Source organism: Sander lucioperca, chromosome 23 (genome assembly GCF_008315115.2).
Source record: "Sander lucioperca isolate FBNREF2018 chromosome 23, SLUC_FBN_1.2, whole genome shotgun sequence".
In the NCBI taxonomy this organism is placed as follows: Eukaryota; Metazoa; Chordata; class Actinopteri; order Perciformes; family Percidae; genus Sander; species Sander lucioperca.
In genome coordinates this window covers 11,978,640-12,044,389 of record NC_050195.1, presented here as the reverse complement: position 1 = coordinate 12,044,389, position 65,750 = coordinate 11,978,640, and the positions used below count along the sequence as shown (strand labels likewise).

General features: G+C 40.1%; 1 long non-coding RNA gene across 1 annotated transcript; it reads left to right on the top strand.

Moving 5' to 3' along the window:
• Positions 1 to 25,538: 25,538 nt before the first annotated feature.
• LOC116050730 lies at positions 25,539 to 43,055 on the top strand. The gene is made up of 3 exons (XR_004105155.2): positions 25,539 to 25,683; positions 34,675 to 34,676; positions 43,046 to 43,055. It is a non-coding gene; the product is annotated as an uncharacterized LOC116050730 (long non-coding RNA).
• The last annotated feature ends 22,695 nt before the right edge of the window (positions 43,056 to 65,750 follow it).

Genomic DNA, 65,750 nt, shown 5'->3' with positions numbered 1-65,750 from the left:
TTAAAGCAGCATGAACCAAATGTTCAGATGCTTTAAGATTTTTTGTCTTTTCTTTTTAAACTGACTACAAATAATACAAAATGAAACATTTGTGAGCCATTTTTAAAGATTCATCAGTAATTATCAACTTTTGTATTTAGATTTGCAATGTGCTTGTGGCTCATGCTTTTTGTTATCTATAGATTTTTTTATTGCTAGAAATACTCATTATTACAGTTTTTTTTCTATAATACACCTTACTTACAATTATGAGAAATTAGGGCTGTCAAAATGAGCACAAAAACAAGTTAACACAAATTCCTTTTAACGTCACTAAACGAAAATGATAAAGAAATGGGTCTTTTGAAAGGCAAGTTCAGTTTCAAAGCCCTCTCAACAAGACTGAAGTTATTTGCATGTACTGTCTATGTGGAATGAGTTACCACCGGAGTACGTTGATTTTTAAATACCACTTGCTAGCCACCCATACGGCTGATGCAGAGAACCCTCCTCTCCCTCACCAAAGGCCGGCCACGCTGGATAGTTCTCAACGGAGACGCTATGGACAACTCTACAGGCAAAACATTTTCAACAGCAATAGCCAAATGGGTGGCAACAGCTTACAGGTTGATTGACATTGTTGAGGACAGGGGTCTGCTTGAAATAATTGGCATCGTTGGCTGTGACTTGTTTTGTGTTTTAACAATTCCAGCGAACGACGAACGCCATGCAACCAGTAACCACAAACAAACCAGCTCAAACACAGCGTTCATGTTTTGACTGATCATGACTGTCAGTACTGTCTTTATAAACTATCATTTTAATAAACTGTCTGTACACTTACAAAGTTCTCAATGCTTTGATTTACATGTAGGGACCCTCATTATGCTACCATTGAAGTGTGGTGATATTTTGAGCCTTGTTAGTGGTATAAAATAGCGATATACCCTCTGCCCTGAAAGCTAGCGTTACAAGCTAATCACCAGTATGCGCTAGCTTGTTTCTAGCTACATACAAATTTGATTAGCATGAAAACATATTCCAGAGAACGGTCGACACGGTAGACATATGTTATTAACCCATAGGTTCATTTTGCGCCGGAATTGTCCTTTAAGCTGCTTAAAAACAAAAAAATGATTTGTTTAGGTAACCTTTACAACTGTAAAGTTAGTATTACCGAGTCATGTGATATTTAGGTCGATACGGCCATCTGTTGTTGCTTTAATGGGCTTGATGGGTTTGCCATATTATGCATTTAGCATATTTTCCAAGCATACTGTACCTTTGAGGTTATTCTGGAGAATATTCTAGACAGTATTTGTCTTTGTTTTGGATTGTTGCAATAATAATAATAAACATTTGCATAAGGCAAGCATATTTGTCCGCTCCCATGAGCATTAAAACAAAATATAAACAAAAATATCCCTTTTAATGTACATTTAGAACAGATAAAAATGTGCAATAAATTTGTGATTAATCACGAGTGAACTATGAATCGATATCTATATCATTCACTTTCCAGCCCACATACACTACAACTCACTCTGCCCTCCAGTTTTGTCAACTCATTTTGTTTTCAACACATTCAGTTTTATGGTTAGGTAAGAGTAGAGGTAGTTAGTTATAGCTTGTATAGGCTTATAGCCTGCTGCACTGTTATCTTGCATTACTCAGTTTTTTATGACGCAGCTAAAAAAAAGCATTGATTTGACTGACAGCATTTTTATTTTGTATTTCTTCAGCAGATACAAGCTACATTCAGACAGCCTATCACTGATCTGCAGCTACTCAGGAATATGTATGAAGCTGTTTAGTGCATGCTTGAAGTCATTGAGCTTTGGGATAGCAATCTCCTGCTGAGGAGATGTTTATTCAATCTCTTAAAGGAATGAACACTACTTGATGTGATGTCACCGATGACAGCAGGGGGAAGGCTGTTCCATGTTGTTACAGCAGAGTGGAGAAAGCTCCTGTCAAGGCATTTGGTGTAACCCTGGGGAATGACAAAGCATGGCTTGGAGGTAACAACCGGGAGATTCAGAGATTCCTGGGACATGAGTTGAGGGTAGTAGTGTTTTCAGGTCTGCTGGAAAGTTAGGAGTATGCATTTTGACAAGAAGTTGTTGCAGCAACTGTTCTGCGATGGCTCAGCTTGGTGATGGCATAATCCTTTAGGGCATAGTTCTCATCCATACCATCATCTTTAGTGCCTTTCTTTGGATCATATCTAGCTGCCTAAGCGTGGTTTGTGAGGCATTCATTCAAGCACAAGCCGTTCTCATTCCCAACTCGTAAAACACTGATGCTTGGTCAGTGGCAATCCCCCTTTAGCTTCCGAATGCGACGCACCGGGCAGAGCAGTAGCTCAACCTTGGCGCTGTAAGATGACGTAGTATTAAGAATGACAATGGTAGCGAGTAGTATAAAGACCGAAAATCTGCATAAGAAGGTTGGTTGGGGTTGTGGATGGGTCAAACAACACAGGAATTTCACCCAGGAGAACGGGGTTTGTGTCCCGTTCTTGTCCCGCGTGTCACTAAAATTACATTTTGTAACCCTACCCACAATCTTTTCCTAAACCTAACTGTCCCGTTGTTGTGCAGCATGTCAGGTAAACGGACAATTTTAACCCCACTCACGGCTCCGCCTCTAGGATCAAGCTAGCTGGCCAACTTCCACAATGCTCCGAGATGTTGTCCAGCACGTTTGCATATGCTAGACAGTTGGTCCACTGGAGTCTTCTGTCAATGCATATTCCTAGAACTTCCATCTGCTCAGTAAGCTTTTTTAGTTTTTTTAAATAGTTCTTCAAAAGAGGAAATCAGGGCAAGATGGGATCATTACCTTACACATTTACTGTGCTTGAATGTGACCTTCCAGGCATCAAGTGAATTTTCTGATGTTTTCCAGGTCTTTGTTTAGGCCTGCTGCTACCTGTCACTCTGCTGTTATTGGTGCAAAGATGGTGGAATCATCCACGTAGGAAAGCATATTTTAGACCAGGGGTCACCAACACGGTGCCCGTGGGCACCAGGTAGTCCCCAAGGACCACATGAGTAGCCCTCAGGCCTGTTCTAAAAATGAAAATTGAATATTGACATTATCTGTTTCCCAGCTTGTTAAGTCATTGTTGATAATTATTGTGAGAAATCATTAACGTGATCAGTGTCTTCACATGGATGAGTATCATTAATCATTAATAATCATATATAACTAAAGGCAAACTGAGCAAATTAGTTATTTCAGAAGAGCGTATCAAACTGGTAGCCCTTCCTATGACTCAGTACCCATGAAGTAGCTCTCAGTTTCAAAAACGTTGGTGACCCCTGTTCTAGACTGATGATATGAATCATCAACGTTGAAGAGGAAGCCCTATAGTAGCTATAACCTAACCATATGTGGGAGGCAAGACTTGAGATTCAGTCTCATATGTCAAAGTCCTGTACGCACACCATCCAGCTCTCTACAACCTGTGTGTGGTACAAAAACAGAGCGCTTCCTGGACTGGAAAAAAACATTGCCAGTTAACATAAAGCATAAGCAATCATGTTTCCTCCAAAAGGGAATCCCATTTAGTATATCAACAAAAGTTTTAGAAGAGAAGGTTGTAAATTGCTAAAACGTGCAATAACTGATATCGTCCTTCAGCACAGTTGCTCCATGCAAATGTTTCAGTTTGTCTCCAAAAATTGCATTACCTTGGGATCGAGCCAGTCAAAAAAAAAAAAAAAATGTAGTCCACATGTTATGGAAACCTTTTTCCTAATTTCTGTCAAGTGGAGTTTAGAAATGTGAATCTGAGGCAGGCTCGTGTGTGTGTGTGTTTGTGTGTGTGTGTGTGTGTGTGTGTGCATATGTGCATTGGTGTGTGTGTGTGTGTGTGTGTGTGTGTGTCTTAGATCTCCTTCCTATAGAGCCGTCTCTAACTTACAGTATGTGACTGATCCTTTGGTACACCAGCCACTGAAAATGCTACAGGCCACCAAACATCTGCATAAATCTGTGTGTGTGTGTGTGTGTGTGTGTGTGTGTGTGTGTGTGCATATGTGCGTTGGTGTGTGCAAATCTGTGCATGCTCTATTATCTCATCTTCTTCAAGTACCCCTTTGAGTTGGGTTCAGTCTTCATGCCACCCGCTCCTTTTGCAATGCATTATGCACTGTTCCACTACATATATTTATTTATTACTGTGTCTTTCAAGATCAAAATGAATGGCAAATAGGCTCCAGCAAGATAAATATTGTAGCAGAAGTGGGAGTCAGCTGAGGCCGTCAGACGGGAGGTGTATCTGAACGTTACAGATCATTCAGATCAAGGTAGATATTGTAGCTGCTTGTCTTAGGCTCCACAGGTCATCAAGTGAACAAGGTCTGAGAGACAGAGTGAGGGGGGGGTCTTTTGGAATTCATTAGAAGTCTTTCGTTCCATTCATTCACTCTCAGCACTTTAACCTGCCTCTCTCCTTTCTTCTCTTCACACCTGGAGCTGGATGCTCCCACCTACCATTCCTACATACATACAAGGTTCCATACTGCAGTAAATCTACAGTACCTCCAGGCAAACAGGCAAACAGGCAAACAGGCAAACGCCTCCGGCCCCCAAAATCTTCCACAAGGCCCCTCTAAAGAGATTGACAAGTAAGAATCAAATTGCTAAACTCCCAAAGGTAACAACCTTTTTCTTCTCCACAAGATGATTCTGCTGCTAAATCTGCTACTTAAGCTCAATCTGTTGCCAGCACAAATAGCACTTGGTGAAGTAGCAATTATGAAAATAGTGATAACAACAATAACAATGAAAAACATCATCTGCTCATGTTGACATCTCAAAAGCGTCAGGAAGAAAGGAAGGTAAGGTAAATGCTTCCTTCCACAGTAGTGGCAGGTCATAAACTGTGAATGTTTATGGATTTAGGAATGGTACCTTCATTATAAAATCTTTACTCAGCACATATTCTTACCCACCTATAACCCACTTTCTGATGGGTTATGAGATATAATTAAAAGACCTTGGCAGCACATCAATTTGACAATGCAGAACTCACAAAAAAAATATAATTTTTAAGTGTAGAAGTTTAAAGAAGTTTTAAGGAGTAGGAAAGTAGGTCAAGATTATTCATAAATTGTAGAACAATATGACTATAAGGACTATACAATATTATTTAATGGTAATATAGTATATAGTTTAATTACATGACTATATAACTAATGTGGACAACATATCAGAAATAGCTTTTTAAATAGTGCAGTCCACTTCAGCACAATACATTTTCAAAAAGTCAACACACAAACAACTAACGTAGAACATGAATTAAGTAAGGTAAGTTTAAACTACATAGACAACCAAAATATTTTGCAGTCTTTGATAGGTTAGCATATTAGAATTTCTGATGAAACAATTGCAGGAAACTAAGCTAAATACTTCAGTTATCAGTTATCCTGTTTCCTAAAGCTAGATTATGTTATTCCTGTTGTCTTACTGCTTCAGCTGCAAGTGGTTTTCTGCTACTCTTGTCCTCCTTGTCCGCAGCACGGTGGCCCAGGGTTGCCACAATCATGAATTTTAATTAACGATTTAATTGTCTATTTCTGTTCACTTGCCACACAGTGGTGCTGTTGTATTTGAACTTGCAACTGGACATAAATCCATGTTGTTAATTTCAATGGCTGCTCATCGAAATGATGCGATCATTGGCAAAGGGGTGTCAATTAATCTTCAAATAGTTTGCTGAAACAATGTTTCACCTCTCGCTCCGCTGCACAGATTTATTTTAATTGCTTGTTCTAAAACTGTTGAGTAGGCCTACCTAATGTAACGACAATGTGGTTCAAGACAGTTACTTAGTTACGGATGATAGGTCCAGAAGAGCACCGTTCTTTCCTTAGTAAGTAGATTATATAAAAATAAATCACACTCTCCTGGCCCCCTCGCCTCCACGCCAAAACAGTGACGTGAAGTTGAAAACCATTGTCAGTGGGGGAATAAAACTGTCACTAAAAGTCTCATTTTCAATGCCAACTTTTATTTTCGATGCCAAAAATTACTGTCACTGTCCTTGCTCCATAAGAAGGAGCTTGATTTTATTTTCAAAAGTTAATAATAATACAACAGGGAAACACAAAGCCTGTGTTAACAGTTCCTGCTTCAGCTTCCAGACTGCGGCCGGGAGGCACAGGAGAGACTTTGTTTTGCCTTCAGGGGCGATGTTGATGTTCACTTCGGGGTTTACTTATATTAGACAACTTTACTAGTAATATCATAACCTTCCTGCTCTGTGCACATCCACCGTCTCTCACTCTCTCTCGGTCGACCACGCACTTGCTATGCTCACACTGTCCACAGGGCTATTCCTGAAAGGACCCGTGCTACTCTTTAAACTCCATGTTTATATGGAATTATTTTTGTCCCTTAAATTCCAAGCAAAACTTGTCAAGTATCAAACGAAAATCAGTAACTCAAGCAAATAAATTGTCACCTCAAAGGTAAAACTTAAAACTTGCAAACAAAACATTTGTGTAGTCGTAAACTATTGGTCTTTTATTCGTTTGATATTATGTCCTTTTGTTTACAGTTCCCTCTGCTTCTTTCTCGAATGGAGAGGAATGGAGAGTTTGGACGCGCAAACGAGAGCTGGGAGCACAACCGCAAACGTGATGGAGAGAGAGCAAAAGACTAATTTGAACTTGAGAAGTTCAAATCTTGAGAAGTTTTGCTTGGAATTAAAGGCACAAAAATAATCCCATATATTTACATCCAGACATTTTTATGTGAATTTTCCAGTTAGAAAAGCTGGATGCAAGTGACAACTCCAGCATAACTTTCCCCAGAGCTGTCAAACACACTGCTGCACCTGTAGGGAAGACTCTCCGTTATAAATCAAGAGACCCGCTGTCGGCATCTCTCTGTCATCAACTTGCTTCGTAAGCAACAAATACAGTCTCATATGCACTGAAACAGAAGAACCTGCCCGACAGCCAAGCTATTTTTTCCTAACATTGGATCCTCGGGCTCAGGTAGACACATTACAAATGTAAACCTATAGAATGCAGAATTGATTTAAAAAAAAAAAAAAGCCCACCGCAGAGTCAAGCTTACCACTGTCACCACTGTTTTTGCAAGCGTGTTACTGTCCATAAACAGTGTTTAGTAGCCTGTCTGTTTCTATAATGAATGTGTGCATGCCGAATGCATGTGCATGCATGTTCAAGTATCTCCAATGCTTGTTGATCAGATAGAACGCAAGATCGACAGGTGGATTGGCGCAGTGTCAGCATTACTGCAGGCATTGTTGTGTCGTTTTCCACTCCAAATCTCACCTATGATCATTAACCTTGGGGAGTGACCAAAATAATGAGATCATGGGTACAAATCGCTGAAATGCGTTTTTTTTTTTTTGGTAGAAAACCTCAAGTCCATGCAGAGATTTTGTAAGTTTTAGTCTACACTTGTATACATGTTCATTTTTTTCATCCCTCTAAGTATACTTTTCAGTAGTTGTTTTGGCATTTTTATTTTTGCTATCTTATTTTATTTTATCTTATTTTGTTATCTTATTTATTATTTCTAGTATATTTCTTGTGTTTTCTGTATGTGTGTGAGGTAGTACGTGTGTATGTCCTTGGTTACTTGTAACTTGCTGCTGTAAGAGTAATATCCCAATTTGGGATTAATAAAGTCCATCAATCTATCTATCTATATCTATATATCTATCTATTGTAAATATTTTATACTTAGATGTATAGATAAATGCTTTAATAAGAATGTTCTTTAATGTCTGCATGGACTTTTGGGTCCTAACTATTGTGCCAAGACTGTAATCAAGAGTCTGGTAAAACACGAGCCAACATTCCCAAACCTTCCAATATGCATGATATAATGTGGACATATCAGTCCTTATTTGGCATTCTTGTAGAGACCTTATAAAATTTCCAAGACTTGTTTTCTGTGTAGGATTTACAAGAAACTGAAGAAAGGAGGGGTTTATATAATTGTATTATATCACTGCACTGCTCACTAAGTTTCAGATGTATGTCTGCAGACTTAAGTCAGATCCAGGGCATGAAGTTAACTTTTTTGACCACCAGCCACCACCAGGGACTTTTTACCAGCCAGTTTTTTTTTGCCTCATAAAGGTGAAAAACAGGAATTGCTGTGTCTCTATGATCCTATCCTGTCCTATTGATGGTAGCCTACTCGTGGACATTGCGCCGTCATCACGTGCTGTAGTAGGGGGGCCTGCCTTGATAATCCTGCATAGGGGCCCGGTGTTGGCTTGTTACGCCACTGCATATAAGAGATGAGATGACTGACAAAATCAGGAGTAGCCTACGCGCAACAACAACAAAACACTGGTGAATGCGCACCATAACACATTATTTTTTTTGTATAGTTCTTAAAAATATAAAAATAAATAAAATGAAACTTGTTTTGGGGAGAATAATACTTATTACTATTAATTAATGACTCTGGGCTGAGATTAGGAACCTTACCAAAAAGGCTCAAGATGCTGCAAATGTTGGTAAAATATGAAAAAGGATTTAAGACACAAAATAATAATTTATTGAATTAATCAAATATGAACATATCTGTCAGTGGCTTGTTGATCTTTACATTGTTAGTTAATTTCCTAACCTAGCCTGGGACACATTCATACGGTTTAATAAAGTACTTATTGGACTTTAACTTATCATTGCACTTACAATAACGAGTGTAGCTGTCCTCAATTTAGGTCAACCTGTACGTCTCATCTGCGTTTTTTCCTGCATCCACCGTGTGTGTTTGTGTGTGATTGTGTGTGTGCGTCAGTCGCGGGGGAAATGGAGCAGCCCCAACCGCTGCAGAGAGCCGACAGTATTGAAACAGCAGCCGCTGACTTCAGAGTGAAAAAACGTCACAGCGTACATTGATGTTAAAATGTATACAGGTTGGCAGGACGGTCTGAAATGTTTTGCACGGTCTTTCGCTGTACGTTTTGTTGGTAAATGTGAGATATATTCGAGTCACACACGTCTCATCTTCATATCAGAAACAAGGAAATGAATTTGACCCATTCTCACTCCCGCTTGGTCAGTGGCACATGGGATGCTGGGATTGTGTGAGTAATAAAAATGCGATAGGGGGCCCCAGCTGTCAATCAATGTCTTCCAGTGATGCGGGCCCCTGATTGGACCGGGCCCGTAAGCAACCGTGTACCCTGCTTACCGATAGTTACGCGTCTGAATCACTCAATTCTCATTGGCTACCCGCCAATGTGGCAGGTAGATTGACAGTGTTACCCGCCAATTGCAAAATTCACCAGCATTTGGCGGGTGGTTGGGTGTTAATTCCATGCCCTGGTCAGATCTTTATTGATAGAATAAGATCTTATTATTGCACCATCTCCTTATAATTCATTGATTCATCTTCGGCATCAGAAAAGCCTCGACATTTCTTTAGCAGGGTGGCTGTGCTCATCATTAGGGAAAAGGGGACAAGAGTACAAAGAGCTCAGACACCCAGAAGGAGGTCAGTGTGTAACCGCTGATCCTTTGTGTCAAAAAGAAGTGAGTTGACTTTAGGCATCTGATAAGGAAGCCTTCTTCTGCATCTAGCCTGAATATGTCTTGGGATCCCCCAGCAGGAGATGGAGAAAGTGACTGCCCTGGTGCCACCATGATGAGCAGCTGCAAATGTACAAATTATCTTTCTTTAATTTTCATTAATCTTTCTTTAACATATATGTACCCCATACTTTTTCCCATATCATCACATTGTCAGCATGTTACCACTGAGCCTGAAAACAAATCAGTGGGCCGATTTAAAATCACCACATATTCTGCAAGCCTGCAGCGTTTGGGAATATGGATGCAAATCATTTTAAGAGGTCTTAATAAAGAGCACTTAAAATGGAACATGAGATTTATATCATTACTGATTCGTATGGTCAACTAATATGAGCTACCTGCTATTTCACAGCAGCGCTCTTTTATTATCCGAGCGTGTACAGTAGATGGCCCAGAAAAGCAACAAAGATTTATTATATCTCTGGTGTAATAAATCATTATGGAAAACAAAGTAGTTCTGCTGCTCTCTAAACACGGCTGCCCTGGGAACAGCCCTCGTCACCACAACTGCATCTGTCACCCCGTAGGAGCCTCCTGTAGACTACAGTTTGTGCTCACATTTAGTTTAGGCCCTGAGCATCATTTAGGAGTGGTCATGCCATTTTTTCAGAGTGTCGGTTAGTGGGGAGACGTTAATTAAGTCCATTACACAAAGAAATATGCTCGCCAAAAACTGTAAAGGCTTGTTGTAGCCTAGGCTTGGAAAAATAATGAAAAGTACCCCAGTTCTCCAATTAGTGCAATATTAATTTATTGAGTCAAGATTATATATGCATCAAGTGACTGTCCTTATACTGACAATCCGGGCTTGACATTAGCTTTTTTTCTCACCAGCCAGCGGCCAGTGTTTGTGGCCAGTGTTTTTTTTCCAAAGTTAGCTACTCAGCATTTTCACTAGCCACAATTTTGTTGGAAATTACATTTTATTTAATTAAAGTTGACTATGGTGTGCTACAATAACTAGAAGAACCAGATTTACAACTTTTTATCAAATGTAAATGACCACTGTTAACACCCAAATCAAGACTACATAACATGTATAACACTGCAGTCATCTAATATTCAGCTCTGATAAGGTTGTGTGTAAAGCTCCTTTTGTATGAACACATGCAACCGATTAAGACAGACATAAAAAAAAGGTAGCTTCTTATTGCATAAGTGGTGCAGGGGTGTAGAATATTAATTGGAAGTGGTTTAGAGCGAGCACATGCGTGTCACTCAAGCAGAGTCAGCAGCTGGCATGTGACGGGAAGCAGAGCGCACAGAGCACAAAGTATATTGTCCTGCTGCACACTCTCTCTTTACTTCTTTTACAAAACTCTTGTCAAAATGTTTTTCCCTCTCACAGCCTTGGCTGTACCCACCATGTAGCAGGACCGTGCTCTGGGATATAATTTTTTTGGGATTGCAGTGGCAGTGGTGTGCGGGACTTTCGTGACTGTCGGGGCAGATGGGCCACCATGCTCCGGGCCGTGGTCTGCACACTGGCTCACAGCTGGGTTCCTGTGTCGGGTGGTGGCACAGTAGCACAGCAGTAGCACCGTGTTATGATATATAGGCCTATTTGCCACCCTCCAAAGCGGCTAGTAAGAGTGACTGTGTTACACGCCACTGCTGGATTCTTCACGCATTTCAATCAGGAGAGACTTCGTTGCAGATATGCAAAGATTTATTTGTAAGCTACATATGCAAAATATTAAATGTACAAAGTCTTTGGAGATTAGACTCCATCGTATAAAATATTTTTTTTAAAGGGGTAGAGAAACCAAGACATATTCCCCCCTGATGGAGTCTAGACACTGGTGGTGGTGGTGAAGGAGCACGAAGACCGGACCGAAGGAGTCGATGGGAGTGGTCAGCCGGAGGAAGACCCAGGGTGCCGTGGGTGATGATGACTGGAGGTGGAAGGGGAGGAGGAGGATTGCTCTCTTGCCTGAAATGACGACTGACAGCAGCAGAGGAGAGAACAGATTTAAATCAGGGATGTCATGCTGTGAATGGCTCGTGAAATACATGGCCGATTCTGATCGGTTTAACTGAAAAGTGAATGCCTCAAAACAGCTGATCAGTTTTAGGAGAGAGAGGTGATAAAGTTATAGAAGTCTTCCTGAAAGAATTTACATAACATAACCTGGTAAAGTGGTATAACTAAAAGAACAAAAGATAAGGTTCAAAAAGTTCATAACAATCTGAGGGTTGTCCTTAATCCCAAGATTTTACAAGGTCTATGTCAAAATTATTTTACCACGTATTTTCAGTATGTTCAGGACTGTCATGGCCTGAATATGAGGGCTAGTGTAGCTAACTTGAAACAATCCAATCTAAAAATAGGGAGGACATTCTTATTTTGTTTTCATTAAGTGTAGTAGTGTAAAAATGTGATATATGTAGCAAATACATGTCATCCCCTTTTCCTGCCTGCCTCCTAGCCTAGACAGGACCGCAATGGAAATAGGTCATGTGACTACATTGCAACACCAGATGAATTTTAGTACTGTATGCACATTTGTGTACTGTATTTTAATCTATCCAATAAATCAATTAATCAGACCAAAAATCGGGAAGATGGGGCAGATAAGTCAACAAAGGCAAACAAATCCAAAAGTGGAGCAGGCAGACTGTTACACTAAAAAAAGCGATCCAGCGATTTGCCACAGCGTGGTGCAGTGGGGGGGATTGTCAATGACACGCTCCATTTGTGTGACATCCTGTTGTGTTCTTAAACCAACCAAACAAAGCACAAGTAAACTTTTAATAATTCACACTTACTGTTTTCCTTCAGATTGTTTATAGATTTTGACGTTTCAGACCGCACTTGAAAGCAGCTTTATTTCACAGGAGAGAGAGAGAGAGAAAGAAAAGAGACGAGCGAGACATAGTGAGAAAACATTCAGCTATTACACAACCTCCCGGGCACCTCGTTTTTTACCCTCATAGTGTTTGAAAACTTTCTAGTGGCAGCGATAGAGGCAGTGATGGTTCCTGTTTACTGTACAGGATTCTCACACCGCCTCAAACCATAGCTCAAAACACAAGCCTGACCTCCGGTTACATGATTGGCCACGGCACCGCGACCCCCGCCACAGCCTAAATGCACTACCCCCATTCAAAATGAATGGAAAGACCTGTGTTTTTTTGCCAGACCGTCGGACGGCAAACGCAGGCAACCTGAATGCAGCCTTACGCTCCAGTCTAGGGATGTTTGAGCGGAACATAAGAAAGGAAAACGGGAGAGTGGAGATGGATGACAGCAAAACAATTTATAGTTAACTAAAGCTTACGTTCAGGGTGATATATATATATATATATATATATATATATATATATATATATAGCGCTTTGTAATTCTTAGTGGTGCAGTAGGTAAGCCTTGTAAAACTAACTTTCTGTTATATTTGCTGAAACTGACCCTATGTTCGAGTAGAACTACATGAAGCAGGTCATTTAAAAAATAATCTGGCTCCTCTGGCACCGTCTACAGCCTGTAGTGCGATTTGCAAAAATCCACAGCTCCCTGTTCAGATGCACCAATGGCCAGGGGGGGTGTCTAACTGCGTGTCAATCACTGCTCATGCACACGCATTCATTCTCCCTTGTGGGGGGAGGGGCTTAGCAGACCGTTTGGGCTTTAGCAGAAAGGGGGGGAGGGACTGAGAAGTTGTCGATGTTCAAATTCTTTGGCTCCTGGATCTTCACAATCCTACCTACGGCACCTTTAACGACTACTCAAAGCACTTTTACATAGTACAGGAACCATCATTATTCACACACTGTGGCCAAGGATGCCATACAAGGTGCCACCTGCTCATCAGATAAACATTCACACACATTTAAACACTGATGGCGCAGCATCGGGAGAAATTCTGGGTTCAGTGTCTTTCCCAAGGACACTTCGACACGGGAATGCAGGGCCAGGGATTGAACCACCAACCTTCCAATTGGTAGACGACCGCTCTAACACCTGAGCCACAGCCACCCCCAACCCACCATCCATCTCTTCTTAGATTGTTCATTGTTCATAGAGCAATCACAGCCTATATAAGGAGACAATCAAAACATATTGAACATATTGAGAGACCTTGAATAAAAAATAATTGAATAACATTAAAAAAACATCCCTTCAGCAGCTTAAATATCTAACTAAGGGGGTGCCTGGATAGCTCACCTGGTTGAGTGTGCACCCCACATACAGATGCTAAGTCATTGCTGCTCAATTCCGACCCATGGCCCTTGCTGCATGTCATTGCCCCCCTCTCTCCCCCTTTCCTGTTTTTAGCTGTCCTATCTAATAAAAGCCTAAAATGCCTAAATAATTATATAACTAAGATGTCCGTTCAGACAGCTTTTTTGTGATTTGTCAGGAACTTTTCATTAATTTGCTGTAGAGCAGGCCTCGCACAGTTTGGAACATATGATGGGAAATAATCTGTTGTCACATTTATGATTTCGCTTTGTATCTCAAGTCAGTTGGTTTGAGTGCTTACTGAAAGCGTTTATACTATAGTGCCAAAATCCCTCAGTAGGCTGTTGTGTGGCTTTGTGAATGTCATGACACAATTTAAGAGACTGTGAAAAGAGAAAGCAGAAACCTCACAAGAATGAATCAAGGAAAATAGTCTAATACCGATTCTACGAGGTTGTGAGCTCCGTTGTGCTGTGAACTGATACAACAGCTCAGGCATCTCTGTTGCAGCGAAATGATGGCTAACCTTTCATCAGCAGGGATTAATGAGGCTGCTTTGTTTCCTTGCTGTGCAGCCTGCCCTCTCAAACTCTGCCGTGATTACACAATGGTTTCCAAACACTATGCAATCCATGAAACACTCTACTGCAGATCGTACTAATGCATGATGTGCAGTGACTCAAAAAGTCATGCAGGCAGCAGAAATGCATTAAAACCTCTTTTTGGAAGAATTGTCATTTTTTGGGAACAGCAGACATCATCTGCCCTCTGCAGAACCTCTACTTGACTCCTCATCATCTATATATGAAACCATAGGAAGCCACAATTTCTGTAACGTGGCACGGAGTATCAAATGGAGGAACAGCCAGAAGCGAATTCACACAAAATATGAAATTTGAATAAAAAGGTTTTGCCTGAATTAACCTTAGAGCCACAAATTGATCCTTTCACACTCCTCCAAGCCATTCTTATTCAACCTCAGATCTTTATTTCTACGGTGTGTGTGTGTGTGTGTGTGTGTGTGTGTGTGTGTGTGTGTGTGTGCATGCGTGCGTGCGATTGAGTCAAAATAAACTACAGTGTCACGTGCTCATGGTAATGAAGGAACATGGCCCCCAGTGCAGTGGCTCATTGATGTGTTTTTAATGTTGTATTTGGACATTAATGAAGGTCCATAGCACAGAGGCTTTTATACAAACACAATACTTGTTAGAATGATGTATTCATTGTTCATTTAAATCCAAAGGGTTTATTCTAGGTTCTATATGTGTGGGCATCTCAGACTCTGCTTGTCAGGCTCAGCTCTACACTGTTAACTATCAGTCCAAGCTGTACTAATTCATCATACTAACATGTATGTGAAGCTGCTGTATGTGTAACCTCCTTACCATTAATATACTACGTAATTAATATTAACAGCTTAAAAAAGGACTGTGTAAAATGAAAGGTGTCACTCTTACTGATGAACCCACAACGAATTATCACCAGACTCCACAGTTCTCCTCAGCTCTATGGAGAGTTTTAGAGGTTTTTTTAGCTCATTGTTTTGGTTTTATGACAACTTTAATGTTTTGATTTGGTCTCAATACTCTCATTAATTTAATTTCCTGCAGCAGCAGGCATCTGTTTTTGAGCAAAAAAAAGCTCTTTTAAACTCACTGTACTCCACATGCTCAACACCAAACAGCAGGCGGACAAATTTAGGGATTAACAGGGGCACGTAGTGGTGCATTTAGCAGCTAGAGCCAGATATTTTTGGAGAGCAAAACAGAGCTTAAGTAGGTGAATGGTGGACTTTTTTGCCAGGTGGAAAGAAATCCATCCATCCATCTTCATCTGCTTATCCGTGGTTGGGTCGCCCGGACAGCAGCTCCAGCAGGGGTAGGGTTGCTTCAATCTCAATAATTACCTACAACAGCAAGCCTTATGTTTCCTGGAATAAAATGTGGAGAAAATGACTTTCCAACAGATGACTCATTACTTCCAACAGCTGACTCATCTATTTTTATTTAAATATTCCAATCATTGTTTTATGTACAGCACAGAGACAGGCCTTTAAAATAGAAGTCTTATTTACTTGTTTTCAACTAAGAGAGTACCACACAAAGTTACCACTACATTTTATGGAGTACCATAGGGGTCAATTCTTGGACCAATTCTGTTTCATTATACCGCTAGGGAATATTATTTATAGACATCATTTGTCTTTCAAATGAGAATTATGCTGATCCCAATTCTGATGAAATACATATCAATACATCCAAAACATATTCTAGGGCTTACCATTTTGCCAAAAACATTACAGATATCATATGTAGAGATTAACTTGCAGCTATAAACCATTTCCCAAAGTTGTACCTCCTCGACTCCTTGATCCTCTGGCTTGTGATCCAAAAATCGTTCTCAGGGCGCCATCTTGAAGGACGTCCCAATTCCTAAAATGCACATCGAGGAGTGAGGAGGATCCCCGGAAGAGCTATAATCGAGAACACATTGATGAATTCTTTGCGGAAGTCTTTTTACCCGTGACATATAAACAAAGAGGCATGACAGAGAGAGAGAGAGAGAGAGAGAGAGAGAGAGAGAGAGAGAGAGAGAGAGGGGAAAAGAGGGAGAGAGAGATATATTAACTCAGTGGTTAATCCACGGATCGGGCCGGTGGGATCATATAAATTAACATTCTGATTAATAGCAGGTGGGTGAAATAATACATAATTAATATGTATAATATTATTAACATTCACTAAAATGTGAACATAGCAGAAAATATTTCAGGTGGGTGGAGGGTGAATGATTTTAGTTATAATTATTATATCATATTTATTTGACGTCACTTTAAAACGACGGCACCAAGGCAAATGTCTCATGTTTGTTAAATGCCTGTTGTCTCCACTCCTCAGCTCGAATCTCCTGTGGGCGGAACTAAGATGCGAGGAGAGGAATAGGGGACGCACACACTGAGAATTGGAAAAGGGCTAATGATAATGCTAGCATGCTATAAACCTACATGGTGTTGCACAAAATGGCAATTAATCTATTGATATTAACATGTATGATCCCTCACTGTCAAATATAAATTCTGCACGCTGTGTTATGTACTGTACATACTAGTTCCATGTTTCTATATTTATTTTTTATTTATCTTTGTTCAGCTTTGATGAACATGTAGCTGTGTATATTTCTATCTTCCTGTAAATTGTTCTTGGATCTGTGTGTAAATACATTAAAAGCAGCTGGGAAATCGGTCAAATTCCTTGTATGTGATTCACTTGACTTTCCCTATTTTACTCTGATATATCAGACTAAATGCTCAATAAATTCTGCTCTGTGCTGAGCGAGATTAATGGTTGATTTTAATCCATAATGTCATCCACCAGTGTTGGGATGGATCCATTAGTGCCTTTCCTTTCAGTTGATTAAGTCCCTGTGCCTTCAGGATCTGTCCTGAGGACACAGCTGCCTTTCTTAGATTTCTCTATTGACTCTACATCACCAAAAGTATACTAGGAATCTATGCTTTCATGTGTACTCTATCCTCATGCAACAAATGCCATGATTTTCTGGACCACTACCTTTTTTTCAACTGCCTGTGGTTTTAATGAATAAGATCATGAGGTTTAGCAGAATCATGGCTGTAATTATTGTTGGATGTTAAAATTTGACTGCGGGAAAAGAAACAAATGTTCTTTTTTTAAATAAATAGATAATGAAATAAAAGTTTGCACACTGGCATTAGTGAAAGTCAATGCTCCCCATCTTTAACCAAAGCCATTAACATAGCTCACAGCATCAAAATAGACAGAGCTTTGATACAGTGAACTTTACTTAGAAGAAAAATCACATTTTCTATTAAATATTTTATGAAATACACAACTTGATGTATCTTATTTGATACTAAATTATTAAATGTCATGTTGTATCATATCTGACCATATACAGTGAGGAAAATAAGTATTTGAACACTCTGCTATTTTGCAAGTTCTAGCACTTAGAAATCATGGAGGGGTCTGAAATTGTCATCGTAGGTGCATGTCCACTGTGAGAGACATAATCTAAAAAAAAAAATCCAGAAATCACAATGTATAATTTTTTAACTATTTATTATGTAGTATGATACAGCTGCAAATAAGTATTTGAACACCTGAGAAAATCAATGTTAATATTTGGTACAGTAGCCTTTGTTTGCAATTACAGAGGTCAAACTTTTCCTGTAGTTTTTCACCAGGTTTGCACACACTGCAGGAGGGATTTTGGCCCACTCCTCCACACAGATCTTCTCTAGATCAGTCAGGTTTCTGGGCTGTCGCTGAGAAACATGGAGTTTGAGCTCCCTCCAAAGATTCTCTATTGGGTTTAGGTCTGGAGACTGGCTAGGCCACGCCAGAACCTTGATATGCTTCTTACAGAGCCACTCCTTGGTTATCCTGGCTCATCATTCTTCTTCCTCCAAACACGGTTAGTGGAATTATGACCAAAAAGTTCTATTTTGGTCTCATCTGACCACATGACTTTCTCCCATGACTCCTCTGGATCATCCAAATGGTCATTGGCAAACTTAAGACGGGCCTTGACGTGTGCTGGTTTAAGCAGGGGAACCTTCTGTGCCATGCATGATTTCAAACCATGACGTCTTAGTGTATTACCAACAGTAACCTTGGAAACGGTGGTCCCAGCTCTTTTCAGGTCATTGACCAGCTCCTCCCGTGTAGTTCTGGGCTGATTTCTCACCTTTCTTAGGATCATTGAGACCCCACGAGGTGAGATCTTGCATGGAGCCCCAGTCCGAGGGAGATTGACAGTCATGTTTAGCTTCTTCCATTTTCTAATGATTGCTCCAACAGTGGACCTTTTTTCACCAAGCTGCTTGGCAATTTCCCCGTAGCCCTTTCCAGCCTTGTGGAGGTGTACAATTTAGTCTCTAGTGTCTTTGGACAGCTCTTTGGTCTTGGCCATGTTAGTAGTTGGATTCTTACTGATTGTATGGGGTGGACAGGTGTCTTTATGCAGCTAACGTCCTCAAACAGGTGCATCGAATTTAGGATAATAAATGGAGTGGAGGTGGACATTTTAAAGGCAGACTAACAGGTCTTTGAGGGTCAGAATTCTAGCTGATAGACAGTTGTTCAAATACTTATTTGCAGCTGTATCATACAAATAAATAGTTAAAAAATCGTACATTGTGATTTCTGGATTTTTTTTTTAGATTATGTCTCTCACAGTGGACATGCACCTACGATGACAATTTCAGACCCCTCCATGATTTCTAAGTGGGAGAACTTGCAAAATAGCAGGGTGTTCAAATACTTATTTTCCTCACTGTAGATCTTGAGGAGTTGTGCGTGTGGTTCTGTTACTGGAATGAATATCTACTTTTCTAAAAAGAGGCATAGGAGAAAAACTAAGAGATGTAGATGTGAAAGAGAGTTTAGACTGTTACCATAAATATGGCATTTTTCATCAGATTGCCTCAAGACCTTATGATATCCTTCACAAAAGGCATTTGAACACATAAAATACATTGTGACTACTTCCTTTGAATTTTGAGTGATTTATTCAACTTGGTCACACTTTTTTTGTTTACGGTCAAAAATGACCACCATAGGAAATGAATGGGAAAGAGTATAATTTTCATCCAGGGGATGTAGGACATCTCCATACACACACTCCTACAACTTCCCTGTGCTTGTGTGCCCATTCTACACATGAATCATACTTTCCACAAGAGAGCTTAGAGTAAATTATGGGAGCCCAGTGTTTTTTTGAACTAATGTACTCCCCCCCAATGTGAACCACACCTGCCAAACAAATCAATCTTGTGTAAATTATAGGAACCAACATCTCTTTCTTATACTCCTTCTACTACTCCTCTTCACGTCCTTCATGCATGTGAACCAACAATGTTCGCACACACATGCATTCACGCACACACAGAAACACACACACCCACACACACACAAACAGACACACACACACACACACACACACAATACACACACACACATACACACACACACACACACACACTTCATGTTGTCAGTTCATGTTGTCATGTTGCCACATGTGCATGTGAACCACCAATGTTCGCACACACACATGCATGCACGCACACACACACAGAAACACACACACACACAAAAACACACACACACACACACACACACACACACACACACACACACACACACACACAGTTCATGTTGTCAGTTCATGTTGTCATGTTGCCACTTGTGCATGTGAATCACCAATGTTCGCACACACATGCATACACGCACACACAGAAACACACACACCCACACACACACGTTGTAGATGTTAATGTTATAATAAGTTTCTTTTTACAATAAATGTTCTATTAAAAATATTTTTGTCATTTTCATTGGCATTTATGTTAAAATAAAGGCAGTTAAAACTGTCCGGTCAAAGTTGACCACGAACAGTAAATTATGGGGGTAGCAACGCACAGTGTTAAAAGGTTCATTAATTTCAGACAACTCATGCAGGGTCTTTAGTTTTAACATTAAATTATCATAAGAGGCTTTTCTTTTTACCTTGATTTTGTTGGTTACCATAAGAAATAACACATACGAGTGCTTTAATGGCTTTGACTTTAGGCATTAAAACAGACTGTTTAGACTTGTCTGAGTGTTTTATGAATATTTGTGAAAACAAATAGGATCTTCACAGCAGAGAGCCAAGGAACATATATGTATTTTCACAAAATGACTTTAAAAGATTCAAAGATACAACAAAATCCAGGTGCTGGGCCTTAAATAAATAAATAAATAAATAATGTTCCTATTAATCATCATCCATAATCAGTCATAGTCACATCCGCGCCAGCATATTTACCATGCACTCTTTGCCAACGTATCCAATTAAAAAGTGGTGTGCAATTAAAATTCCATTCAAAAAAGGCAGTAAACAAGTCTCTCAGAAATAAAGTATGATGTGACTATTAGTCAACAATGTTGCAACAATGCTTTGGTTTTTGAGAACATATTGAGAAAGAACAAACAACACATCTTTACAGTTTCAAATGGACTTTAAAAGAGTAGGCCTACTCCACCAACTCCTATAACACTGTCGGGACTCATGAAAATAAAATCATAATAATAGTTAAAGCTCTTTTTTATTATACACATTCTTGTCAAAATTACCCAACAATGGCACAATTAACCCGGAAGTTTCTGGTGTGTTAGTGTGTTAGTAGAAGCTAATGTAGCCTTGCGCCGCTAGCCTCACACAATGTCTGCACAGCAGGCATAGCAAAAGCAGCACGCCAGCAGTGCATCAGCAGAGCAACTGTCTGTGTCGACATAGGATGCGTTCAGTAATAGTAGTGCGTGTAGGATGCTGGGAACACACAATCACAATCAACGGATGAGGACAGACAGACTTCACACAGCTCCCTCTGGAGCCACAAAGGACTTCTTACAACTTGTTTCACATATGCAGTAGTAAATGGATTTTGATGTGTAAACTAGGTAGTGTTCCCCTTTAATTTACTAAGGAGCTATTGGGCACAATGAGTCAGTCCTCTACAATACATCATGAGTCCTTTACAGTTAAAGAGCGACTACTACCAAATTATTATTATTTTTTGTTAAGAGTGAACTTCAATTGATTACTTGTCACAGACAATACTACTCATCATCATGTCAACAGTTGAACATGTGTAAGTATGCTTGTGAAAATCTTGCTTAATGCGCTGCATGCGCTGCTGTACCGGTTACAGCAACTGCTTTACTGTACCGATTTAATGTTATCAGAGAAAACATATGCGTTATAAGCTCAGTATAAAAGCAGATTGGTGAAAGCATAGCCAATAACTTTGCAAGATCACGATCTCTCATCAGATTTGGATCAGCTATGAGTTATGGCCTTCAGTTTCTGTAATTGCTGATTTAAAGTCATTATTTATCATTTTTAGTGGCTTTTGTAATGAATGTTACTTTACCATTCAGCTATGAACCCTGGTTGGGAGACCTCAGGCTCTAAGCTAAGTTTTCCTTGCTTACCTGTAATGTAGCTGGTAACGTTAACATGGCTTTACAAACACAATTAGATAGACGCAGTCAATCCCAACTTCTGTGGTTTCTTGAAAGGAAGGTCCAGGATGTACTTACTCTTTAAACCAGTCTTGTCTAATCTTGACTCCCCAAAGGTTTGTCTGCTTTTTATTTATTTACTTTTATTTTAGGTCTTACTCTCTAGACATTTTTATCTACAGGATCGACACCAGATCTTTGAAATATTAAAACAAACATCTGTATGTTGCATTACTTTAAAATAAGGGCTATTCACATACTGGAGTACCCACTTCTGTTGCGATGTGCATAAACTTATATTTTATTCATGCATTGAAATGTCTATACTTTTAGGCCCATACTGGGGTCTCCTGGGTATTAAAGGTTCTCTGAGAGCTGCATTTATGTAAACCCTGACCGATGTCTTTCTTCCTGAATGAACTAATGGCTATAACTTCAACTCCCAGCATCCCCAGTGTGACTGTTGCCTTCAAACTTTGCTGTTGAGCCTTGACTGTTTAGCTTCTTCCTTTCATACGCCTCATCTGCTGCCTTCCCATGGTACTATTGTGGAAAAGTAAGCAACTGCAGGGTGTTTAACCACAAGGTCAGGGCTAGAAGGCTGCAACGGGACAGGGATCTCCCAGGACACAACACAAATGTTGTTGATGCTCTCATTCTATGGATATACATTGTTTTAACTATTTACAAAGGGGGAAGTTGATAAAAATCAGCAGCTTAGCCATCCAGACTAGGGATGTTAACGATGAAGGGTTTAATGCTATCAGTTCAACAGTTAAAAACAGTATTAATTAAACAAAAAAATTATAAAAAAAAATGATTAGTAGTTATTAAAAAACTAGTTAGCAATGTAAAAGAAAAATAGGCTTTATTTCTTTTTTATTTCTTCTTTATTAATCTATTTCTTAACTGCTAGTTAAGTTGCGGGTGCTAACTTTGCACTAGCAAGTCGCGTTTTAAGCCGCTCTTTTTTTCTGCTTGTGGATTTCTGCTGGACGGAGCTGTCTGCTGGACAATCTTGCAGGTAGATACTGTGGAGACAGGCTCAGACATACAGACTGCTGTGGACTTGTGTCGATTCCAGGAAAGTGGCTGCATGTGTCCATGACAATGCATGGAACACTGTGGCTGCACGATCGGCACAAGTCCACGAAACTTGCAAAATATGTCCGAGCCTCCCAGACGGGTGAACTGGGACTGCATTGCCTGCTTGTCGATTAACAGTTAATGATTGGTTAGTCTCGCTTTGCCAGACATTCCTCCACAGCGCTGTAGAGGAGGGTCTGGCTAGTTCACACAGCATTCTGCGATGGAAGAAAAACGTGCTCTGGTTTATTGGCATTTCTTTAAAACCAATGACAACTGTTGTATATTTGAATTTGTCCCATCTATCTAAATGAGGCAAACGATGCAGCCGATTAAGATAAAGTATGTCTATTGCCTAACATACACTTTTTATTTTATTTATTTTATCTATGTATTACATACAAAAGAGAGAGCAAGAAAGTGAACAACAATTTAAGATAAAGCACAAAAGACATGTCATGACATGTCAACATATTTTGTTAGTTTTTTGTTCATCTTCAATATAAGTTCAAGACAACAAACAAAATCAAGCAGAAATAAATTAAATTAAAGCTGCAAGCAGCGATGACGGGCCCTCGCCCCTTGCCCAGGGGGTTACCGGCGGACGCAATATCACATGTAGACCACACATTCTAAGTTTCATGTAAATTGGACTACTTTAGACAAACGATAGGTTCCTTTGCACTTAAGTGCTCTGGCCCTAACTAGAACTGCAAGCAGTTATGACGGGGTCCAAGCCTCCCGGCGCCAGGCGCCAGTCGCCCCGACGACCCGGGGAGCGTGTGAAAGTGGAACCCAAAGCGTAACGGTTTGGAGGCAAACGTCAGGAAATATTAAGAGGTGTGAGCCGCAAGGTCTGCCATTGCAAATATCCCAGAGCCCTAAAGGATTTTTGACAACCTCTGGTCCATCTGGTTTTATTTTCTATAAAAAAACATCAAACCCTGTTGTCCACAGTCAATCTATGAACATCATTTTTTTTTCAGGAAAAACTGGGCTATTAGAATATTTGTGCTGCAGTGAGGTAACTTGAATGTTAAAAAGGTTGTAGGCCCATAAAGACAAATAAATAAATAGAAAGGAACATGAATCTCACAGATATATATTGATATCACACACACAGCAATGCCACACAAACATTTGTGTTGTCTAAAACAGTTCTATATATTTGGAGTCATCCAGTGCAAAAATAAACACATTGAACATTATAACTCATGTAAAGGACAAACTATTTACATTTCTTACATACAATGTATCAATCTTGGATGTAACAGTATGGATTAATGGCACAAAAACCCCAAAAAACTCTGGACTTCTAGGCTGGATACAAAACCTTCTGTAAGGGCTAGGAAGACAACAAAGACATCAGCAGAACGCGGCAATTGTTCGCTTTTAGCTCCAAAAGACTGAGTTTCTACTAGTTATAATTATAAAGTTATTAAGTTATGAATCAGAAGTGACGTTTGGCGTCGTATATGACCTATATGCTCGACCTCAGAAGAGGTAAAATGGCCCAAACTGGTCTACGTTGACTATAGCACCCCCTATTGGCCGATCTTTACTAAATTTGGTAGAGAGCCTCAGAGCAGCATGCCGAACAAGCATCACAAGTTTCGTGTTGATAGCCTTTACTCTGGCAGAGATATTGCAATTGCAAATTTCCCATTTAAATGCACTGAGTTATTGGCCAAAACAAATAAACGTTGATTATAGCGCCCCCTAATGACCGATCTTTGGCAGATTTGGTACAGAACATTGTAGTGAGATGTTGAACAATGATCTCAAGTACTTTGCTGATAACATTTAATTTGGCCGAGATATGATATGATATGTGTGTGGTAGCTAGCTACGAAAATTAGTTTGGTCGTCAAATGCGCATACTTTAACGTAGCAAAATTCTTTTGATAACTTTTGGTCAGGTCCATCTGGACATGCTATTTACCAGGTTTCGTGCAGATTGGTCACATGGCCTAGGACGAGTTCGAAAAAGTTGGTTTTGCCCATTGCGCGATATTGCGAAAAAACTTCTTAGCGGAAATGGGCGCAGCCTATATCATGTGATTCAGCTTAATTCAAGGAACACATGGCTGTAAGGCTTTCTAATGTGCGATGTGTAACGTGGGAGTTATAGGCAAAAACACATTTGATGTCATTATAGCACCACCTAGTGGTCCACATGTGTATTTTTTGGTAGGTGAGGTCCAAGACCCGTTGTACATGTACCCTGTAAATTTAAAGCTGTTCACATTAGTGTAAGTGGTGAATCCAAATGTGGGTCCCATAGGCCACGCCCACTTTGATCAATCAGTATCCCACTGTGGGGTTGGCCTCAGAAGTGGCCCTAGATGGTACCCATCAAATTTTGTAAAAATCGGATGAGCCGTTCATGAGGTATAAACTTTATGTACTTGTAGCGCCCCCTAGTGGCCAATTTTTGTAGAATGTGTGGGGCACCTCCAGAGGGTCATGGCAAACAAGAATCTTACGTTTTGCGTTGATAGCATTCATTTTGGTCGAGATATGGCAAAGTAGGTGTTTTCATACTTAGCTACACAAATTTGTTTGTGCATAATATGCGCAATTTTTATCCTATAAAAATTCTTTGGATAACTTTTTGTCAGGTCGGTTGGGAGATGCTACGTGCCAAGTTTCGTGCAGCTCGGTCGCACGGTCTAGGAGGAGTTTGGAAAAGTAGGTTTTCAATAAATCGCGATTTTTCACGCATAAAAGTCTAGGCGGAAATGGGCGTGGCCTATATCACCAGATTCAGCTGGATCCAGGGAATGTGAAAATATATGGTTTTTCAATGTGCGATGTATGGTTTGGGAGTTATAGGGCCAAAAGCGTTTTTTTCTGCAATAGCGCCACCTAGTGGTGGATATGAGTTATTTTTTGAATCTTTGCAATTTTCACCAGTTGTGACATGTGTGCAAATTTTTGTGAGTTTTCGTGCATTCCAACCCCCTCAAAAATGCGATGAGGAATTGGTAAAAATAATAATAATCTGATCAAAAACAATAGGTCCTTGCAGTTTCACTGCTCGGGCCCTAAATAGGGGTGTCCGTTAGTCCTCATCAGTATGCCAGTGTTATACACAGTGAAATTATCAAATTTAAAGTCTTTTTTTAAAAACATCTGTGTCAACATATGTAAACAGGGCACCCAATTGTGCATGTCATTCCGAAATGCATGTGTACATACTGGAAGACCTGGGGCCAGATGTAGATGAAGCAAAAATGTGCATACTCTTTTTATCAGTTTTAAAGCTGCATGTAAGCCTGTTTTTTTATTTTTTATTTATTTCAATGAATGTGGAAATGGGAGCACATGCGCCTCATTTCCAATTAGCCATAAAAGATGTGGAAACGCCCTTAAACATCCGTTTGCACATCGATTCACCACTTGTTAGACCTGCCAATGAGAAGAAAGGCAAAGAAGATGTGTAATTTAACCAATTGCAACACGTCAGTTGGCTTCACAGCACCAGATAACAGCACCAGATTAGCTGTCGTTACCCATTGTTGTGGCTTTTTATAGCGACCATTATCACTAATTGTCTAAAGAAAAGATAACACAAGGGGCAATGGCTGGATAAATATTACATTATTCTTAGTAGTCATTCTAAATTTCTGTAACCACAACTTTTTTTCTGACTAAGACATCAACATCATCTATCATCTGTTTGTCAGCAACATTATTTCAAAGATCTAGATGCACATTTTAATGAAAATATAGTAACAGACTGATTTGCATTAAGTTTAAATGAGTCATATTTGGTTATTTATGTTTACAGTTATCAGAAAAAATTGCAAGTGGATAGAAAAAAAGCAAAGGAGAATATAATATAATAAAACAGAATTATCGGCTAAACTGTTTTACACTTTGTAATTCTTCAAATTCGTATTCCTCTGTCTGAAATATTGAGCATATTGAGTTTTCTTACTGGTAAGTGTGTTTAGGATGGACTTTCATACTGAAGACTACTTAATACATACATATGAGACAGCTGTCCACAGGTTAAACTCTAGTTGTCAGTGTTAGCAAAGACACTAGTCTGCTGTACAGCTCCACTTCACAGATAAACCAGAAAATTATTGAGAATAATTTCCAAATAAATGTTGAGTTTCCGCTCACCTCTGTCCTTTTCATACGCAATCACACTCAACCACATGTGTGTGCTTTCACTCTTTTTTATTATCTTGCTCTCTCTTTTTTACATTAAATGACATTGTAAATGCTGGTATTATTTAATTATTTCCATTTCTGATTGAAATGGCAGCTCAAACATAATACAATGAAGTAAAAGATAACTGCTGGTAAAAACTGCCATTTTGGGCCTTATGGTTAAACAACCTATTTGCTTATAAAATATCATAAAAGCTGTCATAGTATGTAACTCTGTGCCAAAATGTTGGACGGACAGATGGACCAGCATCACCATCCATATATCCCAACATTAATGAGATAAAAACCAAGGGGTTTCAGCAATATTAGCTCACTGAAATAGTGAAGCCCTGCAGACATGCACACACACACACACACACACACACACACACACACACACACACACACACACAGACACACAGACAAATGAGGAGAGAAAATCTGAATGCCCTCGATCAATCTTGACCTTTTTAGAGGAAAAAGCTTTGAGGAAATTGTGTCAGCTCCAGTAACAGGGGTAGTGGGATGTCCATACATCAAAGGCAGCTGTCAGCCACTGTGTCAGTCAGTCGCAGTGTTAAGAATGATCCATCCATATGCAACCTTTCTTCTCCAATGGTTGACACGTCAGTCCTGCTTGGTGAGGCTTTGTCAATGCTGCCATTTTAATGGAAGCCTGAAATAAACCCTGACTAAACAACAAAGACAGACTGTTAAAATATTAGAGAAGAAAGATCCATAATCAACATCAGGTGATTGAGAGGAAGTGGTATAATAAGACTCTATTGACAAAAATTTTACCTCCCAGAAAATGGGAGTTGCTGTTCTACTGCTGCTTCCATCGGTTAGTTGCTGGTCTACTGCTGTCTCAATCTGTTAGTTTGTGTTATTGTGTGCCTTTCTTTAGTGTTAAGCAAAAGCCTGTGCTAGCTGCTATTGTAGGCTAACATTACTTGTGCTGCATTTCATAGCAACCACCTGGGTATGTGCATGCTGTTAGCCAGTCCAGAAGGGACTATTTTATTGTATACATGATTATTTATTAATAGACATCAATTTAAATCAGAATGTGACTATAACGCTTGGTTTATGGTCGTCGTGGTGTTCCCGTTGCGCGAGCCATCAAATGACATCACCACGGCTGTCGTTTCCAGCGCGAAGGCTCCGCAAGTTGTCTGCACCCGCGGTCTGCGCTTTCAGTTCAACACGGTCGGCTGGGAAGACTGGCCGAGCAGTTTCACCTGTTCTTCTAAAGATCTTCAAATACAGACCACAGAGAGTCAAACAGCCTTAAATATGTGATTGTGATTAACATATCACAGCTTTGTGTCGGGCCGAACAACGCCCCTTAGCTGTGATATAATCACAACATACCACAGCCTGTCGGGAGCTATTGCTTAAATAAGACCCTGGATATATTCAATGCTAGCATCAAAGTTACTCCTGGCCCCTTGCCTTTTTCTCTGCCCTGGGGTCCATTTTGTTCCCCGAAACTCCCTCTTGGCAACCACCTCCAGTGTTGGCTGTGATCCCCTGGCCAGCTGTGACACATGCCTTTACTGCAGGGATATTTAATACACCCCCCACACACACTCAACCTCCCTGGCCTTGACCTCCTCACTCTGCCCAGCATCACACTCTGTAGAAAGCAGTCCAGTTAACACAACTGATTACAACATACACATAGATTAGATACAAATATATTGTATAGGCTACAATGATGGCCACATGACTGTTCCCAGATCAGCGATCTCTGTTCCTGCTCTGATGGGTAGTAATGAGAGAGGCATACTCAACGCCAGCTCCAAATTTGACTAACCTGTAATCTGTCCAATGTCAATGTCACACCTCTCTGTGGACTTCCATTAATACTACAAAGCTCTGCTCTATATCAGATCCCATTCCAAGAAGTCATTTTTAGTTATTCACCTTATTACTGCATGCAATCTGGATTCCATGCTTTTAACTGAAACATGGTTAGATAACAGTAGCCCTTCACATTTCAACAGTATAAATGTTTCTCAAGCTGACAGGAAAGGTGGACATGGGGCTGCTTTATTCTAAAACTCATTCCAATAGTGTCTATCATTTTTCCTTTGTCTGCTCTAACGCGGGTCACACATTTTTCAGACCTGTAAAATACTTTGCAAACTTTGCAGAACTGCTGCCTGTTATCTTCACTGATTCCATGTATTAGGACTCATGAAGATATACGTGATGTAACAGAAGTAATGATGATGAAGTGAGCTATTGCTTTTATACAAATAATCATGCTCAAAATAAAATAGGCCCTCCTGGGCTGGCTAACTGCCTGCACATACCCAAGTGGTTGCTACGGAATGCAACGCAGGTAATATTAGCCTACACTAGCAGCTAACACAGGCTATTTCTTTTGCTTAACGCTAAAGAAAGGCACACAATAGCCTCGGGAAGGAACTTGTTTTGGTGGAACATGGGTACGTTCAAAAGTAGTTTTAGTCGTGCAACAGAAAACTCAGATTGGACAGATAGTCTAGCTAGCTGTCTGGATTTACCCTAGTCCTCATAAATCGAGTTTAAACACAAAGAAAGCGGAAGGTGACGGACATCCGGCCGAAATGAGGGACATCCAGCGGAATTTCTGGCGGCACCTGAACAATCCTGGAAGTGAAACGTCATCGAGTACAAACTAACTAACTGATCAAGACACTAACTAACCGATCGAGACAGCAGTAGTACAGCAACTCCCTTGTTTAATTCAATTTAATCTATATTTTATTGATCCCCAGGGGGAAAATTAAAAAATGTTCACTCTGTTGTTAGAACACACTACACACAGGCCTGTAATACACACATGCTCAGGTCCTATACATGCACTAATGGAGAGATGTCAGAGTGAGGGGGCTGTGACTGCTGGACAGGCACCCGAGCAGTTGGGGGGGGTTCAGCGCCTTGCTCAAGAGCACATTGGCACTGCCCAGGAAGTGAACTGGCACCTCTCCAGCTAACAGTCCAAACTACGTACTTTGGTCCGTATGGGGACTTGAACCAGCAACCCAACGGTTCCCAACCCAACGCCCCACGGACTGAGCTACTGCCACCCCAACCCTTGTTCTGGCAAGGCAAGGTAAAGCGAGAAGGTAAAGCGGGGAAAATATTCTAAATACAGCATACACTTAAAGGATACTTTGCCGATTTCAAACCAGTTGTGTATCAAGGTAGTGTGTGTGCTGATGAACGGCTTCCTTCCGTGGCACCAGCGATCAGTTCGTTTGCGTTTAACATTTTTTTCTCAGACGTCGTAGCCTTTGTATATGGTTATTATCTCACGACTAAAAAACAATCAGATTGCTTTATATATACCTTTTTTCATTCACCCACTCTCCAAAGGGGACATACATTATACTGGTTGCATCACTTATTACATTATAACACTGGAGTAGAGGCCTAAATATCCAAGTAAAAGTTTATGTAGTCAGTGATCCATATTCTATCCTGGTAGACTATTTCCACACCCATTTTCCACAAAAACTGAAACCTAGCAACAAGTTGCCAAAACTTCCACATCCCCCAAAATACTGAGGACATGACCTCAGTTTTAAGCTGTTGATTTTTCACTACAGCTTGAGCAGAAAGTCAGTGTGGTAGTACATGCAGTATTTTGCAGAATGTCCATCTGCTTTAGAACTAACTCCCTCTGGTGGGAGTTGACCTCTTGGTTACAGACATGGTAATTTTCTCTTCACTTATTTATCTTATATAATAATAATATTCACGCATTCTTTATGCATTCTTTATTTATACATTTGATTAAAAAAAGTCTGCTGCAGGCTACTCTGTGATTGTCTCTGACGTTTGTTGTTGTACTGTGGTGCATTTGTCTTCCTGCTGGAACCTTCAGAATCTAATTCTTTCTTGCATAATCCAATTCTTTATATGGCTCCAACAACCTGATTACATATTAAGGTTTCTTCTCATATTTTATGTCTGTACAGTTCTGTGTGTGTGTGTGTGAAAATTCCATGTGTGTATGTGTAACTATGTTTAGAGTGATGCATATTCATCTGTGCATTGCAGATTCTGGCAGGCGAGAGGAGAAAAGGAAGATGGAGAGACATAATTGGGCCAGTGAGTGGCAGAGCTCCCCGCAGCCTCAGTCAAAGTGCTGACTGTCTGAGGAGGCTCTGGAGGCCCTTGTGCAAAAACTGACATCATCAGCGCAGCTTGCCCATGTCTGGCAAGACAGACCCATGTAAATATTACATCCATGCCCACACACACGCGCGCTTACAAATATGCGTGCACTCACACACTGTGAGACTGAGTAAAGCTCTTAACTGCTGTGATGTTGTGGTAGAACTATCACCTTCAGTTTTGCATCATTAAGCGCAAACGGACACCAGTGTCGATATTTTGCGAAACCCGACGCACAAGAAGGATACGCGTCTGTATCCTTTTGTTAGCGCTGATGTGCTATTAACTCATCATCGGTCTCCATCTCTATAGTGCAGCGTTTCCATCTCTATAGCAACAAAGACAGACACATGCTCAGCCCTCACACACCATACACAGACAGGTATCTAACAGCTTGAACCCACACACTGGAACCCACTGATAATGGTATCTTCTTCTTCATAGCAGTGTCAAATGTGCTATATCATATGCTATTTATTTTTAGAAAACAATATTTTGACACTGCCACTTAAAACTCCGGTGGATTTCTGAGGACTATGGTTAACCTTTCCTCAGATCTCTGCAGGGTAAATCCAAACAGCTAGCTAGACTATCTGTCCAATCTGAGTTTTCTGTTGCACAACTAAAACTACTTTTGAACGTACACGTTACACCAAAACAAGTTCCTGTGTGATTGGTTTAAAGACATGCCATTGAACCAGAGCACATTTTTCTCCTATCCCAGAATGCTATGTGGACTCCTCCTCCTCCGCAGCACTGTGGAGGAAGGTCTGGCAATGTAAGACTATGGGCTTTAGGAAACACTGATTGACATTTTTCACAATTTTCTGACCAAATGGTTTATAGACCAAACAACTAATTGATTAATCAAAAATAAATAATTGACAGATTAAACAACAATGACAATAATTGTAAGTTGCAGCCCTACAGTCAACACAAAACAGAGGTTTCTGTGAGCAATCCCGCAAAAAAAACGTTTTTCATGAAAAACACCATCTATTTGGTTCAATTTGATGCTGTTTTGAGTTGTAAGCAGCATCTTTCAGTTGTCACGGCCAGAGCATGGTGACCCTTCCGTCCTGGGGTCACCAAATCCTGCGCAGACCTGCAAGTCGCAGCGCGCATACAACAGACATTTGTTTTGTGCGCTCTGCTTCTCTTCACCAGGGGCACGTGCCTGCTAACTCTACTTGAGTGACACCTGTGACTAACCACTTTCAATTAATGTTCTACACCCCTGCACCATCTTAGAATCTACTCTTTTTTTTTTTGTCTGTTTCTCTAATCGGTTGCATGTTTTCATACAAAAGGAGCTTTATGCACAACCTTATCAGAGCTGAATATTTCATGACTTATAGCCTACATTGTATTTAGTCTTGATTTAATTTAAAAGGGTTGTAAATGTAGTCATTCAAGTAAATTGTATCAAATAGCATTCAAATTTAATCAAATAAAACGGAATTTCACACAAAATAATGAAAATTCAGCATGGCAAACTTTGGAAAACCACATGCCACAGTGGCTGGTGAGCAAAAGAGTTGATGTCAAGCCCTGAATGTATGTAATGAAATGCAGACAAACATACAATTGAAGGGATATATTACCAAGATATGCATATAAATATAAATATATTTAAGACACATGCGATGATGACGTCATGTACTTGCACTTTTTTTGGTCCAAATCAGGCACACACTGCACAAAGTGTAGCTGGACATTATTTAATAACAATTTGAGCCTGTCAGTGGCAAAACAAACACTGTTAGTGGACGTACAGTGCATTGTCAATGCGTAATTGCGGGATCACATTGCTGCCCGTTTCGTGGCTGCTGGCTGCAGCGCTCTCGCTAAATACTGGACCAATTTCAAAAATTGTCCCCATTAGTCCCTTAGACACAAATACATGGGAAAATCCCGAAGTTCCCCTTTTAATGCGCAACCATCAAGATTATTTTACCCTGAATAGGTATAGAAGTTGAAGATTCTTCGATAGCTTTCAGTGTCTCACGGTGGCTTATGGTAAATTATGTTTTTGTGGCTTTTTCTTGAAGAAGACACTGAATGCCTGGAATTATTTAACTTAAAAATTATCAAATCCTAAAGCTACAAAATAAAAATGTCAGCACAACATGTGTTATACGTCAGCTTCAAATACATATAATGCTAAAATACCAAAAAAGAAATTAAATTGTGTACCTGCACTTATACCTTACACATACATCTTCCCTTTAGCAATAGCACTTAACAAAATGTATATGGCGTGTAGCTTACCCATACTGCACCATTGCTCTTTCTGTCTCTGTGGCTGGCTTGTTCAGTCACACATGGCCACATATCTAATTTCACATTACAAGTAACAGCACAGAAAATTCAATTTGTTTTTGTTTCCCTGCCATTTAGTGCAATTTCCATAAAATGAGAGTGGCTGACATCCAAAATCAATGGCTGCTTCCAAACCCCCAAGACTAATGGGCTAGATAGCTAAAACCGCAAGTTAATTGTTCAGGAATGTCCTTGAAAATTGTGTGTCAGCCCCTCTCTCTCTCGCTCTCTCTCTCTCTCTCTCTTCCTAACCCTCTTCTATTTACACTGTACTCCTGACTGCTTCTTGCGAATAATGCAGGCTTTGTAATGACATGGATTTGGAATTTTAGCAGTCATGCTTAACTGAGCCCAACTGGAACCCGGGTATTCCAGAATTCATAATTCACAGATACTGCATTGCAATTTGTGATTGCACTTGTCAAGTGAGTACACCACAAGAACCTTGATCAACTAGTAACCAGATATCCTTTCTTTCTCTGTCAAAGTTGTAAGCTTAGCAAACTACAAATTGACAAAAGTGTTGTCATAGAAAAGTATATCTGTAGAAAAGCTGTCAACAGCAGGCACATACAATGTCACTTCTGCCCTCTTTGGCTTTGTGACTATTGTGAAAAAGCCTGCAGACCTCCCGTTCAACAAAGAATGACATCATCTTCAGTGTTTGAATTTAGTTTCGACAGTGGATGAATTAAGGAAGAACTCTGCACTCTATACCATGAATGAGAAATCAAAGCTGGAAGAGTCTTCAATGTAATTTTATTGTTTGGGTGTGTTCTTCTATTGTTTTTTTCGGTTGAAAGTGACATTGGACAAAGCATGATGCAACAGTCAAAAACCGTGTGCCAACGTCATTAAACTAAACTACGGTAACGTTACATCTCTGGAAACACAATCACGTGAAACACTTTGCAATGGTGTCCCTCAAATGCATCTATTACAGGGCTTGACAATAGCGGGGCTATTATGTGCATTAGTCAGTCCATTGTGCCTGCCCTGGGTAAACAAGGACAAGCTGCAATCATCCAGGAATTATTCAGTACCCTGCATACACAAGCACAATCTGCAGTTGACCAGGAATTATCCAGTGACCTGTATAAACAAGCACAAACTGCAGGCGTCAAAGAATGATCTGCTATCCTGCAAACAAACACAAGTTGCAGTCATCCCAACCCGTTCTCACTACCAACTCGTAAAATACAGACGCTTGGTCATAAGCTGTAAGCATCAAATACGACGCAATAAGCACCCCTTAGTGTGTGTATGGAACGCACACCAGGCAGAGCAGCAGCTCTGCGGCGTGTGAAGATGTAGTATTTTACCAACGATAAACTAAACCCAACTGTCGCGTTCTTTGTTTCCTAAACCCAACTGTCCCGTTCTTGTCCCACGTGTCACGTAAACGCACCCACGATCTTTCCCTAAATCTAACTGTGTCAAAAGTGACAACAATAGTCTCGTTTAGATAAAGTGTGTTTCGATCTGACACTAAAGCAGACTTTTAGCATCAATAACAACACCAATTTTACTGGTGCCCTGTATAAACAAGCACAAATTACAGTCATCCAGGGATCTGGAACTGGTAATTGTGTAAAAAGATGAGTTTTGACTGAATTTGATCATTAACTGCACTGGTTCTATTGGTCAATATAAGTTAATTATAAGTGTGCCCCCTTATCTAAATGGACATTTACCCCTTTAGGCTATATTTGAGAATATTTTGATTGTGGGGGGTGGGGGGTGGGGGGTGGTTGGTTCTAGACCTACTATATCCGTAAAGTGTCCTGAGATCACTTCTGTTATGATTTGACACTATAAATTAAATAGAATTTTGTAATAACGATGGATCTTTTCCGAAATAAAGACATTGCGGCCATGTTTGAGTGTCATCATTTTTACAGTAAGAATGATAGCCAATGAGCCACCATGTGATGTTAACATTTCTCAAAATAGATGAAAAAAGTTTAAAAAATGAAGTACTACTGGTCCAAATGTCTGTCTACGTCCTTGGTCAACAGCCAGGCGTTTGCCTGTCAAGTTATTATTAAGTAGTGATGCTTCGTGAAGCATTTCCTTTTATTTTCTGAGCCCAATAGACTCTGTTCAACAAAGCGTATAAAGCAAACTGAATTGCCATTCCTTGAGCCTTTTCTTTAAACCAAGAGCGCCATCTAGTTGGGTCAACAAATACAAATAATGCTTCATGAAGCATCATTTGGACGTCAATACTGATATGTACAATCTAACAACTGCTATGTGACCCCAATGTCCATACTAACTATAAAAGTGCTAAAATAAAATGCATTTATGGAGCCTTATAATTTATTAATGAGAATAGCTCAATCATGTAAACATCTCTGCGAAAGTGAACTGGGACAATTGTGGGTTAAAAATGTCATAATCCTTTCAAAATATGAATATTAATCATGAAAGCAGTCCCATTGCCATTACTTCTGATTTTCTATATACTCATTTGACATGACTTTTCATAGTTGTGGGTTGACATGACTTTTGGTACTTTTGGGAGATTGTAAGTCATGGCACTGTGTGTGGTTCACCTTCTCCCATATAACAGCAGGAGGGCAACAGGAGGTTTCTCAGTAGAAAGCATCGGTAAGGAAACCACATGCTCATTACAGCTTCATCTTTGTCATAAAACAGATCATGGTGGAGAATTGAGTTTGGGCTTGGTTTGGGGTAACAGGAACCCCTCTTGGATATGGCGCATGCACACAGATCGCCTAAGCAATCATTTTGTTATTTTACCGTCTTTCATAAGATTTTTCATTTGGATTCATGTTTTCTCATGGATTGCTCACTCTGTGTTGAGAAAAAGTTGATGCCCTGAAGTGATGGAGTTAATTTTCTTTTGGACCCCATTTCTACTTGGTATTAAAGTCTGTCCTGAGTGATCCGATCACCGAAGTGTGTACACATATGAGTGACAGAACAGTGAGCAGAACTGTTCTGCTCACTGTCAGGACTGTCAGTGTTTTTGTTCTTTTGTTGCTTTTGTTTTGGTTGACCATTCAGACTGTTAATCAGGCATCGACAAACAGAAACCTGAGAAATTTAGCCAAATACAAAAATGATTCCTTATGTGACCAAAATGGGTTAATCAGTACAGTATCTTCCTGGGTTTACATATATCTGGCCTCATGGGATCCCCAAGGAGGAACTGAAGGATAAAGCTGGGAGAGGCATCTGGGCTACCTCGCTTAGCATACTGCCAGCCTGACCCAGATACATGGTCAAAAAAGGGTGGACGGACGGATAGATTTAGAAAGATGGAGAAATACCCACAATCACTGGGAGAATCATGCATGATGGACAGTTTTCCATTCTGAGCAACTGCAGGTGGGGCCCTGATTGCATTTCTATATTGTACTTTCACTAAGTTTTTTAACTGAAAATCATATGTTATATCATCCTGAAGAGTTAATGATGAGTGCAATAAAATAGCAAGTGCTACTTATGCGGTATTAATTAAAAGTAGATTACTGCACCACAATGGATGTAAGTGCAAATAAAGGTTGTATGTTGTATTGAGCTGTGAAGCTTCTATTGTCTGTAATCAATTTCTTCTTTGCGTGCTTGCCAGAAAGAAACATTGTTAGTGAATTAATTAATAGAAAAGCACAAGAATACAGAGCCAACTCTTAATTTCCCAAATGCATCCATTCAGGTGTGTGCACAGACACAAGCAATCTTGTCATACATCAACATTTTTGTTTGGAAAAACTCTTCAAAAGTAAGCAACCTTGATATCTGATCCCCTGACGTTACAAGACAAGTCTGTAGTGTGAGCGCAGCAGTATTTGGGCACAAACACTGTGAACAGATTGCCATACACATGCTATTGATTGAACTCTGCAGGGCTCCAATAGCTCATTGCCTGCCGAGCCAGACGGAGTTTCCCTGCCTCTCAATCTCTATTGTCATCAGCTTGCCCAGCTCATCTCGCCCATACGGAAAAACATGCTGAGAATGCAGGAGAATGAACAAGGCCGTGCCATTTCAGAAATCTAAACAGATCATTGCTTTGATGATGGACACGCTGATATTGGACAGAGAGGGAAACAGGAGGAAACAGGAGTCAGAATCAAGATAATATCCAGTTCTTCGCCTGTCTAAATCCACATAGGCTGATACTACAAGATATCTGGCCACTCACTTAGTCATCTCTGCTGCTTATTCCTTATGTTTCAGCTAAATATATGTCTGTGTAATGTTCTGCTTGTTAGTAAGTGCAAATATTTCAAGATAAAGGAAAGGTAGGAAGTGCAAGGTGCTCATGCAACAAAGAGAAAGGATGGCCTTGACATGACACTGAATCTGGCAAGAGCTCTTACAATACACTGCAACCATAGACTGTATATATTAGTGGACAGAGCATGTGTGACGTCACCCATTGGTTTGTGGAGATCAGCAATCCGTCGTCGAGTTTGCGTTTATGGGCGCAGCCATCCTGGTTGCGGATGTGACGTTTTTAGACGAGAGGGAGGAGTGAGGGAGGAGCCATAGACTGTTGGGCGGTATCTGACTGTGACGTTAGCTGAGAGTTGGCAACGCTGCTTAGCTACACTCTACGCTACGTTAACGTTACACACTTTCACTGGCAATCTGGATGCAACTGCTGCTGAAAGCTAGCCTACATAATTCGAGGTAAGATTTAGCTTCGCTAGGTTTTAAATATATCTATGTCCCATAGTTATAAGAGGAGTCACATTGTAAAGTCACATTGTAAAGTAAATGTATCTGAAGTTACCATGTAAATTGTAGGTAACGTTAGCTTGCCACTTATGGTAAAACATGCTAACGTTAATTTTCTGCAAAATCTGCAAAAAAAAAAGAAGTTTTGCTACGTTTTCCTAATTTAGACGTAGTATCAGCGAAATGCAAAACGGGGATTGCCAATGCTTATCATTATCTAACGCTAACTATTAGCAAATTAATATAAATGTATGTCAGTTTCTTATAACGTTTGGTTAACTGTAATAACCATAATGCACCATAATGTCTTGCTACTGTTCGCGCCATCAGTCTATGGTTGGCGTATTTTGCCTTGACATGCTTTTAAGAGCTAACGTTAGCAGAAATAAGCTCATTTAACTAGTTAAAGTTACAATAAAGAACAATAGACTGTTTTTGGTTTATGTGTATTCTTCTAGATAATTAATGAAGTACAGTTACATGCTAGTGTGCATATATATTTAACTATGAGGGGCTCAAATGGAAATTGATGATTCTTTCTGTTTCTTTCAGAAATGCGTGAGAGTGAAGAGAGCCAGAGAGCCACGATGGCATATTGTGCACCCACCCAATGCCCCAGGAGTAAGTAATAGTTACTTTTCTTTTGCTATTTATTGTACAACATTAAACTTTTAGCAAATTTGTTTTGTACAACTAAGCCGAGGTAATAATGCATTTTCAAATAACTGTGTGTAATAAAGAGTGCTGTTCATTTATCCTTTTTCTCTATAGCCTAAAATATGATACACTATTACAATGTGTTTTTCCATCCAACAACAGTCTGGATCATTGGAGACAGCTACGTCCGGCGTGGGGCTGAGAGAGCGGCAAAGACCATGGGGAACAACCTTGGCATTGAAGATGTCTACATTTCTTGGTTCGGCTGGGGTGGTCTGCGGTGGAAGAGCCTTCTCCCTTTCTTTTTCCAGTCCCTACAAGGAAGAGCAGCCCCGGATGTCCTCCTTGTTCACTGTGGCGGGAATGACCTGGGAAATGTCAAGGGCATCAACCTCGTCGCAGGAATGAAGGAGGACCTGCAGCACCTCCACCTGCAGTATCCTGGCATGAAGATCATCTTCTCTGGCATCACCCAGAGATGCAGGTGGAGGGCTGTTGCCAATCCGGGGAAGATCGACCACGCTCGCAGGTTTGTGAACAGTGTTATGGCTACATATGTTCATTGTTTAAGTGGCAGCTTTGTTAAACACCCTCAAATAAGGTTTGACACTCCTGGGCTTTTTTTGCACGATGGAGTTCATTTCACCACTAAAGGAAATGATATTTTTTTAAATAGTTTGGCAGAATCTATTAAAGCCCAACTTGAACAAGGGTGAAATGTTCATGTCTGTTGTTTTTCCATGTTGAAGTTGAGTTTTAATGGGTTGGTTTTTTTTAGCCCCAAAGAAAGCCTATAGTGTCATTCCATATGTGATGAGTGTCATTTATTTAACATATTATAAATTTTTTATTTAACAATTGTGGCCATAATACTGTTTGTCTTACCAGCTCTGCTCTTCCTTGTTCCCTACACCCTTTATTACGTGTTTTTTTTTTTTTACCTCCCTTACCACCCCAGTCTTACCACCCCATGGTCTTTGACACTCTCTTCCCGTCTGTCGGACGTAGTTGTAAAACATTGTAAATAGTTCAAAACATTAGCGTTCATAGTTCTTCGTTATTATAATTAGTATCAGTGTGCTGTTCCAAGAGCATTACATACTTATAGAGGTCGTTACTGGGACCAATTAATGTCTTGTGACAGTTAAGTTTGCCTTTACCTTGACCCACAGCAGTGTTTTATGTTAGGAATTTACACTGGATTGTAAAAGGTGAACTACATGATTTAATTCTTCAATTTTCAACATAATGTTAAAAATATTGCCAGTGTTGATTGTGGTTTATGTAATTTTTGATGTTAATGCGCATTTCAATGTGAAATAAAGGACATTTTAAAGCTACATTTGTTGTTTTTCTGAAGTAACTATAGGAACATATTACAGTTGTGTAGTCATACAAGACATTTATGATAGAATTTGTAATTGATTAAAAGTGTCTATTTTGGCTTTAATCAACAAATATAAATCTATTAAATGTTACCATACTTGCACGTTGACAAAGAAGGATCAGGAAAATGTAGTTTGTGCTTTTCTTGTGTCTTTATGTACTTGTCAATTTTACCATGAAAACACTTCACCAAAATCCTTTAATATAGTTAATTTTGAAAGTGTTTAATTTGTGTAGGGTTACTTATTCAATTACCATAAATGTAATAATTAAATCAAATGTGCCTGATGTTTACTGCACATTTTTAAAGAAAACTAAAAACCATACAAGGACATGCAATGTCAATATCTAATTCTAACAATTTAATCCTAAATACATAAAATATATAAATGATATGCCTAATTCATACTTCTAAAGTGGTAACGGTTTTATTTAAAGTACTCAAGTATCGAGTCCAGGTTTCCGAGGGGGAAAAGCAAGTCCAGGTTTCCAGGTTGGAGAACAGGTCCGGTGGTTTCTGGGAAGGAGCGGGTCCGTCAGAGGAAGACAGTAGGCCGGCTAGTGGTGGGGTCCAGTGGTGGTTTTCTGGTCCAGTGAATGGCAGGAGTGAAGCGGTAGCAGGAGTCAGGTTCCAATGGCAGCTGAGGCACAAGAGAAAGGATAAGGATAGGCAAATACACAAATGTCAAAACAGAACACAAGGTTTGTCAGGAGCGAGACTTGACTACGATCTGATGCAGAGTGGAGGAATGACCCGGTATATGAAGCAGAGGTTGATTGTGGTAGATGAGAGGCAGCTGGAACACTGACTCCCGCACACCAGACTCCACTCCTGCAGTTAGGACAGACAGAGGAGGGAGAGAGGAGAGACAGAGAAGCTACCTAGTAGCAGCAGGCCTAACAGTAACACCAGGACACATCTATTACAGGACTCACATTTTGCTTGTGGGTGCACTTCTGGTGGATCAGTTCCAGCTATTGAAGACCCTTTTATGTGAAATTACAAAAAAATACTTTTACCTGTGAAGGTAGTGACTGCTAGAGTAGATCCATAATTTTATTCCAGTTTAATATTTATAAAATTGTTTCAATCCACACAACTACTTAATGTTACTACTATCACCTATCAAACTACAGCAGAAACTAAGTCAAACAATAAACTGAACCTCTAAATACCAAGGACCGATGATGAATGGCATCCAATACATCGCTCTATACACAGGTCTTCTTTCTGTAGGCTCTGGTCATTCAGTTGTCAGTGTGGATACCTTTGTAATTACAGTAAAAGACAAACATGTAGTTAAGGCATGGTAGATCACAATGAATTATATTAATATATGAGCTTGTACATGAAGGTATGCTTCAGTTGAGGTATTAAGTAAACATAATCCTACATGTCAAATTTTATCTTTATCGTGTATTGTATGCAACACTTTTTTAGTGATATGTACATTTTGGTAATAAACAGCATTTGTAAATACAGATTGTAACATGTATGTGACTCATCTTAAAACAGACTCATGTGCTGACAGAAGGTCCTCACATCAGTGTAACAGCATCAACAACAGTGGTTAATAACTCCTGCAACAGCATGCTTGTTAGGTATATTAACAGTCTGAAATAATGTATTTAGATTTTTTTTAGAAAAGATCTTACATAGTGAAGCTCCAATATTGAACCTGGTGCTTTATAAAATACATTTGGCTGCAGAACTGAAGATTTTTCAGAGCACAGCCTCATTTCCTGAGAACACATAAAGTTGGTTGAACACGTTGCAAACTGTTAAATAAAAGCTTGTCTTGGTTTTAAGCCCACTCACCACGACAAGGTGCAGGCCAAGAGTGGGGACACAAGACTGGACAGAAATGGCAAAGAAATACATAAAATAACACCACACACTAAACACACAACACATACTGCATTTCTTTTAATAAAAAAATACGAACTAGACCAGGAGTCTTCAATATTGTTTAAGTCAAGGTCCCTTTGCTGAAAGAGAGCCGGAGCAACAGCAGTAACTCTAAGGACCCCCTAGGGGTTGCGTATGCCCTGTTGAAGATCTCTGAACTAGACAATGAAATGCATAAAACTAAAATAAGACTAAAAATACATACAAACCAAAACAATCATACATTTACACATAATAAATAAAGAAGAGCACACACACACAACACTACATGAACAAAAATAAGCTAAAAACCGGGACATATTAATGAATGGGACAGATAACATTGTAATTTTGTAACAAACTTTTATTGAATTTTGCTTAAACATTTTCAAGAACAAAACTTTTTTTGTGCCTTTGACAGTTTTTATTTTTTATTTTGAATCCATTTCTTTTTTCAGAAATATTTATCTATTGACCAAAAATATTAAACACATAGGAACTAGGATATTGCATTACTAAAATGCATGTGAATTTCCAACATTTTATTGAACAAATTGAACATTGAATATAATAGACAGCACTAAAAAAGAAATAACAGTTACATTTTAAAGTGTAGTTATCTAGCATATCTTTCAACTAACCCAAAAAAAACCTGTCTTGTCTCTGTCGCAGCCTCTTGCGATGTTTATTGCGCGAGTTCATATCACAATGACGATAAACGATATATTGTGCAGCCCTAATTTATGTACAGTATGCTCTCGAAAAACAAAAAGGAAGTAAATGACAATTTTATTTTAATATATACAATTATGTAAAACTATATACAAAAACCTTTAACGTATAGGTGGATGTATTGAACAATTGAACTATGTTGTTGGAAGTAGGCAAAGTAAAGCATCTGATACTTATGCCCCATGTGCAGGCTCTAAGTAAACAGTATGCTTTGAAGTTCAGCAATAACCAGACCATCCTCAAAAATTATACTCAACAGATGAATGTAGATCAGGTGGACAGGTACTGGCTTTAGTGTTGAAATTCTGAATACTTAGGCCTCGTAGATGCAGGCTCTAATACAAAATTTCAACAGTGCCTAAACCGGGGGTTTGATTGTTTGTCCATGAATTTTTTTTAATCTGGCCTACAATAAAAGATAATGCAGTGCACACACACACCATATAAAAGGACACACACACACACACACACACACACACACACACACACACACACACACACACACACACACACCATATAAAAAGGATACAGACATGCACAAACATCTGTCTGCATTTCCCCTATGTCATTATTTGCTTATTGATGCTTGGAGTTACTAACATTTTACAATATTAATAATGTCCTCTGCCACAGGATGCCTAATTTATGTTAATGTGAAAAGTGATTAATTTGGATTCAAAAGTTACTGATAATTATTTTAAAAGTTACTCTAAACATTTAAAGCAACTAAATACATTTAAGGGCAAATAAACAAGAGTTAACCTAGGGGAAACACTTTGCGCACATGCATTGCACCCTCTTTTAATCACCATAAAAATGTATTAATTTGGTGAGTCGCTTGCGTACAAGCTTGCCTTCTTTGATTTTTTCGGTCTGCCTTCTTGCCAAATGATTCAGCCGAACTTTACAATACCAGGTAGACGCCATCCTGGCCAGAACATGGACATGGTTTGCTTCAACGCACATATCAAACATGTGGTTGTGCAAACTTGGGAATAGGTTTTTCCCCAAACAATCAGCAAGGACTTGACTGACAATTTGCATTGCTGTTCCCCGTCCTTGTGGAGCCTTTCCCCCATTGGTTTTTAACAGCCTCTGAAAGCACTTCTCTGTGGCCTGGCAAACAGCAATAATGCCGGCAGATGGTTTTTGTAGGCCACCTCTGTTCTTCAACTCTAGAAAAGGATGTGCAGAGTCTGATGTCAGTACCAGTGAACAAGGCATGCAGGTAACCTTCTGCTTCATTTTCTTCACGATGAAGCCTGTGATGTAGCTAATGACTGCCTCCTTGTACTCTGAGAGGTTATCTACATCTGCAAGGTCAGTCAGGATTTCTTCTTCAGGCAAACGCACTTCCACAGACGCCACATCCACCCTGCGTGCAATGTTGACATTTGCAGGTGTAGAGTCCAGGATCTCTGTGTTGTCACAAAGAAGACAGTTGCCTGTGCCCTTCTTCACCTGGTGCCTTACAAGAAGGCGCTTGTAGGCTCCATGAAATTGCCTTGCATTGGGATTGTTGTTAAACCCACCACGTGCCCTGACTGCCGAGAAGAAAAGCTCCAGGTGATCCTGACTCAGCTTGTATGTCAGAAGGTATCTGCATGGTGCACTTGGTCTCTCCACAAGATCTTCGTAGACATTGAGCACACTTCTACCACAAGCAATGAAGCCACAGATTGGGGTCTTCTTCTGAGTGGCATGGATGTAGACCAAGTTGTTGCTCTTGTTTTTAACCTTGACCCCACGAAGACATGACTCTGCTTTTTCCAAAATAGCCCTGGCACGATCTTTTGTTGAAGGCTTGATTGGTGCTTTAAGTCCTTTCCCAAATGGATTGCGGCTATTAAGGACATCAAAAGCTGCATCAACCGTTCGCAAGAACTGAACTGTAGCCGCACATCCTCTGAACTGGGGATAATTCAGCTTTTGCTCACAGTACTCCAGTGCATCAGCCACACTGCTGCAGAACAGTTGGGCTGCAAGGTGGACCTTCATTTTCTGTTGTCGCCAATTGATGTGTGCCATTTTCAGCTTGTTGCCAAGACGCAGACCCTCCTTTTCTTGAAGTTTGTTGAGTTCCTCAATGTACTGCCATCTGATCTGTTTCCCATCCTCTGTCTCCAACACTCCAGCTGTAGAAAATGAGTTTCTCAAGAGTTTTAACATGTGAACATGGATCCAAGAGCACATGCAACTTTTGTGTTTGATCCTCTGGGTGGAGAAAATGAGGTCTCATGTTGTGTATGTCAAGGTTGGCACCAAGCTCTTGGATCATGGAGAAGTTTTGTGATGGTCCATCACATGTCAGTGACACAACCTGAACTCCGATGGCATGTAGGCGACGAAGGCTCTCCCGAATGATGTTCGCCCTCTCTGCTCCAGTGATACTGCTGATGAGGAAGTATGCAATGGGGATCTTCCAAGACCCACTGATAGCTACAACCATGATGACCAATGCCTGTGTGGCTACCGTGTTTTCTATTTCGCCAGTACCAATGTCGACATAGCCATGAATTTGATCCCCTCCAAACTCAATTTGCTGGTGAATGTACATTTCGTCCATCATTAAAGAGCAGATAACTTCCTTTCCCTCTTTACGGTTTTCAGAGACATGACGTTCGAGAGCGGTAAAAGATGCAACGGTAAATCCAGGATCTGCTGAGACGCTGTTGTACCATCTGCGCATAGTTTGAGGATGCAGCAAAGCAAAATTGAACTTTTCTCTGACAAAATCATATGCCCTTGGAGAGTAGAAGTGTAGTGTAGTCGCAAACTGTTTTAGTTCTTCAGAAAATGTTGCTGACTTCGACTTCTTTTGAATTCTATTTAGACTATGTATATAGGTACATAATTTATAGAGTCCAGAAGAGCAGCACATTCATTGGAGATCATCAACTTTTGAGTCTTTGAATCTTTCTAAGAATCTTTGTCAGATCTTTCAAGCACAAGACTCGCGATTTCATTCTTTTTACTTGCTCAGACCTCAATCTAAGCTTTTTGCGAGCTACACCAAGCTGATCCTGTACTGCATCTACTTTACGCTTGAGTGTTCTTGGAGACTCTGAAACAATGTAATTGTGATCTATGCTTGAAATTTGTTGTTGTGGTTTGGAGTGGTAGTCATGATCAAGCATGATTGTTTGTGAGTCTCCGCTTATGGTACACTCATCATGTCATCATCAGCGACCTCAACCTCAGCATCGGCATCTATCATACCAATATCATCATGAAGGACCATGTCAATGGCATTGGTCTCCTCAGCAGTCTCTGGCATCACAATGCCATTGTTATAATCAGAAAAAGGAATATAACCACTATCTAAATTGTCAGTGATGGCCTCATTATCCAACATAGAACACAAATCAGAGGATCCAAGCACACATGAGGCTGAGCAAGACAGCTGGATGAAGAACATGAAGAGCCAGATGTAGAGACCAAACTGTTACTTACCTCCATAGTCATACTTACAAACTTGGTCTGTGTGGCTCTGTTCCTTCCTTCCTTTGGACACAAATGTGGTGGAAAGTTGAAAATGGTAGGCACAGCAGTGTCCTTCAGCCTCTTCTTGCCCTAATGGTAAATACATAAAACATCAGCAGGTAGATTAAGATACATATCACAGGATTATAATACTGTACAAATTATGGTGTATTCTGAAAAATAAAGTACAGACTTTTAATAGTGGTTGAATAACCACTATTAAAAGTACTTCATTTTTAATAATAAAATACTCAAAAACATACACAAAACAACAGTGTTGGCATACTAAATAAAAATGTAAAAATTTGTATATACAAAAAAATATTTTGATTATACAGGAGCAATGAAGCCATAAGGACAATAATACACAGTTGTAACAAAATGATGTTGGTGGAAATTAAAAGTTTGACACCATTATCACAGACATCATTTTGGGTGACTGATGATTTCTCATTTCATTAAATGTTGCTATCCACACATTCAGAATATTTTTTACTGTTTTGGTACTCCATGTTATGTATTTCAGACACTTACACCACTACTGTAAGTGATATATAAAAAGTATAAATGATGCATTAAAATTAATGTCTACCTGCCGGTTTGTGAAAAACTGATCTTCCTCAAAGTGTGAACTGCACAGACGTGACTTTTCGGGGTTCCATTTGCTGGTCTCTCTCCTCATGTTCACCAACCATTGCTTCAGCCTGCCATCAGAAGGAAATCTGTTTGGAAAGAAATGCGGTTCATGTTGTGCATTTAGAACTCACATCCAGAAGGTGTATATATTATCAATTTAACACTAACAAGGCACCACATCTGCTGTATGCATCTGCAATGAAAATTATTAAAATGTATATTTAATAGATTAAGTTAAGATGTGACAATAATATATATATTTAAGTTTTTTTCAAGACAGAACACTAATGTAACTTTACAATAATATATATTTTTTTCATGTGTGCCATTTTATCGCAAAAACGGATATTCTGGCCCACTGCCCCCGCACTGAGACCTCCGATTCGACGCCCCCCCCCCCGGCAGCTTTATCCGAGGGGTGACGATGATGTTGTGTGGGTGCCGCCGCCGTGGGGATGATAGGGTATGTGCCTGGTAAATTCGGGCCAAAAAGGATACGCAACCCCGGCACGTGCGGCGGCCCCGCCCTGGCCATCCTTCGCGCGCGTCCGGGTGACGTTGCACAACTCTTGGGGTACATATATTTCAGTATATTCAAGTAAAAGCAGTCACCGCTTGTCCCGTGCCAATGCGCCACACGAACCTCAGATGTGGGGGGGTAATTTAAACATCACACGCGGTCCCAAAATGATTATAATCCCGTGCGAATAGGGTTTATATGAATTTGCACTATAACGTTAGCTAGCTATATCAGGCTTTGATTTTAAGCTAACATTACCATTACATGCACACCGATTAGCACCACACCACACCACATTAATCATAGACTGTATTAACAGTATGATTTTAATCCGTTTATACGGTCTGCATAACGTTATTAGTTAGCCCGCTAGCTTGGTAAGCAAGGTGCAATCTAGCTAGCTAACTGATATTAATTGGGATGCTAACGTTGGCTAACGAAAAACAGTATTAAAACAAAATGTAACGTTACTTACCGGAAAAACTGAACTGCCGACTCCTTTGAGTGTCTTGTCGTACAACCAAACGCTGAACAAGACATTATTAGGCGACCAACTGTCACCGTCAGGAAGATGGAACCTGGTCAATCCTCAAAATGAAGTTCACGTGCCATGGATAAGCTTTGCTAAACCTGTCATGATTGACAGGCCGCGAACTGTCAATCACATCATAGCCACGCCCTAAAACACCCCCTGCTTTATCGTCGATTTTAAAATCAACGAGACCATAATTCAAAAAATGAACATCATTCTGTGTTGCAGAAGACTTAAAACTAGCGATTGAGACCATAAACTCATTATGAAGATGTTTACTGAGGTAATAAATCAAGTGAGAAGTGGGTCATTTCGCCATAGACTTCTATAGAAACCGACCTCCTTTTTGCAACCGCACGTGTCACCCCCTGCTGGAATTCAGATAGAATGCAGGTTTAAGGCTGCATTTTGCCGAACCGGATGCGCTGTCCACTAATATATACAGTCTATGACTGCAACTCAAACACTCTGGGACAAGATGTCACTTGTAAGATGACAAATTTAGATGTTACCACTGTAATTAACACTAAGCTGCAATTTATATAATAATATTAGCATCTCATGCTCCTTTAATATCAGAAAAATACAGGCAAGAGCATAATTATTATATCAAAATCCGATTTGCTAAGCCATATCCAAACTGAATCAAGAAAAAATATGATTAAGTAATAAAGTGTATAATTAAGTGGCTATAATCAATACTTGTATGTAAAATCTGTCAAACGTAGTAATGAGCCCACATAGCAGCAGTTCCTCTCAGCTCTACATAGCTTTATGTTCACTTTCTGGCTCACAACTTTACTGTTTTGGTTCGGTCTCATTGCTCTCATTGTGTTCTTTTCTGGGCACAGCAGGCAGCTGTTTTTACGTAAGCTAATTTCTGCCAATATGATGAATAAAAAAAAGATCCTGTAAGTCATTTTAATGAGAAACCTTCTCAACCCTTGTAATGTGTTAGAAAGCTGCACTCATTTTTTGTGTTAGCGGGTCAAATTTGACCCGTGATTTAACTCAGCCCAAAATACTCATAAAACAATGATTATAATCCAATATTGTTTTTCACCTCATAGTTAACTTATTATGTATTCATTTAAATGTAAACACCCTTTTAAATGTTATTTTTTGCCACCATGGACCTTTGGTCTTAAAGTATACCACTCATTTTTAACTTAAAAAATGTTTAAATTCACTCATTATATTTCCAGTAATGAAGAAAATGGATAATTATGTTATCTGACTATAAGAGACTAATATTAGAACACATCTCCAAAATGATTTGCATGTGGGGTTTTTTCAACTTAGTATTATAAACCATAGTGACATCTGTGGTGTTACGGGTCAAAATCGAACCGTATAGATTTAGGTTAGGAAAAAGGTAAGTCTTTTAAAGGTCCTATGACATGCTGCTTTTTTGATGCTTTTATATAGGCCTAAGTGGTCCCCTAATATGTATCTGAAGTGTCTTTCCTGAAATTCAGCCTTGGTGCAGAATTACAGCCACTAGAGCCAGTCCCACACTGAGCTTTCCTTAGTATGTGCCATTTCTGTGTCTGTAGCTTTAAATGCTATTAAGGGGGAGAGAGGGGGGCAAGGTGGAGGGTGGGGTGTGGCCTTGACCAACTGCCACTTTGCTTGTTTGCAGCCATGATCTTTCTCATGGGTGGGCAAAGCAGAGAAAGGGGAGGTAACCTTCCTCCTTATGACGTCATAAGGGGAAGATTCCAGATCGGCCCATCTGAGCTTTCATTTTCTCAAAGGCAGAGCAGGATACCCAGGGCTCGGGTAACACCCATCGCCATTTCTAGCCACTGGGGGACCATAGGCAGGCTGGGGGAACTCATATTAATGTTAAAAAACTTCATAAAGTGAAATTTCCATGCCATGGGACCTTTAACAATAATACACATATAATGAAGAGGAGGGTCCAAGTGACCCAGATGCTCAAAAAGAGTTCTTTAAATAAAAAAATATTGACATTTAATGGTCGTCAATCCCTTATTACAGTACACTATACTTTATTATATCATACTTCTACACTACACATTTTCAAATGTTGGCGGGTACCAACATTTCATGACTTTAAAGTTATAATGGCCACTTTAATCATATATATATATATATATATATATATATATATATATTTACTCTTGATAAATTGGCACAATATCAGAGATTGTTAACCTTCAAAAGTTATGCAATAACTCCAATAGATTTCGATACCAAAGAGCACGATCTCCATTAGACTATTACTATTATTGGACTATTGGAATTTTATCTATTTGTGTGGGACAAGATTTGTGTATCCCTAAGGGTTAGAGCAGGTGCCTCGGACCTCAAAACAATAATAAGTGACTCGCTTTTTACGTAAGCTACAGTACATAACATGTATACATGTATGTTTCAATACCTTTCAAATTCATATCACCATCACCCTATGATGCATTGTAGACCTAGTATGTATGAAGAATTACTCATGGGATGTCAGATATGACAAAGAAACCTAGAGTATTTCAATGTTTCAATGCCTACTTCCCTTGCACATAGATCATCTGTAGCCTAAGACTCTTGCTGTGCATATATGATGGATGTCCATCATATATGCACAACAAGAGTCTTAGGCTACAGATGATCTACTCACAGCAACACATGTACATCAAGTTTATCTATGCTCGAATCAGTGAGAATAGCTGTGAGAGTTGTTTATGCAAATTCATCGTCAAGCATTATCCTATCACAGAGACATGTCCCTGTTCTCTGACTAGTACAGAGAACAGAGATGCTTTGTATGTTACACATATCCAGCATCATATCTGAGCCACTCTAAGTCTAGGGGAATAATAATAAATGCTTAATCCATTAAAATTGGACTACCAGTGCACTGCAAAAGCAGAATATTTCAGTCAAACAACTTTTCATGGTTATTTTTTATTGCTTCTGATTGTTTCTTCAAATCAAACATTCTTGTATTGCTGTTTAATTAAACTCTGGATAACATTTTATCAACAATGATTAAGTTATCTAATCAGGATTGTCTTTTTTTTTTTTTTTTTTTAAACAATTCCATTTTTAGATTGATGCCAGCACCAGACAGCTGACAGATGTACAGTAAAAGACTTGTTTGTCATCATATGGTGATCGCCTAGCAGCGTTAGAATTTTGTAGGCGGAAAAAAACTGCCACGACACACTCGCAAATTAAACCACTTTGAGCGCATGAAAAACAAACAAAAAAACCTTCTGATAAAGGAGGCAGCAGCAAAAACCAAAGGGGAGCATTCCCAACCCACTCGGTATAAAAATGCTCTGAAGATGTTGAGAAAAAGATGGATGCATTATGATGATGAAAAAGAGGCTTTTAAGCAAAGTGGGAGCCAAACGAGAAAGGGGAACAAGATAAGTCGACATTTCAAAGGAATGCTTAGAAAAGGGATTTGGTACAGGAAGCAAGTGGCCTGTTCTTTCCAGATGGGAGAAATTGTCTTGGGCCCATAACAGATTTTGAGTTAGATCTCAGAAATTATGAAGAGGTGACAGTTAACAATGTAATCACAGTTGGACAACTGTACACTGACACAAAACTCGCTCTTCTTAGGTTTTATTTGACCACACAGAAAAAAAGAAAAGAAATTTGACAGTCCACACAGTCACAGCACAAGTTTGGCTCCAGTCTTCCTCTTTGTCTTTCAGTGTTGCTACAGCATCACCTGCTGCAGTTGAAGCAGTCAGCGCTGAGTCAAACTTGTCATTATTTGTAGTGCTTCCAAGTAAAAGCACTACAAATAATGACAAGTTTGACTTTTTACTATATTCCACAGAGGGTGTGAGTGATAACGTTTTTTTCAGAGCAGCAACATTTTTTAGGAGGCTTTTCTGAAAATGAGCAACATATTTCAGTTTCACCACAAACCATGGCATCTGGTGAGAGAGTGAAGAGAATATTGGTTGTTCACTGAGAGCAGATACTGCGAGAGCTAACAGCACATTTCTGTGATGATGGACTTGGAGAGGTTGACATCAAAATCAGGCTTGTTCTGCCAGATGGAACACATGAGATGGCATATGATGATGAAGGAGTTGTGAGAGACTGTCTGAAAACTGGAATAAATTCTACATCCAGTGCACAACAGGAAATGCTGTGCGCCTTTCCTACGGCATGATTTTGGACTCCAGCAGTGGGAGAGTGTAGGCCGAAATAATTGCTTTTGGATGGGCAGGGGGGGATATCTTCCTGTGAAGATCGCGCCTGTCATATTAGAGCAACCTGCCTTGGGATATGTAAAGAGTGATCTAGTGGAGAATTTGCTCAAGTACATGCCTGAATCTGAGCATACAGTGTTTGAATAATGACTATCAGATTTTAACGGTGTTGACCAAGAACAATTAATTGAGATCCTAGATAACCACAGCTCTAGAAGGATGTCAATGAAATTCTCCAGGAGCTTGCCTACAAAATGCTTGACAACCAGACAGCCGAGCCTGTTTGACTGTAATCTTCGTGACGAAGCATCCAAGGCTAACCAGGCCATGACTACCAAAACTGACAATGAAAATGAACCAGCAGGCACCAAAGCTGATCAAATACTGGCAAAATTAGGCTCAATGGAAACAGGGTTCACCTCTAGGCTTGATGGTTTGGCAGCAACTCTACAAGATGTGAAAAAGGAGATTAGCGACTGCAGTGAACGCATGTCCCATGCAGAGGAGCGTATTTCCACCGCGGAAGACGAGCTAATTAGCCTGCAAGCTAAAGTCAACACGCTACAAGCTAAGAACAAAACCATGGAGGATAAACTTATGGATTTAGAAGCCAGATCTCGTTTAAACAATCTACGGCTTGTGAATTTGCCAGAGGGCGCTGAAGGCGCAGGCGGGGACATGTGTGCCTTTTTAGAGAAATGGATCACCGAGGCGTTGGAAAAAGAGGGGCTACAGTCCTCTATTGTTTTGGAAAGAGCACACAGAATTGGACCAAAGAACGACAACGCATCACGCCCGAGGACCGTGATAATGAGGTTTCACAACTATAAGAACAAGCAGGCAGTATTTACCGCTGCACGGGAGAAAAAGGAGGCTTATTACGAAGACCAACAGGTCCGTTTCTACCCAGATTTGGCTACGGGAATTGCCCAGCTGAAGAAGAAGTTCGACCCAGTTCGCGTGGAACTACATAAACTGGGTATTCGCCATGGAATGTCTCATCCCACGACCCTGCTTGTGACTCACAAGGGCAAAACTCATTCTTTTAAAACCCCTGCTGAGGCACACGTTTTTCTCAGGAGAATCCAAGAACACTTACATGAAGAAGACACAGGAACACAAGATGATAGAGCCAATTAATGTGGTATGTGATTTGTTGTAGGCAGGACACCAATAACCAAGACAAGCCCATTTTCAATTTATTTTATTATTTTATTTCACTTAATGGGGGGGGGGATACCCTCTTGAGTGGGGGAGGGGAGAGGGGGGTTATGTTTGTTCAGAGTGTTGGATGTTTGTTCTAACATCCCAAATTGTTATGCCTATAAACAAGGATAGTTTTACATTGCAAAGCAACCTGGTAAATTTAATTTTTAAGTTTTGTCTCAAGAAGTGAATCTTAATTTTATTTCATGGAACTGCAGAGGTCTGCAACGTCTTCAAAAGATAAAACAGGTTATGAATAAACTGAAAGAAATGAATGCTAAAATTGTACTGTTGCAAGAAACTCATCTCATTGATGATAGTATAAGGGTGAGAAGGAGGTGGAAGGGCACTGTGTATGCGGCATCGTTTACATCTCAAGCTAGAGGGGTTATGACACTAATTCATGAGTCGGTTCCATTTAAAATAAAAATTATTATTAAAGATAAAAGGGGAAGATTTCTAATACTTCAAGGATCTTTGTTATCAGAAATGCTAAATATAACAAATGTTTATGGTCCTAATGTGGATGATAGCAATTTTTATAATGACCTATTTTTTACTCTCTCAACACTTCCAGGACTTCATATGATAGCCGGGGACTTTAAGTGTACATTAAACCCAGAAATAGACAGATCAACTGGGGTTGATAATTCACATAACAACTGCAGGGCTACAATCCATAGGTTTATGAGAGATTTAAATTTATTAGATATATGGAGAGAGAGAAACCCGAATGTTAGAGCTTATTCTTGTCATTCGGGCACCTTAAGACGTACTCTAGAATAGATTTCTTTCTTGTTTCTTCAGAATTGCAATCTAAAATTTCTGACTGCTCTTATGATAATATTGTGATCTCGGATCATGCACCATGCTGTTTGGCCTATAGGGATGATAAATTATTAAAAAATCCACCCAGATGGCATTTCCAACATAAATGGTTACAAGATGAAGACTTGGTAAAATATTTAGGAAAACAGATAGATGAGTACTTTCAAATTAATACTACACAAACTACTGCATGCGTTAAATGGGAAGCTTTCAAAGCTTTCTTGAGAGGGCATGTCATTAGTTATACAGGTTCTAAATCAAAAAAGACACAGGAAACTAGATTACAGTTGGAAAATAGGATAAGAGCCCTTCAAACGAAAGTAAATAATTCTAAAAACAATAATTCACAATTAGAGAAAGAATTATTATTATTGAGAGCTGAATATGATAAGCAGTCTGCTTTTAGAGGTGCCTCAAGTCTTCTACGCTTGAAACACACATTTTACGAACAAGGTGATAGGGCTGGCAAATTGTTGGCATGGCAAATAAAACAGCTTGAAACGAAATCGCCAATTACATCAATAATATCAAATGGGCAGACACTGTTGGATCCAATAGAAATTAATAATGCGTTTAAGGGCTATTATGAAGAATTGTATAAAGCACAAGCAACAATTAAACTTGACAATATAAGCACCTTTCTAAATAAAATAGATATTCCCACTATTTCGGAGGATGATAGAGTTAATTTAAATTCAAAATTTACAATAGAAGAAATTGGACAAGCCATTGATAGCATGAAATCTGGAAAAAGAGCAGGGCCTGATGGCATTCCTATAGATCTGTATAAGAAATTTAAGAATAAACTTTTGGTACCTATATTGGACATGCTTGAAGAAATCTTTCTATCGAATTTTCTTCCTCCTTCATTAAATACAGCCTTGATTACTCTCCTGCCTAAGCCAGGAAAACCTTTAGATAAATGTGAGAATCTAAGACCCATTAGTCTTTTGAATTCAGATTTAAAAATCATTTCTAAATTATTAGCAAAACGACTACAAAAAACTCTCCCTTATGTAATAAATCAAGATCAAAATGGATTCGTCACGGGAAGGCAGGGCTTCCATAATGTACGGAGATTATTGAATATTATTTATTGTAAAAAGGATGCGCCAAATACAGCTCTTCTATCATTGGATGCCGAAAAGGCCTTTGATAGGGTTGAATGGCCATACCTTTTCCGGGTATTAGACAAATTTGGATGTGGAAACAATTTTATTAAATGGGTAAAAATATTATATGATAGCCCCACTGCTGAAATCATCACTAATAGAAATATTTCTCAACCGATAGCAATAAAACGCGGGTGCCGACAAGGCTGCCCGCTCTCACCTTTATTATTCACGTTAGCAATAGAACCATTTGCAATTGCAATACGCTCACATCCCCAATTTAGTGGAATTACAGTAGGACCTACTGAACATAGGATTTCTCTGTTCGCAGATGATGTGATCTTATTTATTTCGAATCTAAACACATCAATAAGGATCACTCTGGAAATCATCCAGTTATTTAGTGAAATTTCAGGTTACAAGCTCAATAAAACCAAGTCTTCTATTTTATTGTTAAATGAACATGAAAGAGCAAACCCAATCCCAGATGTTATACAGTTTAATGTTGTGACACAATTTGAGTACTTGGGGATACAGATTTTACCAAGTTTAGAAAAAATAGTTGAGGTAAATTATAATCTTTTAGTAACAGGAATGCAAAATTCAGTTGATAGATGGATGCCGCTGCCAATATCTATAATTGGGAGAATTAATATTTTAAAAATGAACATTCTTCCAAAGCTACTATATATGTTTCAGAATATTCCCCTTTCTGGTTTTTTCTCACAGATGAAAAAAAAATGTATACGTTTTCTCTGGAACAATAAAAGGGCAAGACTTCGTTTGTCTTTACTGTACTTGCCTTATGAACGTGGAGGTTTGAAATGTCCTAATTTTAAGCTGTACTATTGGGCTGCGCAGCTAAGGTCTATTATGTTTTATTATACTAATCACTCACCACATTGGACAGAAATGGAATCACAAGGATTAAACTTACCTCTTCCCTCTTATATATACTCAAATACAATAAGAAAACTATTAAGAGAAATTAAAAATCCAATTCTTAAAAACATGATAAAAGTATGGAGTGATGTGAAGACACTTTTGAAAGATTCACATTGTCTGTCTCAATTTAGCCCATTATGGGGCAACCAATTTTTTCCACCAGGCAGGGCAGACGCAACATTTAAGTTATGGAAAACTAAGGGACTGAGAATGGTTCGAGATGTGTATTTGCCAGAATCTGACATACTTATGACCTTCCAAGAATTACAAGATAAATTTAATTTAGATAAAAAACATTTCTTTAAATATCTCCAACTCAGGAGTTTTATAAGAGCAAGTCAAAACAATATATTAACGAAACCCACCACTTCAGACTTGGAAGAATTGTTGTTAAAAGATAGTCAAAAGAAAGGCATTATTTCTCAGTTTTATAATCTGATTATGTCTTACGTTCATGAAAGTTCTCATGATAGATTTAGAGCTTGGAAGGATGATTTGTCATTGCAACTTTCAGAGGAAGACTGGCAGGATGCATGCACTTTAGCCCAAACAACATCAATAAATACTCGTCTTAAAGTTATTCAATTTAAATGGTTAATGCGAACATATGTGACACCAGTGGAGCTCTGTCGATATAATGGAAACATTCCTGATGTGTGTTCAAAGTGTGAACAATGTAGAGGAACACTGGTTCACTGTATGTGGCATTGTACAAAAATTACACTCTTTTGGGAAGAAGTAAGAGACATTATTCAAAATATTATTTCCAAACAAATAATATTAGAGCCAAAATTGTTTTTATTGGGCTTATATCCAGAGAAGCATAACTATACAAAAAAATGAACGTACATTTATAGACCTTAGTCTGCTTAACGCCAAAAGATGTATAGCTTTATTTTGGAAAAAAACATGTAGACCAAGAGGCACTTTATGGTTACAGCAGATGCTGTCTGCTCTGCCACTAGAGAGGATTACATATGTGCTAAAAGGCAAACAGGGACTTTTTGAGAATATCTGGAATACTTTTATTGATTATGTCAAAGATTTGGATTTAACAGATGACAATGACTGAGATGTGTGGACACTGCAGTTCACTTCTGTACAACAATTTGTATCACCTGATTTGTATAATTCATATATTTTATTTTATTTTATATTTTTATTTTAAAGATAAGTGATAAATATTTATAGATTGTTGCTTTGTAAAGAGATGTTTTTCTGATAGGCATTGTGGTTGTTTGTCTTGTGTTTGTGTATGCATAAAACTCAATAAATATATTCTGGCAAAAAAAATACTCAGGACCTCAAAACAGTATAGCTTGATGGTGTTTTAAGCACCCAACATCTCCTTCAAGGCAGTGCTGCGACTGTTGACTTCAAGGCACCTAACCCTAACCCTAACCATAACCATTGCCTAATCCTACTGCCTTCCAGGCAGCGCTGCCTGAGGAAGGCTTTAGCTGACACCCGTTGGTGTATTTTGAAATGTCTTGCCAAATGAATTAAAGACCTTTTATTTTTTGTATCCAACCTTGAGTGCCTGGGTAAGTTTTTTTATGAATTTTCTGGTCTTTACTCTTCCTCCTCTCCGTAAAAGAAAATCATTACTGACTTTACCCAGACTTTATTTAAGATGCTGTTACTAACCTAGCTCCGGGGAGCTTATTCCCCGGAGTCCTTATGTTTTCTGGACTCGCGGTTTTCCTTGGATTAGTGTGGCACCTAAACCATGGTTGCAGCTGTCGCCATGGTCCTGCTCCGCCCCCTGCTACACACTACTACACCCTAATATGTCCTATGTCCAACGACTATTATTTCTAGTCATAGTTCCATTATCTTTATTGTGACTGGCACCGTCAGACAACTGCCCATCGAGAGCCTGGGTCTGTCCGAGGTTTCTGCCTAAAAGGAAGTTTTTCCTCGCCACATAATGAATGATAGGATATCAGGATGTATCAGCTTGCCACTGATGAACAGTGTTGACCACTGATGGCCATGCACCGTCAGTGTCTACACAATCGACAACACCATGGACAGAGGACAGATAAGGTGATACAGCTTCAGAAAAGCCTGCAAAGTAAAAGTATTCAGCACCATGGACAGCGCCCTTCATAAGGAGTTAGTCTGTTAATTAAGAATGACAATGGATATTGCTGGTGTATTTATTTATTTTGTTTAGGAGTGCTGAAACCAATCATTTGACCGATAGGGGCATTTAGTTACTAACAATACAGCATCCACCTATGCTGACTTTCCTAGATATGTGTTCCTAACATGCCATGTTGCAATACATTTTAGTCATTTAAGTCACATTGTGAAAAAAATAAAGATGCTTTTTATTTCTTCTCTGTGTGTTATATGTCATTGTGTCTCGCTCGTCTTCCGACCAACGATTCTTCTTTTCGAAACATCTTTCAGAGCATATGAGCGGAGTGGAGCGGTGAGAATCTCAGCTCATCGCTCACGGAACTGTTCACTCCTCTGCTCCCCCGCTCAAAGCTACATCAGGCCGCTCTGCTCATTATTGCTCAGCGCTCAACGCAGTTTGCTTCGCGCTCCACTCAAATCGCCCACCCGCTCGCTCCAAAAAAGGAAAAAATCTACTCCATTATTGAGCCGAGTTTTGAATGAAAATAGTCTGTTGATGACAGTGCAAGACAGATGGATTCTGGGTCAGGCTTGACTGAGCATGCTTTAGACTTGTGGTGTAAGCGGAGCAAAATTGGAGCGGGAAATAGAGCGATGCTCCGTCCTTTTAAAAATGCCGCTCTGCGCTCTGTCTAAGACCCGCCCGCTCGCGCTCCCCGCTCGCTCCCACTCCCCGCTCGCTCCCACTCCACTCCGCTCACATGCTCTGAAATCTTTTCCTTCACCACACCACAGGGCTATTTCCCAAATGCAGAATTCAGAAATCCAGGATGAAAGATAAAGCGAGGATTGACCTAGTCTAATCAGTGCATCCTGGCTTTATGCATTTCAAGTTGGCCAAGCTGAGGGGGTGCAACTAGGACAAGCCAGGTGTAAGTAATTAAGAGTAATGCACGTTCACGGCTTTTTTCAACAGACCACAAGGTTGATCCCAGATTTACTGATGCTGAAATGGACAAGAGGCGTTTTGCATACTTTACAACCGGTGAGCAGCAGCTTCTAATGGAAGCTTACGAGAAAGTAAAGCATATCATATTTAAAAACACAGCCGCTGTAGTAAAACAGCAAGAAAAGCCTGGCAGACAATAGCGGACCTAAACATGTACATTTACTAACCACTGATCTTAACTGACACCTTCATAGTTATACCATTCAAGGAGTTACTTGTCATTGTCACAAAATAACAGTTGTACATTTTGCCTTAAAGAAGTGAGCAGAAGATAATATTTTACTCACATTGATTTGTCAATGAAGCTGTCAAAATAGCCATCTTCTTTCAGCTGGTCGAAGTGGTCAAGCCAAAACTGGGCACTTTCACTTCTCAAGGTGCGCTACCAATGTTCAATCCTTTTATTGCCAGTACTTGGACCTAAAGTGACAGGCTCCATACCATTCTCATCCTCACTGTTGTGCATCCATTGTTTCCGGTCACAGCATCTATAAAATAAACTGGGTCACTGTTGGTTTGGTATGCTTCTAGTCATATCATTTTTTTCAAGAAGCCATCTATGCAACCACTGACTCATGCCATAAATCTTTAATTAATCATGCCCATCTATAAGCTATACATAGTTTGGCCCACGACTTACATACATATGCTGTCTCAAATGGTTGCGTGCACACAGATGCCCCCATTCCTGTCCATCAGTCGCATCAATTGATGCACAGTTTCTCTGTCTAAAGCCCTGTTCACACAGGACTAGTATTACCTGGGAACCTCTAGTTATTTGTAATAATTACAGAGATCGTCTGTGATCTTAATCTGGTGCGAATCTGCCATGTCTGTAATTTGTCAAGTAAAAATTCCACCGCAAATTACCATATTTCACCAAACAGAGTGAACAGTACAAAGGTGCTACACGAAACACAGATGTGGGGGGTGATATCTAAATTATATAAGGTCCCCTGGTAATACTAGTCCCATGTGAATAGGGCCATCCAACATTTCTGGTGCATCCATCTGTAGCCGTGCTGTTTGCCAGACATTTGTAGCTGTTATTCAGTGAAGGATGCCACTTGTGTTACTACCTGGCCTAGGGGAAACCCGGACGCAACATGAAGTTTGAGACTCCCCTCTTACCAGCTTCCAAGAATCATTTTACAAAACTCTGGTCTTGAGAAAGAGTAGAGACAGACAGCAGACATTGTAACAATATTGGTCACATGTTTATGCCAGCATAATGCAATATGTTGAAATGCACAGAAATAGGTGTCAACTTCTGTTTCTTTGAATGGAGGAAACGAGTGCCACCTGTCTGCTGACCCTTAAAGCTATCCTGAGGGGAAGGAATAGGTGATGTTGCCCAAATCGGTGGAGGCAGATGCAAGGGCTTGTCCCTGCTCCAACTCCAGAGTTCGCAACCACAGGTGCATTGCCTTCCGCTCCAACTCTGTTTCTCACTTCCACATCTCGAATGCTGAACACCAACTAGTTATGCCAGTCTAAAGGAGGGGAGTCATGTGAGACGGGGGATGTGACAGAGGCAGCTTTTGCCTTCCACATCTTCACCAGCAGCCACAAAAGGCTTAAGAGAAATACCCTTCTCCCCTTAGTTCTTTAACAAGGATTCAATTTAGCTCAGTTTTTTGGCAGTTAATGACACTTATCCAATTTTTTTACAGAGGGATCTATGGCAAAATCATCTATTTTAAACTCTCTTCTACCCACACAAAAAACAACAATAGCAAAAAACTGGCAACCAGTGCAAGATCATATGTTACCTGTCACGACTTACCTAGCGAGACAAACCACACACAAAAAAACAACAACGGACGAGCACCCAATTCATGTTACGACCAGGCCTAGGGGAAACTCAGACGCAACATGATGTTTGAGACTTACCACCAGCAACAAAGGATTTGCAGCCCTTTAAATGCAGTTTAGCTCCAGGCTGGGCTAACAGCATAAACAAAAAAACTCCTAATCTAAACCAGGAGAAAAAAGGGGGGTTAAACAGAAATGCTACCCACCCTTACCATTATTTTTTAATGAACAGATTGATGACATTTTTACAAAGACAAGTCCTCAGCAACTGGGAGACAACAAAACCACAGGCTTGGAGGCTGGGACCAGTCACCTCTCTGGACTCACACAGTCAATCATTCAATCAGTCAAGCTCACCTGCAGCCTATCTCACACAGGCACCATAGCAGGAGGAGAGAACATCCACAACACATGCACAGAGGAGATTATTGCACATACGCCGATACATAGAATTTTTCATAGGACCTCAGGGTCGCAACACACTTCAGCTTCATCTGTCTTATAATGTCTCTGCCAAAGCTGGTTCTTTCATAGCTTTCTTTTTATGGTCCAGAGGCTTAGTTTGATATTATGCATTTCCTCCAAGAGCACTAAAATTTGACGATTTGTTGGTATCCATTTGGGATCTGCTAAGCTTTGTCTCACCCACTTGCCTGTGTTGCTTTGGCACATACGAGAAAACAGCACATAAGCCTATGCATATTTTGAGATCTTCTGATTATTTTGAGATACTAAGTCATTATTTAGAAATGGTTTGTCATTATTTTAGATACTTACTCATTACAGAGATAAATGGAAGTGAACACTAGATGCACATCCATCAGTTGGACACAAACATGACTCCACATGCTAATGTTGCTTAGTGTCTGCTAAACTATTAGTAGGCAAATGTACCACAGCAGGCTTTGGTCGGAGTGGGGAGTCTGTGCAGCTGACATCTTGGAAAATATACATTTTCAAATACTTAGCATTACCATTTGTGTCAGTCAGGAATAGAGACATCTTCTTTCTAACAGATCATTCCCAGCTGACTCTGGCTCCTGCCCAAACCTTAGCCTCCATCCTATCTTCAAAGAAACAATCCTATTCTTCTGCCCATCTCGCCCTGACCACTCTCTGATACATTTCTCTAAACCATTTCTCTCTCAGAATCAGAATCAGAATCAGAAAGGGCTTTATTGCCAAGTACGTTGCACATACGAGGAATTTGTCATGGTGTTGTTGGAGCATGTCACACATACAAATATAAGAAGGATAAAAAGATATAAACAATATAAGTATAAACATATACACACAGTACGTATTAATAACGATAAAATACATTTAAATAAATAGTAAAATAAGTTAAACAGTAGTGAAAAGGGACGCTACAGCAGAGTAGGTACAGTGGCATGAGGAGCCAGAGGTGGGGTGTGGAGAGAGTCAGGATGGATTCCGAGCCTTGTTTAGAAGGCTAGTGGCGGAGGGGAAAAAACTGTTTATGTGGCGTGAGGTTTTGGTCCTAATGGACCTCATCCTCCTGCCAGAGGGGAGTGGCTCAAAGAGCTTGTGTCCGGGGTGGGAGGGGTCAGCCACAATCTTACCAGCACGCTTCAGAGTCCTGGTGGCGTATAGGTCCTGGAGCGGCGGCAGATTGCAGCCAATCACCTTCTCAGCTGACCGAATGACACGCTGCAGCCTGCCCTTGTCCTTGGCAGTGGCAGCAGCGTACCAGATGGTGATGGAGGATGTGAGGATGGACTCAATGATGGCTGTGTAAAAGTGCACCATCATTGTCTTTGGCAGGTTGAATTTCTTCAGCTGCTGCAGGAAGTACATCCTCTGTTGTGCTTTCTTGACGAGGGAGCTGATGTTCAGCTCCCACTTGAGGTCCTGGGAGATGGTAGTTCCCAGGAAGCGGAAAGACTCCACAGTGTCAATTGTGGAGCCACAGAGGGTGATGAGGGCAGGTGGGGCTGGGTTCTTTCTGAAGTCCACAACCATCTCCACTGTCTTTAGAGCGTTGAGCTCTAGATTGTTTTGCTTGCACCAGGTCACCAGGTGGTCAGCCTCCCACCTGTAGGCGGACTCGTCTCCATCAGAGATGAGTCCGATGAGGGAGGTGTCGTCCGCAAACTTCAGAAGCTTGACGGACTGGTGACTGGAGGTGCAGCTGTTGGTGTACAGGGAGAAGAGCAGAGGAGAAAGAACGCAGCCCTGGTGCGATCCGGTGCTGATGGTCTGTGAGTCGGAGACGTGTTTCCCCAGCTTCACATGCTGCTTCCTGTCAGACAGGAAGTCAGTGATCCACCTGCAGGTGGAGTCAGGCACACCAAGCTGGGAGAGTTTCTGCTGAAGCAGAGCCGGGATGATGGTATTGAAGGCAGAGCTGAAGTCCACAAACAGGATCCTGGCGTAGGTTCCTGCGGAGTCCAGGTGCCGGAGGATGTAGTGGAGGGCCAGGTTGACTGCATCGTCTACAGACCTATTGGCTCTGTAGGCAAACTGCAGGGGGTCCAGGAGGGGGTCGGTGAGGTCTTTGAGGTGTGAAAGCACAAGGCGCTCAAAGGACTTCATAACCACAGAGGTCAGGGCGACGGGTCTGAAGTCATTAAGTCCTGTGGTCCTTGGCTTCTTGGGGACAGGGATTATGGTTGAGGTCTTGAAGCAGGCTGGCACGTGACATGTCTCCAGTGAGGTGTTAAAAATGTCTGTGAACACTGGAGACAGCTGGTCAGCGCAGTGCTTCAAGCTGGATGGGGAGACAGCATCCGGTCCAGCAGCTTTCCTGGGATTCTGTCTCCTGAACAGACTGTTGACGTCCCTCTCGTGAATGGAGAGAGTCATCACTGAGGTGGGAGGGGGGGTGGAGGTGGAGGGGACCTTTAAGGAGGGCATTGGTGGGGGGGCCCAGAACCCTGCTGAGGTTAGCGGGGTGGAGGTGATGCACAGTGGCTGTAGCTGTAGGGAGGTGTCATGGGGGATGGTGTCAGGACTGTCCTTTTGTCTTTCAAATCGACAGTAGAACTCGTTCAGGTCGTTGGCTAGGTGTCGGTCATTGAAGGAGTGGGGGGTTTTAGGCTTGAAGTTGGTGATCTGCCTAAGTCCTTTCCAGACAGTCGCAGAGTCATTAGCTGAGAATTGGCGTTGGAGCTTCTCAGAGTACCGATGTTTAGCCTCCTTCACTGCCTTGCTAAATTTGTACTTTGACTCTTTAAATCTGTCTTTGTATCCCTTCATCAAGTTTCTTTCTTCCTGTTCCCTTTCACCTTCCTACTCCCCCAGGTTTTATCTGCTCATCTGAAATTGTCCACAGGTCAGCTGCTGCATGAGTCTCAATCTGAGGTCAAAGTTGATTAATTGCAGTCATCCCTTTCTAAAAAAGAACCTGTTCTACTTTTTTTGAAATGACACAAAGGGTTGGTGATTCTGACAGGGCTTAAGAGGGTCTGATTTTACTCACGGGGCTAACTTGGGAACATCCTTCGACATAATTCACCCGTCACCAAGTCTGACCTACAGTATATTTCTCTTTTGTTGTTCACGTTTTCTACAAGACAGTGTTGATAAAAGGTGTTTCTCACTCGACACAGCCAGAGAACAAAAGTGTCTTATTTCCTTTTTTCCTATTCTTAGTTGAGGTTAATTAAGCTACACTTCTTCCTGCCTGGGTTTTGATGGAGAGAGAGGTCTTTACATCACAGGTGTTTGTTGTTGCATGGTTATACAGACCACCGTTGAAGCACTTAGAAATCCAAGTGTGGTTCCGTAATAATAATTTGCCACATAGGAAACTACAGTGGTTTTTGTATTTCTTTCTTTTTTGATTTTCCTCATTCAGTCAGTCTTTGAGCGTTCAAAGGACACATATGAGTTTTAGTTGCACAATCTGCTTGAACATTTTTCCTTTTTGCCAAAGTTAAGCCTTGGATGAGGGACTCTTTGAAGACAGAAATGCCTACACTTGTAATGGATAAAAATGTAAATTGGTGGCCAATGTCTCGGCAACCGTGCAAGAGTGCTATGCATGACCATATTTGCTGCACAGAATAGGAGCTTTGTTTTTCACTCAGGCACAGATGTCATGTATTCTGCCACTGACACGTGCTGCAAAGAAATGACACAGGTTGATTTTCGAGGGTGGGCAGATTGATACCTTACAATACGACACTATGGACTTATCTTATTTTGAGTACCACTGCTAGCATCAGGTAGGTTAGACCATAGTGGAAGAAGTACTCAGATCATTTACTTATGTTAAAGGTATCAATACACCAATGTAAAAATACTCCACATACTATTATCAGCTAAATATACTTTCAGTATCAAAAATAAAAGTACCCCCTGCAACTGATATATTAACATTTTAAATTGGTAATACAGATGCATCAATGTGAAAGAAACATGTTACTGCTGTAGCTGCTATAGGCGGAGCTAGTTTTAAAGGTACCATGGCATGAAAATTTCA